Here is a 72,089-nt window from a genome sequence, read left to right on the forward strand (position 1 = left end):
TCACTCATTATCTGGTGGACAAATGTCATTACAGCAGCGAAGAAAGCGGTCTGAGTCATATCCTCACATGCGTGGCATTTCATGACGATGTAGTCGGCAATGGCTCTAACCCTATCTCGGACAATACCCTTTTCCTAAAGTAAACGCCCGATTTGCTGATTCTGGGCTTCCAACACTTGAGTGTCATGATGATTTTGATTCCGCAATTGTTGCATATCTTCGTCCATTTGGGCCATCAAAGCATAACAATGTTCCCTATCGGCTTAAATATTCCTGGCCTGTTTGTCCGCCTCATTTTCAAGGGTGATTAGCTTTCTCTTTAAATTGGCGATTGTCCCCTCATATTTTCTTTTAATTTGTCGCACAAACTCTGCCCGCCCTTCTGCATTCTCTGCTAATTGTGCTCGGACTTTTGCTAGACTAGCCTCAGATTTTTCTAGGTCATCTTGACACTCAAGTACTTTCTTTCTCAGACCGCTTATAATCCTTTCATCTGCCCGGCTTCTTTCTGGGTTTCTAGCAGCTATTCTCATTTTATGGATTTGAGCTTTGAGAGCTTCGTTTTCCTGAGTTAGCTTTTTCTTTTCCCCTTCATCTGCGGCAGCTTGGATACTGTGGCCAAATTTGAGGTCCCTGATTTGTCCCTCTAATTTACTTATCTTAGCCCTATAGCTTTCTTCTTTTGCCAACCAGCCCCACTGCTCCTGCGAGTCGTTAGTGAATTGTTGGACATGAGGTCTCTTAGCAGGTCTCTCGAGGAATTTGAAATCTTTTGCCAAACCAAACCATATAATTGGGGTCCACCTCACCTCTAGCTAGATCCCGCACCATAGTCTTGGGTTCGAGAAATCTGCACTCATTCCAAACTTGGCGAACTCTTCCTTCTGGAAATACAGCCTTTCGACCCAATTCGACGACATGTACACTCAAATCTTCGTCTTGGGGGACGGTTTGAAACTAGTTGGCGCAAAACCCTGTGAGGAGTATATGGCTGGATGCTTCGGATTCCCATTAGGAGAAAGTAGCACACTTTAGCTGACATGTATATGAGTTTGGTGGTAGGGAGTCATCCGAACGTCCACTCAATTTTATCCGAAGTTAAAGAACTCAAGTGGGCAAACCAAGCTTCGGTACCCTCTGGAAATTCAACTCCCGCCACTCGGCTTTCAAATTCTTCGATGCAATCCAAACCGGTCATGCCGTAGTTCATATACCCGACACGGTAGCAGAGATATTCCAGTATCCACAATTGTAGTAGTAAGTTGCAGCCTTGGAAGAATTTTCCCCCTTCTCGACAGATGGTCAAAGCTCGGTAAATCTCAGATAAGATCAAGGGAACTAATGTGCCATTAGCTTTCTTGATTGCGACATCAACCATTCCCACGAGGCCCAATTCTATGTTGCCATCTTTTCGCGGACATATTATAACACCCACGAATGCTACTATAAAAACCAAACCTCGCCTTGCCTCCCATTTATCTTTATTTCCGGCATGGGTCAGACCAGTATTCGTTGCTTCGAAACCTTGGGGATTGCCATAGCGTTGGTACAGGAACTGGAAAGTGCAAAACCCTCCAGATAAATTCTCATCCTGAATATCCCGGCTAATACTCAACATATCCAGAAACTTGTGAGGAGATACTGGTCTCGGTGACACCGGGTACCGACTTCTAAGGTTTTCGCTAAGGCCGGCGTAACTCGCAATTTCCTCTAGCGTGGGTGTGAGCTCAAAATCGGAAAAGCGAAACACATTGCGAGTCGGATCCCAAAAAGGTATCAAGGCTTCAATCACGTCCAATCTTGGCTTGATGTTAAAAAGTCCGACAAGACCACCCAAAACTTTTATCACAGTTCCTCGGCTACCTTTTCCTAGGTCATTCCACCACATGTGGAGCTGTAAGGGGATCTCTTCAAGATCTGCGAAGGGTTCGTTTTTATCTGTGCTCATCCTGCACATTTATTAGGGTGATTTAATTTAAAAGGTTATGACTCATTTTGACTCAAGAAAAGGTTATCACTATTTTTTTTTAAAATTTTCATAAAAAATCTGGCTTTGCAAATACGGCCTTTCAGCACTTCGAGGAAGAAGATTTTAAGGCTGTGTTTGCTAAACGACCAAAACCTTAAAAAAAACTACTAAAGGTGGTTGTTCTTGCAAAAACGGCCTTCCGGCGCCCTTTTGGGGACATTCAACTATTTTAGACAAGAATGACACCACCTTCTTATTTACAATCAAAACAAAATTTTTTGTTCTTTTTGGGCTATTTTTACAAAAATGAAGTTGGACCCGATGGGGGTTGCCTACGTATCTCACATCCGGTGAGAATCAAACTAGCGTAGTTCAGGAAGACCAAAAATAAAGTAAACAAACTAACTCTCTTTTTTTTTGGAATATTTTAATTTCCGCAAGAAAGACTTATAAAGAAGAAAGAAAATATTATTTATTTCAATTTTTTTGGGGGGAATTTCGAAAGAAGAAAGATTTTTTTTTAATTTAGACTTTTACTGTTTTTTTTTGGAATTTCGATAAAAAAAACTTCTAAAGAAGAAAGAAAAATATTTTTGGAATTTTATTTTGAATTTATGAAAGAAATGCTTCTAAAAAATGAAATATTTTTGAATTTTGAATTTTCTTTTCAAATTTGGACGAAGAATGAAAATATTTTTGAATTTTTGGAAGAAATTAAAAGAAAATATTTTTGTATATTTATATTTTTTTTAAAAACAATTAGAGTCTAAAGAAGCTGTAAAAGAAAATATTTTTGTATATATTGTTTTTTTTAAAAACAATTAGTTTCTAAAGAAGCAAGTAATGGAATTTTTTTTTTTTGGATTTTTTGAAAATTGAGGTTTAAAAAAAAGACTTTTCTAGAGAGGAAATAAAGGAAAATATTTTTGGATTTTTTTTTGAAAATTATGGGCCGGAACCGATGAGGTTTGCCTACGTATCTCACATCCGGTGAGAATCAGACCCGCGTAGTTCGCCAGTTTTGACAGAACATGGCAGTTGAAAACTTTGGCTCATTTGGAGATGACATCTTTTTTTTTTTCTGGAATTTCGGCAGAGTTTCAGAATTTTCTAAATACCTACCTCTCACTCCTATATTATTATTATTTTTTTTAAAATCTTCCTCTGTTCTAGAAGCCGGTCAACATGCAAGCCGAAACAAACAGATGCGCAAGTAGCACGTAAGATGCATCAGGATGGTCTTTTTCATTTGGGCACACCTGTCCTAGACAGACCCAACCCCTGTGTTGAGTCTCCAAGGTCAAATGCACATGATGCAAACAAACGTTCCTACTAGGGATCCGACATGAGGCTTGTTATACTAGGTTTAAAAACCTGGGTTTATTGTTCTAGACCTGGCTTACCCGAGCGGACAGCTCGAGCCGAGGGGGGGCAGCGTACCGGGAATACAGAAGCTTCACCGGCTTTGCAACTTGTCCGAACCTCGTTCTAAAATTGGGATAAGACTCTAACAGAAAAGAAGTCACACGAAGTGCACACTTCCTAGATGATTTAGAAGACTTAGAGAGGAGGAGGGTTTCGTAGCAATTTATATACAGTCCAAACAATATCAAAGCGGTAAAAGCGGCATTTAGCACATTAGGCTCAACATGCAAAAATCAGATAAAACAAGCCAACTATAACAGTTATTCTAAGCTCGAATTCTTGAACCGTGAACGGAAGTTCTGGGTTTGGATACCCAGCAGAGTCGCCAGAGCTGTCACACCTCCTTTTTACACACCCATAGGTATATAAGGGAGTTTTTCAAATTTAAGTGATATTATTCGAAATGGGATTAATTATTCAATTCAGAGTCGCCACTTGGGATAGTTTATTTGGTGTCCCAAGTCACCGATTTATTTTAAATCCCAAATCGAGGAAATTTCGACTTTCCTTTTGAAGTCTGCGAACCAGAAATTCTGAGTAGGGAATTCTGTTAACCCGGGAGAAGGTGTTAGGCATTCCCGGATTCCGTGGTTCTAGCACGGTCGCTTAAACTATTACAATTGGCCTATTATCTGATTTTTAAAACATGTTTCAACCTATGGTATATTTTTAACTTATTAGCCGCTTTTAATTTAAAAAAAATTTGGAAAAATTCAACGTCATATAAAACACGTATTGAACCATGTCACATGAAATGCACCCGCGGTCCACGACACATTTTATCTAACGTTGTTGAAATTTGGATTTGGGTCACATAAAATGCACACCCGAGTTTAGGAAATTAATTTTTAAAAAAAAAAAATAGCGCGCCTAAAGCAACTACGCACTTTCAAGTTTTGCGAGGGCCATGGAAAATTCAACTAAATGGCACGCCTCGATTTCTAAGGATTAAAATTAATTAAATGAGGGCCATGAGTTTTGAGATTTTATTTGGCATGGCGCGCCTCGATTATTCTAAAAGGATTGTATTCAATTTAAAGCAAACTACAAATATTCATGATTATGTTTCTTCCTAAAACTACTTTGAGATTATTGCAAGGTCATGATTTATGAATATGGAATTATTATTGAAGAAATATATGATTTGAGTTATTATGGACCTAATCACCCATGTCGGTATCAAATTTGCTATTGACTTAACATCCTTTAATTTGGATCCAAGCTATTACATCGTTCTCTCTCCATTTTGAATACATTTTCCTATCTTTCCCTATGAACTACAATCTCATTGAAGAAACTCATTCTGTCTTTCACGAATTCTATTTCTTGATGCTCTTCCTTCATTTTTTTTGTTCATATCTTTCAAGTTGGTAGATAACCAAAATATAATATACAAATCAAAAGGAAATACGGTGAAAGAAAAATAATGGAAACATTGGTTAAGAAAAGAATGAACCTTTTATAGATGAAGATCTTATTCAATACATATGGAGCAAACAACCATCAAATTTAATGTGCAAATGAACCACAATCAGAGGCAACGAGCGGAAACCTTTCGAACCGAACTCGACTTCGACCTCTTCGGGCTAGTATTTTGGGCTATCTTTTAAATTGAGTTTGAAGCTTTTGTATTTGATTTTTGGTGTGATTTAGCTCCTGTTTTTGAGGTATTTTTTTTAAACAAGGTAATGAATGTCTATATGTTTTTTTTTTGTTGTTGAAAAAAATAGGTAGAAAGAATAAAACTAGTAGAAATTCTCTTTAGCATAGAAGAAGAAAATTTATTTTCTCTCAATATTCTTCCCTCTTTCTTCTCTCCTTTTCTTCAAATATTTCTCTTCTATTTATAGGAGAATTTTCAAAAAAATTCAGATTTTTTTTATTTTTTTATTTAAAAGAAATCCCACTTACATTTTGCTTTTTTATTTTTATAAAAAGAATTACCACCTTTCTTTACTTTTATTTTTTAAATTCCAACTTTAATTACTTTTATCTTATTTAAAATCCCACTTTTTTTTTTTACTTTTTTAAAAGAGAATTCCACTTATTATACTTTTCTTAAAAAAAATAATCCACTTTCTTTTACTTTTCTTTAAAAAATTCTACTTTATTTTAATTTAAATTTTTTTAAATTTTCAGCTACCTTTATATTATTTTTTAATTCCAACTTTCTTTTACTTTTTATTTTTAAAAATTTCCACAAAACTTTACTTTTATTTTTTTAATTTTCACTTTCTTTTACTTTTTTAAAAGAGAATTCCATCTACTTTTACTTTTTTTTTAATTCCATACTTCCCTTTTTCCTATTTTTTTAAATATCTCCTGAAATTTTTTTAAAAAAATAATATTTTTCGGATTTTTTATTATTATGTAAAAATAAGAATAAAAATAAAATAATATTAATAGTAATAATTCACCTTCTAAAATTTTGTATTTTTAACCTATAATAAAAAGTATAACAAAGCTAAAAATTTGTATGTTAAAACCTCCTAAAATATTTATATAGAAGAAGTGACAAAAAAAATTAAATATTGTCAAAAATTAGGTGCTCACAATCATATTACTCTGTTTTTCATTAAAATAAAAGGTAGCCCAGAGCACAAAACATAGGTAACTCTGGTCACAAAGCATCTTGGTTTTGAAGAGCTGCCAAAGCATGCAAGATAGGTTGTTGAGAGGCCCTTTAATAGCAACTAGTAGCTGTTTTACTACCAAAATATGCTTGCCAGGAGCAGTTTTTCAAAATTGACGAGGTACACTGTCCTTAATAAAGTTTGAGACTGAAAGGTAATATGCCCTTTACAATATTGGGATAGAAATAACAAGGCATTATGTTGAAGCTAACATATCAAACTTTAAATGAAAATATGATGACAAAACTGAAATATACCAAAAGAAAATTTTGTAATGTTGGTTGGTCAATTGACTTACATTCATTAAAACCTATTAATATAAAAGAAGAGTACAAAACTATCAAAAGAAAATTCTCCCTTTGTACATAACTCTCAAAACTCTAAAAACTATATATTGCGGATGATGTTGTATTGTTGTGTGAGAAGAAAAGATTCTCAATTTTTAGAAGTGTAAAAACTTTTCCTTTAAGAATTCTTTCCAACAAGAGAACTTTTTGTACCTAGAAAAGTAATTTTAATTATAGTAAAAAATCAGGACAAACACTAACAAATCTCACCTTGGCTGAAATTTTCTGTCAAAATATATTTGATCCGTCTTACTCATATAATCTTCTACAGATGATCGCTGCTACAAGTTTATTATGATATGAGTTTTTATATCAATAAACTTTTATTTTATTGTGACATTCTTTTATTTATGTAGTACAAACTGGAGAATAAAGCGGGTAGTTTTTCACATACATATTACCCTGCTACAAGTTATAGTAATAGAAGATATTAAATTTTTTCTTTATTTTTAGTCTCAATAGAACCAACCGCTTTCGCGAATACTTTAGAAACTCAATAAGTTTCTTTAGGACTTACTACAATAAAAAACCTTATTGATATCAATTTTATTTCTCCAAAATAGTAATAATTGGCTCTTTTAGAGCTCTCAATTAATTTTGTACTACCATATATTCACCAACATCCATATGGTGAATATCTCTTTTAAAGAGAAAGTTATATCATTATGGTCATGGTCAGAATCATATACAAGATTCGTTCCTTACATTACTGTTGCCCTTTAACAATTACATCACCAAAATATTTTGGCGTACAATAGGTATGTGACCAATGATCATTCATGCCATAATAATGACAATATTTTATTATTTCTTCTCAAACCTCCTTCTTGAGGTGAATATGATATATTCACTACCACTAGCACGTTTTTATTCTTTCAAGAATGAATATGTATTCATAAATTACATGTTTTCACATTCCCATCATGAATGGACCATTATAATCTATATGTGCTTTACAAAATCTCATGTCAAATCGATGACAAACATTACTTTCACAAAGTGAAGTATTATTTTGAGAATCATTATCGTTCTCATTACCATAATAATGACGATTATATATTTGTCTATTGCCATGTCCACATCCATTGATACCTTCACGATAATAATTTTATCTTCTTTCAGACTTATCACATATTACTACCACACTCTCCTAAGGGAACGAGAATGAAGCAAATTTAATGGGACGAGTTTCCACTTTTTGTGCTCACAATCATACATGAATTTATTCATGGCAAGACATAAAAATTTTACCACCTCGGGTGGTTATAATTTCTACAGACTCTATTAGAGTTATAATCAAAATTTATTGTCTTTACTTGTATTTAAATCAAGAATTTCAAGAATTTTAAAAAGAAAAATATCACGACCCGGAATTTCCACCTTTGGGATCGTGATGACGCCTAACATTTCACTTGCTAGGCAAGCCAACGTTAGAGTAATTCTTTACCAGTTTAAACACTTCGGATAATTTAACCAATTAAATAGAAATGAAGTCCAAAATAAATACGAAATAGCATAATAATCCAATTTCTAGTACAACTTGGATTTGGAGTCACAAGTACACAAGCTTCTAGAGTTTCTACAAATAGGGTTTGAAATAAGTACAACTGTCTCGAATGAAAGGAACAGTAAATAGGGAAAGAGGAAGGGGACTTCAAGGTCTGCGGACGCCAGCAGATCTACCTCGAGTCTCCAATTAATAATTCGAGCTGATGCACCTCACGTACAACTAGGACCAGTACCAAAATCTGCACAAGAAGTGCAGAATGTAGTACGAGTACAACCGACCCAACACACTCCGTAAGTGTCGAGCCTAACCTCGACTAGGTAATGACAAGGCTATGATAGGACACCCACGTAATTAAACATGTACAGATGAAAATATACGTACAACATGACAACAAATAAAGATTAAACATGTACTATTGAGAGGGGACATGCAAAACGGGTACAAGATACGGTAACTACAACAGGGAATGACAACATGAAACATTCAATAAACCTTCAGCCAATGAAACGGATAAACATAATGAATAAAAACTGCACGACATTACCCTTCGTGCTTTTACTCTCAACCTCACCATGAAACAATAGTAATGGCACGACATCACTTTTCGTGCTTTTTACTCTCAATCTCTCCATAAAATGATAAATACGCACGTCATCACCTTTTGTGCTTTTACTCTCAATTTCATCATGAAACAATAAATACGGTACAACATCACCCTTCGTTCTTTAACTCTCTTCCTCACTATGTATTGATCAATAATTGTAACAAAAATCGGCACGGCGTCATCCTTCGTGCTTTAACAGTCTTCTTTACCAAGTAACAATGAACATATAACAATTGGGAGATAGAATAAACAAGAATGAACCTTACGTATACAATGGTTTCACAATACCAACCTTAACTTCAAAAAATCATGCTCAATTATCACAATAGCCCATAAATGCAGAAAAAACGATCAATTTAGTAATAAACTAGTCTAAGCATAGAAATCATGATCAAAGAAGGAAATAAATTACAAGAAACAAGTCACACCCGCATGCTTTAACCCAATAAAAACTCATAAGTACTAGTCACCTCACATATACGTTGTACCCAACATTTAAACAAGTAGCAAATAGGCAAACAAGTCATAATCCCTCAAGTCAAGGTTAACCACGACACTTACCTCGCTAAAAAAATCAACTCAAAGCTCAACCATGGATTTGCCTTTCGAACAAGCCTCCGAACCAACCAAATCTAGCAAATTATCAACCAAACGATTCAAAACAAGCCTTAGGTTAAACCCGATTATGCAAGACCTTAATTTGAGGTCAAAATTCCAATTTTACAAAAATTCCTAGATCTACGCAAATCCCCAATTTCTACCATGAAAATCCTAGATTTTAGGTTAAAATCTTATGAAATGTAATGGGTAATTGAAAGAAAGTAGGTTAGAATCACTTACCAACGAATTGGACAAGAAGAGCTCTTGGAAAAATTGCCTCTAAGATTTCTAGATTTGAAAATTTGAAAGAATGAACTAAAATATCGTTTTTCCCTTCTTTTACCCAGTTGTAGTTATCATAATTGCCGCACAAGGTTTGCAATTACGATGATCGCAATTGCGATCAATTCTTTGCAAATGCGAAAAATCTCTGAGCCTGATATCTTCGCAAATGCGACATACATTGTCACAAATGCGATTCAAGGCATTCGCAAAAGCGAACATCTGCCTTGGTCTTCTTCCAGTCGCAAATGCAACCATTTGTTCGCAAATGCGAACCGTGGCCCCTTCGCATTTGCGGCCTTCTCTTTGCAAAAACGAAGATGACCCAGCTGCCTCCCTCTTCACAAATGCAAGTCTGACTTCGCATTTCTGAGGCTTGTATTTCTGACGAAGTCCTCACAAATGTGAGATCTGCAGACCCGATGCACCAACATTCCATTTAAGTTAAAAAATCACTCCGTAGCCTATCCGAAACTCATCCGAGCCCTCGGGGCTCCAAACCAAATATGCACATAAGTCCAAAAATATCATACGAACTCGCTCGCGCGATCAAATCACCAAAATAACACCTAGAACTATGAATCGGACACCAAAATCAAATGAAATTTTCATTGAACTTAAGAATTTCTATTTTAACAACCGGACGTCCGAATCACGTCAAACTAACTCTGATTTTCACCAAATTTCGCAAACAAGTCACAAATATAGTAATGAACATATACCAAGCTCCAGAACCAAAATTCGGGACCGCTAGCAATAAAGTCAAACCTTGGCCAAATCTTTGAGTTCATTAAACGTTTAAACTTCAAACTTTCGACACAATGCGATAACTCGAGCTAGGGACCTCCGAATTCAATTTCGGGCATACTCCCAGGTCCCAAATCATGATAGGGACCTACCGGGACCGTTAAATTACAAATGCGGGTCAGTTTGCTCAAAATGTTGACCGAAGTCAACCCAAATAAATTTTTAAGACATAATTTCACAGTTTTTTTAATCAATTTTTAACATAAAAGCCTCCTGGAAAAAAAAATACGGACTGTGCATGCAAATCGAGGAAGGCTAAACATATAATTAAGGCTTAAAACTCTATGATCTATCGAGTCATCACAAAAAATAAGGTAAAATACTTGCTTTAAATCCAGAATTTATTCCTGAAGGAAGTTCATGGATCAATTGACAATCTCTATGCTCAATATTATATACAAGTTGAGCATCATGCACATATCCCAAAGCCTGGTGACCAGCAAATGACTAGTATATGAATATCAATGCATTCATGCAAACTCCTATATCTTCTCTGCACGGGTGGTTTAAGTTCTCAAATATTAGACTACTAATTAATAGTATATCTATAAATTAAAACAACCGCCTCTAATCAATTGGCTAGATTCTTGTGTTGATAACGTGTTATGAAACAATAAAGAAGAATATTGCAAAGAAAGAGAGAAGATAATTCTTATTGATTTGGGATGAATTCAAATGGAATAGAATCCCTTTATTTATAGGGAAAAATGACTTAGCCACCAAGTAACAAACCCTAAAATCTCTCTGAAATATAGACATTCACCTTAAATATAATTTTATTTATAACAAATTGTGAAATCTTTTAGGCAATATTCTTATTCCTAACTAATAAATTAATATATCCTTAATTTTTTGAAGTCTCTTCTGTGTTTTATTAGGACTAGCATTCCTAGCTGCTAACATGGAACGAAATATCAAGGAAATAAAATAGAACTCTTGTGTAATTAATGGGCAAAAGATAATTCCTTCTTCAAATCTTTTAAGGAAAGAATATATAAGAGGGTAACATCAAAAGAAAGTTCTTATCTCTCCATTTCAATTTTTGAAGATAGAGAATTTCAAACAAACTCACAGATCAGTATATTCTTTGTATCGCAAATTAAAGCTTTCAAGTAAACTATATCAAAACCCTTAAATTAGAGTTTACACTGTAGTGATAGAAAAGAAGTGCATGGTCTCCTTAATTATTTGTGAGAAGAAATTAAAAGTCCTAGATTTCTAAGGTTGGACAGTGATTGTTTATGGTGAGCAAGTTGAAAACTCCTAGTACTGTAAGCCGTTCATTGTGATCAAAACAACTTCATGGTGCACGTGTAAAATCACTTGTTACTTGAGTTCGAGAAATGTAAAGGAATTTAATTTGGACGTATATATGTCACATTGATCGAGCGAATATAAATTTTCTTCTAATTTCCAATTTTTACAGTTTAAACTATATATCTGATTCTTCACCTGTACATGCAGTAACTATTCTTTTTTACAACCTTATATGAACACTTTCACTCAACGAATTAAGTTAAGGTTTATCATCTTTAACTATTGGCCTACTAATAGTTTGTGAAATTTGGAATTCTTTTTCATATAAGGAAACACTTCAATTCACGCACTCTTGTGTGTTTTATCAGTTACATGACAAAGTTTAAAGTACAAATAGTAAGATCAGTACAAAATCTAAGAAATACAATGGCTCTAACAGTTTCCGGAATCTACTTCTTTAAGAGTAACAGTTACGGTGAATTGGCAAATCTTTGAGAAACACTTTTATTGTTAATATATAATTAATTTGTGTTTGGTTAATTTTTTCAAGTAATGCTTTAATTAGATTGTCAAATTACAAAAAAAGGACATGCAAAGGTTCACTTTACAATTATATCATTTAAATAGATACAGAACTTTAAATATTTATTATGAGAGACTTTAATTAAGTCTTAAAATTTTATTTGATTCAAGGCAATAAAGAGGAGGGAGAGAAAGACACCTTAAATGAATTTGTTGGGTTTCAAGCATTAATATGACTTAAAAGAGGGTGAATGAGAAATAAAGGAAAATAAAAATTTTAAGTGAAATTTTAAGTTCCCCAATGAAGGAACATTGTCTCATATTGGAAGAGGGAGAGGTTTTTAATGAGTATATAAGTAACTGCTCTTCTTCTAGCTCTTAAAGAGTTGAGAAGAAGGCAAGCCTCGTGTTGTCGTCGTCGTCGCTCGGTTTCGGCTTCGGTCAAATGATTGATTGATTAATTTTTTGGACCAAATTTATTTGTTAATAGTAAATATTAACAGAAATGCTATTAAACATCCAACCGAGCCAATTATGCTGTGGCATTATGTTGTGGCCGTTTTGCATAAACAACCATTCTGAAGAGTTGCACCTCTTCAGATTTCAGCCCAACATTGGCTATAAATACAAGTCTATTCTCTTAGATTTTCCATACGATTTTCTGAGTTTCTCCTCTTTCTTATGCATTGTTTTAACTTCAAAGAAAGCAACAGTAAGTGTGAATTGCTACCGAACTTTGTATTCGCTGAAACACTGGGGTTTGAAGTACCACTACACCAGTGTGTAATTCGTTCTATCCTGAGAGGAAATAATCCATAACCTTGGGTACTGGGAGGGGATTAAATTCCTTAAGGAAACACTGTGAATTCAGTGGGCTCAGATTAACTTTTGTTTCGTTTATATTTCTGTTTATGTTATTTTATTTTCTCCAGAATTATTTTACAAATACAGTTTCTTATTAGAATTAAAGAAATATTATTTGACAACGTTTTTATACGAGTAATTTCATCGTGAAAAATTAATGTTTTGCTTCTATTTTTGCATCCAAAGAGGATTTATCAATTTCTACTTCTTAAAAACAGCTTTAATTTGTCACTATTCAGATTCGACTTTTCTCCAAGAATTCAGCAAAATACCTTAACTTTATGAATAAGTAATTTTTCTCTTTAAACTATGCATTTATACTTGTCAACAAAAACTTGGTTACTAATAAAAACAAGAAAGGTTGCCTTCCAAAAGAAGGCTTTTAGGGATGCCAAACAGTAGTAGTGCAATTCCAGTCCTATTTCTAGCGACTCAATCCAAGCTATGTGATGTATGGATATTAGGAGGCAAATGGCAATAGAGTTGCTCTTAGCATTATTCTCTAGTTGACATTTTTATGTGATTCCACATATAGACAAGATCGAGTAAGGTTAGTTGTTATTCAAGTCTGCTTGAAGTGTGAATTATCCTGGCGTCCTATATAATTGGTCAATTATTTGAGAAGCCTTTTATTATTATAAAAATATCTTGTGCTTGGTCAATCTTTTTGGAAGGTGGTTTTAAGTTGCATACAAAAAGGACATGCAACTTAAGTTAAAGAGAGATAACTTGTTAGTAATAACTTGTTTGGATGGTTGTTACCTATTGTATTTGTATCAAATTATCACTTTAAATATAATATTTTGATTGTTACTTAAATTTTATTGTATCATATCGTTAAATTCGTCGTTACGTAATGATAAAAAATGTCACTTTATGTAACGGTAAATTTGGTATGATGGCGTCATTACCTTATTGTTTTCTCTCATCTTGCCCTTATCTTTATCATTAAGTAATCATATTTTATTTCGTACCTACTTTTTATATGATAATTCTATCTTATATCTTATTTTTTTTCTTAGTATGCAAGTTTATTCTTCATATTATATTGTTAGTGTGTGACACCATGAAACGACGGCAAATAATACGGTCTTTCCAAATAATATATTCATCAAACAATATAATACGATATATTATGAAACGAGGCGTGACAACCATATAAAAACAAGCTGTAAGGGTAATTTTCAGCTTCCGAGTAGGCATTACAAATTTCAGTTACTTTTCACAAATAGAAAAATTCTTCCTGCTACTATTCCAATTATTTTCTCTTTAAAAGTTTAGTCAAACATCTTAACTTTCTAAAATAAGCACTTCTTTTGAATATTAAGTATCTATTGTTCTAGAATAGTATATACACTTGCAGTAAGTAAGATCTTCAATAGGAAGGTAGTCCAACCTCCAAACTTGATGCAATTTGTGGGGGATTACTATTGACCTCCCAATAAAAGCACCACAAATTGACCTTTTTTTCTTTTTTCTTTTTTCTTTTTTTTGTGTGTAGTAAACAGTTCTTAGGGATGCCAAATAAATGTAGTCTTTTTCTAGCAATCAACTCAAGCTTTTTGTGAAGTATAGAAATTAGGAGCTAAATGGCAATAAGTTGCTGTTAGCATGATTTTTCTGCTTTCAGGAGGTGTCACATATTTTTGCTTCCTTTCGGTTCCAGAGTAGAAAAACTTCAGTACTCAAATCACTGGTTTTTCTTTTCAAAGAAGCTTAGCCAAATACCTTAAAAAGGAATAATTTTGTAGAAAAATTAGTACTCGTTATAATTTTTCAAAAACTTAGCCAAACAAACTACTCCTATTACTTATTTAGCTAGCAAAACTCAGCAAAAAGCTTCGATAAGAAAGCTTTTAGGGAGCCAAACATATGTAGTACAATTCTAGTCATTTTACTAGGGACTCTGCTCAAGCTTGAGGCCACTCTCCTTAAGGATATTTCGCCCGCACCGAGATGAATAATATTAGACGTATCCCTCAGGATTCAACAAGCTCTTCTAGTATAACTAGGAGCAGAAACAACAAAGATTTATAACAAGAAATCCCAGCACAAAAGAAAAGTTTTAACTTGTTTTTTTTTTTACTCTACTACCACAAACAAATAGCTTTATATATAGTCCAAAAAGATGGACATCTGAAATGAAAAAACCGGTAAAATTCATTGAGGATTTAATGCCAAAACAAAACTCCACTATCTGACAAGAAAGCTTACAAGCCATAAAGGCTTTTCAAAAAATTTATTACCATACGTTAACATACACAAGTAATGTATAAGAATACAAACACAAATGAAAACCATTAAAGCTATCAAAATGGTAAAAAACGTTAAGAATTATAACTTTAAGACTACATGATTGTTGCCTCATAAGTAACGTATAAGTTATTACCATTCAATTGCCAGATTTTGTTTGTCAAGAATTGAATTCAAACTTATCAAAGTAGTTGGTACAAATATATTTAAAATAATTACTATAATAATGACCCATTAATATAATTGTAAGAAAATGAATCTAGACATAATTTTGGAGTATTTCTTTTTGAGATATCAAAAATATTTTTCCATCAATCCCCCACATATCTCAAAAAGAAAATAATGAAATAATAAACTAATTTGATGGGTTTTCACAAATGAGCATAATGCATCGAATCTGGTGTCTCTTGGACTATGAACCAGACTTATATAAAATAAGATTAAACTTACAGAACAATTGGTGAAGTTTAAAACTTCTATGAACCAAGAATTCTTTTGTAAGTTTAGTGTCTTATCTATCACATTATACTCGTACACACTTTGTTGTTTGACGCGGTTTTGCGCTAATAGGTCATGCGCGTACCTGGTTTTCATGAGTGCTCTAGAAATTTTTTGCCATAAATTTCATAGAAGCGGCCCCACTCCATACTCATATAGGTCCATTCATCAAGTGTATTCTGCAGCACAATACACCACATATCAAAGCTATGGATTATTAGATTAAGAGTTTAATAACTCAGCCTCTCATTCCTTGCAGTCTTGCACTATACACACACCCACACCATAGGAAAGGATATAATTTAATAGTGCACATTTGATCAATTAATGACTTGTTATTACCCATATGAACCTACTTCATGGGATCTCCAATCACATAGATTGGGTTACTATCATTGTTGATATAACTCAAATTGGCAAAAGTCTCATTCCCCTCGATGTTTCGAATATTAATTTTCTTCCCAAAGGTTTAGTCAGAGGATCAACCAAATTCACTTCTGACTTCACATAATCTATGGAAATAATTCCATCTCTCAGCAGTTGCTTTATCACATTATGTCTCAATCGGATATGTCTACTCTTCCCATTAAAGGATTTATTTTTAGCAATGGCTATTGCAGCTAGGCAATCACAATGCATCGACACAGAAGGTGTCGGTTTAATTCCTAGTGGAATACTCGCCAAAAGGTTCTTTAACCACTCGGCCTCATTGCCAGCTAATTCCAAAGCCACAAACTCAGATTCCATGGTAGATCTAGCTATTATTGTTTGTTTAGCTGATTTTCATGCCACAACACCCCCACCGAGGGTGAACACATAACCACTAGTGGATTTTGTCACATCTGAATCAGAGATCCTTTTAGCATCACTGTATCCTTCTAGTACAGTAGGAAAATCCACTATATTTAATACCATAGCTCATGATACCTCTCAAATACTTCATTACTCTTACTAATGCATTTCAATGATCATGACTCGGGTTTTGAGTATATCTACTCAATCTACACACAACATATGCAATATCAGGTCTAGTGAAATTCATCAAATGCATTAGGCTACCAATAATTTGAGCATATTTATTTTGATCAACAGGATCTCCCTTATTCTTTTTTAACTGACTACTAGCATCATAAGGAGTGCTTACATGTACCACATCAAAATTATCAAACTTTTTAAAAATTCTCTCAACATAATGTTCTTGAGTCAACATCAAACTACTGTCATCTCTCATAATTTTCATGCCTAAAATAACACTAGCTTCTCCCATGTCTTTCATCTCAAAATTAGAAGATAAGAAAAATTTGGTTTTATGTACCAAATCAAGGCTAGAACTAAAAATAAGCATGACATCCACATAAAGGCAAATAATAACACATGTATCATCTACACATTTTGTATAAACACCTTTATCTACTTCAATTGATGAAAAACCATCATTAATCAATACTTGATCAAATTTTTCATGTCACTGTTTAGGTGCTTGCTTTATACCATATAAAGATTTTAACAATTTACATGCTTTATTTTCTTGCCCGGACACTATACAACCCTCAGGTTGGTCCATGTAAATTTCTTCTTCCAAATCACTATTTAAAAATGCAGTTTTTAACGTCTATTTGGTAAATAAAAAGTTTATAAATAGAAGCCAAGGCAAGTAAAACACGAATTGAGGAAATTCTTGTTACAGGAGCATAAATATCAAAATAATCAATATTTTATTTTTGGGTAAAACCTTTTGCAACAACTCTAGCTTTGTATTTATCAATGGAACCATCCGGATTGAGTTTCTTCTTAAAAATCCATTTACAACCAATGGGTTTAGCTCTCGGAGGTAAATCAACTAAAATCCAAGTTTTATTTTGTAAAATTGAATTTAATTCTACATTAATAGCTTCTTTCCAAAATGAGGCATCATACGAAGAAATAGCTTCAGAATATGTTAAAGGATCATTATCCACAAGATAAGTATAAAAATCATTACCAAAAGATTTTTCTTTCTTTGGTCTTTTGCTTCTTCTTAAATCCTCACTTTCAAATCATTTTGAACAATTGGAACATGTGAAATATTATCACTTGGAATAATAGGAGCATCGAAAATTTTCTCAAATTTTAAAGGAAAAATATTCTCAAAAAATACAGCATTTTTCTATATGCTGCACTGCTTTCAGCATACCCAATAAACATATAATCAGATATTTTAGATCCTATTTTTCTTTTCTTAGCATTGGGTAACATTACTTTAGCAAGACACCCCCACACTTTCAAATATTTCAAATTAGGGGGATAGCCTTTCCACAGCTCATAAGGAGTTTTACCTGTTTTCTTATAAGGAATCCTATTTTGTAAATGACAAGCAGATAAAATGGCTTCACCCCAAAGATTATTCCGAGCACCAGAACTAACAATCGTACTATTCATCATTTATTTTAAAGTCCTATTCTTTCTTTCCGCTACACCATTTGATTGTGGAGAATATGGCGGAGTTATCTCGTGAATTATACCTTCTTTCTCACAATAATCATTCAACAAAATAAATTCACCACCTCTATCGGATCTAACTCTTTTGATTTTCTTATCTAATTGATTTTCTACTTCAGATTTATAAATTAAAAACTTATCAAAAGCTTCATCTTTATTTCTCAACAAATAAACTTTTGTATATCAAGAAAAAATCGTCTATAAAAGTCACATAATATTTTTTCCCTCCTCTAGTCATAGTTTGTTTCAAGTCTCCTAGAGCAGTATGAATTAAACTTAATAATTCAGATTCTCTAAATACTGAAGCACGTGATTTCTTAGTTTGTTTAGCTTCTGCACAAACTTCACACTTATCAATATTCGAAAAATTAATATTTGAAATAAGACCTTCAGAATGCATTTTCTTAATATAAGATAAATTAACATGTCCTAATCTAGCATGCCATAAATTAAAAGAATCAATCAAGTAAGCAGAAAAACTAGCATTTTCATTCATAACATTCGGTACAAACAAGCCATGGCTATAATAACCCTTGCCAACAAAATTATTATTCTTGGTCAACACGACCTTATCAGATTCAAAGGAAACCTTCACCCCCACTTTTCTTAATAATCCCACAGAGACCAAATTGGCTAGGATACTAGGAACATGCAACACGTCATTCAATGTCAAAGTTTTGCCAGATGTGAGTTTGAGAAGAACTTTACCTTTTCCAAGAACTGGGGTAGTTCTTAAGTCACCAAGATAGACAACTTCTTCTCCCTCCTCAACTTGGATGTAAGACACAAAGTCTTTTTTGTTAGCACATATGTGCCTAGTAGCACCAGAATCTAACACCCAATCTTTCACATTGGCCACAAGGTTAACTTGGGAAACAACAGCAACAATTATATCATCCACTTTGGCTTCAGTCAAATTTACTTTAGCCTTAGCGGGATTGTCATTCCCAACCTTTTTTCGACATTGAGCAACATAGTGGCCAGATTTGCCACACACAAAGCAGTTGTTTTTTTCCTTGAAGGTTTGATTGTTGGTTTTGGGCTTATAACCATTTCTTTCGTCATACCTGTTACTTGATTTTCTCTGACAGTTGTTGTCCTCCACAAGGCTGCTTCTAGTTGCAATTTCTTTTCCTTTGCCAACAACAGCATGCTTGCGGTTAAAATTATCTCCACCAAAAACCTCAATTTTTGAAACAACCGGAAAAGGTTTGGCACAGGTAATTGGTGATGGAACAACAACAGAAACAGTTGGTGCGGCAGGAGTAGTAGCATCAACAGCAACATTAGCAGCGTTATTCTCCATAATAACAATGTAAAATATCCTTAAGATTGTTGGAAAAAATTGGATAATTATGGAGAATAAAAGGTTTAGCTTGAGGCATGTCAAAGACAATATCCTTAAGGATATTTCACCCGCACCGAGATGAATAATATTAGGCGTATCCCCCAGGATTCAACAAGCTCTTCTAGTATAACTAGGAGCAGAAACAACAAAGATTTATAACAAGAGATCCCAGCACAAAAGAAAAGAGAAGAAAAATTTTAACTTTGTTTTTTTTTACTCTACTACCACAAACAAATAGCTTTATATATAGTCCAAAAATATGGACATCTGAAATGAAAAAAACGGTAAAATTCATTGAGGATTTAATGCCAAAACAAAACTCCACTATCTCACAAGAAAGCTTACAAGCCATAAAGGCTTTTCAAAATTTTTATTACCATACGTTAACATACACAAGTAATGTATAAGAATACAAACACAAATGAAAACCATTAAAGCTATCAAAATGGTAAAAAACGTTAAGAATTATAACTTTAAGACTACATGATTGTTGCCTCATAAGTAACGTATAAGTTATTACCATTCAATTGCCGGATTTTGTTTGTCAAAAATTGAATTCAAACTTATCAAATTAGTTTGTACAAATATATTTAAAATAATTACTATAATAATGACTCATTAATATAATTGTAAGAAAATGAATCTAGACAGAATATTGGAGTATTTTTTTTGAGATATCAAAAATATTTTTTCATCAGCTATTTGATAGTATATGGATATTAGAGAAGATAAAAAAATCAAATTCGATTCACAACACAAAATCATATTTAGAATCTACTCTTGCCCTTGCCACACAAACATTAAATTTTTTTTTTGCTGAAAGTCTCGTTTTTGGAAGGTACATATCTGTATATGAAATATACTATAACGTCATCTAAAAGATAAGTACAAATAATTATTCATAAGAAGTGAAATTAGTAACTTAAAAACAAAGGCGAAAAATTCTTGTACTCTTGGTCTATATAAGTTAATCGTAAAGTTCTATTGAGAAATATCACCATCAGATCGAGTTACCTAAGAATCGTAGTAATTGATCTGACACCAAAGCCAAAGGCAACTTTTACGGAAAACTCAGGCTACGATGTATGATATTGAATTCTGGATACAACTTGTGGATCAGCACTCAAAAGAAAATGCCTCTTCAGATTATGGGCATTGAACAAGTTATGACAGTACACTTACAATTGTTGTAACTGTCTTATCTGATAGCGACACACATCTCAATCACTTTAGTCTAAAAGATCTTGCTATGACTCGAGAGAAAAAGAGCAAAAGTTTTTTTGCATACATCATTTACTAAATTAGTAATACAATAAGACAAAAACTGCTCCCCTAAACAAGGTAAAAGGAGAATGATATCCGATAAATACTTCACACTTTCCTTTAAATTATAGTAGTACGTAGTTTCGGGATCATTTACCTCTTATAAGCCTATGGCTTCAAGTTATTGGGGAGTCAACCATGGAAAACTTGTTTTCCTAATCATCACATTTTGCTTTATTATAGATAGTACATCTGCCGAAGTATGTCGAAAATCTTTTAATCTCTACCTTTTCTTTCTCTTTTTTTGGTTTATCTTTTTTATAGTCATTTTCATGCATGACAATTTGCTTTTCAACTGTGTGTGCGTGCTTGAAAATTCAGTGGTTGAATCACGGCGGAGACAGAACAAACAGAAGGTCAGCTGTTGGGGAGGTTCTGATCAGTCCAAGAACAATAAACAGATTGAAATTAAGGTGGAAATTCTTGGCTGGATTTGACATTACAGCAACTCCAGCAGTGGCCAACGGAGTAGTTTATTTCCCTTCATGGAATGGGAATTTGTATGCAGTGAATGCATTAACTGGACAACTCATATGGCAACAGAATCTTACAAGACTCACTGGCTTGCCTGTAACAAGGACAACTGTGAATGTGACAGTATCAAGATCAACTCCAGTTGTGGCTGATGATCTTCTACTTGTGGGAATTTATGGACCTGCTGTTGTGATTGCAGTGAGACGCTTAACAGGAACACTTGTTTGGTCCACTCTGCTAGATCCCAGGCCTCTGGCTCTTATCACTCAATCAGGAACAGTTTTCTTTGGGTTAGCTATTTCATTTTTGATATGTTAACTGTTTTCAGATAGCATAAATATTACTCCCTCCGTTCTATTTTATGTGATACTATTCTCATATTAATCAGTACCAAAATGAATAGTATATTTCTATAATTTGAGACATTTTAAATTTTAACTTTTATTTTTACCTTTAATGACATTCCACAGAAATCTCAGCTGTGTTTAATACCACAAAATAACTTGTCAGCTATATGTTTTTAATCATTATATAAAATTTATCCTCCTTAATGATCTGTTTCACTGGTTCGAGCCGTGAAAACAGTCTCTTGCAGAAATGCAGGGTAAGTCTGCGTACAATAGACCCTTGTGGTCCGCCCTTTTCTCGGACCCCCCGCATAGCGGAGGCTTAGTGCATCGGGCTGCCCTTTTTAATGATCTGTTTGCATAAGAAAATTAAGGTAGTCTCTTGAGCTAATAAAATAACTTAATTATCAGCAAATACCTGGTTATGCCACTAAGATATAACTGCTATGTCTGTCATTCACCATACATTTAGTGATAAGACACTAAATTTGTTGTCAACTTCTTGACAGTGGATATTATGTGGGAGTATCATCACTGGAGGAACTACTACCAGCTACACAATGTTGTACTTTTAGAGGCAGTCTAGTAAAGCTAAATGTTCGTACTGGTGCAATTCAATGGCAAACATATACACTCCCAGACAATGGTGGAAGACTTGGAGGTTATTCGGGAGCAGCAATATGGGGAAGCAGCCCTGCTATTGACATAGCCAGAGGATTTGTCTATGTAGGAACTGGAAATCTATACTTAGCTCCACCAGAGGTGCTGAGATGTCAAGCAGCACAGAATAATCGAACGACGCCACCAACTAACCCTGATCAGTGTTTTGGTGAAGATGTTCATTTTAATTCCATTCTTGCATTTGATGTAGATTCTGGAGAAATTGCTTGGGCAACACAGCTTGGAGGCTATGACGTTTTCTATTTCACTTGTTTAGTTCCTAATAATCCAGATTGCCCACCAGGGCCTAACTTGGATGCAGATTTTGGAGAGGCGCCTATGTTGCTAACTATATTCTCAAATGGAAGACTACGTGATATTGTGGTAGCTGTGCAGAAAAGTGGCTTTGCCTGGGCTCTTGATCGCAACACTGGACATATTGTTTGGGTTAAGGTAAGTCTTTATAACCAGAATTTTCATCTTTCAAGTACTCTTCACATCATCAATAATGTGCTTCAGAAAGTATAGTATAGGTAGAAACATTTTAACAATTTCTACTCTGCTTTTGCGAGAAGCAGAGTAGAAATCAAAGAAGTAATACTAATCAGATGGTTGTAACTAGAACAGACGAGTAACAACTTTTCAGCGAGTTTAGCTTTGGAAGGGATATTAGTAACTTAAGAAAGGATAGGAGTAACTTTACTGTGAACAAGCTGCTTAATTTATTGTTGCAGCTGCAGGTTTATTTGATTTTCTTGTTCACTACATTTGTCTTGCACACTTGCACATATATAGATACAATAATGGTCACCTTTTGTTCACCGGACCTTTTGACACTCCCATACTCTAGATTCATATTAACTAGACTCGTTAATTTTGAAACATCCATTTAATTAACACAAGACAACAAATTAATTTTGACGAGAGAAAGGATGTGTAGCTTTTGTTTGCTGGTAACTTTGACGAATACTCCCTCTGTTCTAGTTTATGTGAACCTATTTCCTCTTTGATCCGTTCTAAAATTGGTAATAATTTAGCTTAAACTTACCATTATATCCTTAATGAGAAGCTTTTATAACCACACAAATACTCTGAGTCCCTTTTTGACTTGTTTAGGACTATAAATTCCAGATCTTAAACTCTGTGCCCAGTCAAACAGGTTCACATAAATTGCAACGGATGGAATAATATTTTAGTGATTTCTATACATGAGTAAGAATTTTGTGAACAAAGAGCTTAATTAGCATAATGTAGCATTTTGCTTGTGGTTTATTTGACTTTTGTACACTAACAATATTACATAGTTGTTTTACGCCATCGGGTTAAGCAGGGGCAGGACTAGGTCCTTTGCTGGAATACTATATAGATGCATATAGGGTAAAAATAAACACTTTTGTTATATATAAACTGTTGAATCCCTTTGACATAAAGGAAGATTCTAGTGTAATGGCTAAGGGGTTTCAAAAATGGCTTTAAGTCATAAGTTCAAATCTATGCGCGACATTTTTGTACATTTTGTGCATCCCCTTTTGTCGCAACTGAGGTTAAGTGACATGCAACGACATGTACAATCTTTATTAAACCTAATTTGGTAACTTAAGAACAAAGCTACATAATCTGCTATAAGTGATTAAAATAAACTATGGGCTTGAAACACTTCTTCACTCCAGTGTACACAAGTTAAATCTATTGATAATTTGAAGTGTCGACGTCTTGATGAATCAACTTTGTGAACGTGAAATATTAGTACAAATTTGTTTATCTAAGAATTTTTGTGCGATGTAGAAAGCAGGACCGGGGAGCTTGGAGGGAGGAGGAGTATGGGGTGCAGCCACAGATGGGAAGCGAGTTTACACAAACATAGTCAATGGAAATAGAGTTCCTTTTACCTTAGCACCTTCGAATCAAACAACAACAGCTGGTGGATGGGTAGCATTGGATGCAAACACGGGCCAAATCCTTTGGACCACTGCAGACCCTAGCAACGACACGGCCCACGGGCCAGTCACCATAGTTAATGGGCTTCTTTTTGCAGGGTCTGTGGCTCCTAATGGCCCTCTCTATGCCATGGATGCCAGTACTGGGAAAATCTTGTGGACATTTAACACTGGTGCTACAATCTATGGGGGTGTATCTGTTAGCTATGGTTGTGTTTATGTTGGCCATGGATATTCAATTAGTCTGGCTAAGTTCCATCCAACTTGGACCAGTGGGACTTCACTCTTTGCCTTTTGCATTGATGTCTAAAGAGTAAGCTGATTCTTGTAATAAACTAAAGTGTTTTCACTTCCTGATAAGAGTTGTAATACTAATAAGTTTCCATACCTAAAAGATCATGTAAGATTGAATCCGTATATTTTAAGTAGAAAAATCTTGGAGGTAACTTGTTCAAGCTTTCTTCATGCTTATAACGGAGATGGAAAAGTTGATAAGATGAAGTTAGCTCTAGTACACTATTAGGAAATGGAATAAAAGCAACAGCAATCTAAAGAAAATATATTAACCAGCTGAATGGCATATGCTAACTCATTTAACTATCAACATAACATAGGCTCACTCACTTAACTATCAATGCAACTTTAAAAAAGAAGAAGAAAGAAACCACTTTTTATTAAAGCAAAAGCAAAGTACAAATTCATAGAGGGGGGATTAGGTTGATATCCCTGCAGATCAAACTTGGTAGAAACTGGCAAATCCTAAATTCTATTTACAATGGCTTTCTAGTTCCAATATTGCTATTCTAACCATGCAAAACAAGAATTTTCTATCTCGAAGGAGTCATTCCTTGCCTTAATTTTTCTTCGGTATCCAACTAGGAATTCCTTTTTCTTGTTCACCAAAGAATCCAAATTTAAATCCTAAAACATCTTTTGTTTTCTTTTCTTGAGGAGTTCGTTCTCTATTCTTCTTGAAAAATATCCATATTCATCTCTATGTCATCGTCTGAATCATGTTCCTCAGATATAGAATCAAAATCTACTTCATTGATTTTTTCTTCTCCATAACCATTGGTGGGGTTTATCCTGAAGGAACTAACACATTTAAGGTCGATTTAGAGGATCCAGGAGTGTATTGAACTTCATCATTTGACAGGACGTACTAAACAACTGCCAGGAGCTAATGGTGGGAAAGTTATTTTTTGAAGAAGGAAACTCTACCCTTAATTGGACTTGATTAATATCGTCACCTCTAGCTTCACCCTTATTTGTCATCTATATGATCTTCATCTTCCATATTATCATCATAAAAGATGGTTATATTATGCAAAGGATCGAAATAGTGTTGATTATGATGCTCATGATTCAAAGATTCTACAACCTCATAATCATAATCGGGAAATAACACCATATATATTATGTATGGAATTGAAGTGGAAAATTATATCCTTTGAATGAGTGAATCATGTCTAACAAGTGGGTAAAATTCTAGGAATCCCATATGGCTGCTCTCTAATTATGCTCTATTGCATTTTTACAAACATCACATCTTCAGAGCTAACTATAGAATTTTGATGCTCTAGGGTTCAATCAATTATGTGCCATTAGTAGATTTAAGACTCCCCTTAGTAGTAACAACATTATTCACATCCTCAAGACCTCAACTCCATTAGCTCTCTTTTCAAACATCTAATTCTAACACAGGGTATTTGCAACTCTATATATGCATACAAAAATTCGTGGTCTTTGACTGACTAAAGCATACCTGTTTGTGTTAATCTTCAAAATGGATGCAAATTAAGGATGGTACCATGGAATGGATCATCCATATGTGCAGTTGTGTTGATAGAGTCCAAGTGCTATAGCCATTGCCGTCGCGTTAGTCGTGGTTCTATGGAGTTCGTGTGCATTTGGAAATTTATAGCTTCACAGTAATCTTTTGTTTAACCTGGAGCTTAGTGCACGGGCGCTCTTTTACAATAATTTCTAATTTTCATTTACTTTGTTTCGTGGTTTAAATTCCTCCAATATCAACAAAACCAAACCCACAATATGTACTTCTCCGTATAAAAAAATATTTTTCAATTTTTCCATGTTTGATTAGTTTAAATATTTTGGAAAATATTTTTCTCGTTAACTCATTTTCCTCCAATTGTTTTCTTATCAAGAGAAGGAAAAATATTTTCCAAAACTCTTTTTCAACCTTCCCCACCCTATTCCCCATCCTCACCAACCCACCAACTCACCCCCACCCCCACCCCTAACCCACCCCTACCCTAAATAAAAATATTATAATAGTACTTTATTTTTGTATTATAGATAGATTATTTTTGCATTTCAACAAATGAGTATTATATAAAAAATATTTTTTTTGTTTCAACAAAAAAAGTATTTTCTTTTCATGATGTAAAAAGGTATTTGTTTTTCAATAAAATGAGTACTTTATTTTCATGTTATAGAAAGAGTACTTTCATTTTCATAAAAAAAAGAGTATTTTCGTTTTAGTTATGGAGCATAAATTTTAACATTATTTTTGCATAAAAAAGTAAAGCAACACATTAGCTCCTTTGGGTTTGTGTAAATTTTTAGAAGAAAAATTAAATTCATTCAAGAAAATAGAGTCATGAAAACGTTGGGTATTTGGAGGTGGTAGGGGGAGGGGGCGAGCAAGGAAATATGGGGACTTGGGAGAAGGGGGTGAGAAGAGTAGCATAACAAATATTTTCCTAAAAAAATATTTTCTACTCTCTAACCAAACACTATAAAATATTTTCCGAAATTTTTTTTTCACTCACCAACCAAACAAGGGAAAATAAGTGATAAAACCACTCATTTTCCATGAAAACATTTTCTAGGAAAATATTTTTCTTCATACCAAACACACCCTTAATCATATTGATTTTCATATTTACATATAATGTACGTTGTAGACAATAAAGTTGTACTCCCTCGTTCCAATTTATGTGAACCTATTTCCTTTTTGGTTTGTATTCTACCCTTAATAAGAAATTTTTATAACCATACAAATACTTTGGACCCCTTTTTGATTTGTTTAGGATCACAAATTTTAAAATTCGTCATTTTTTCTTAAACTCTGTGTCCAATCAAACAGTGTCACATAAATTGGAATGGAGGGAGTAGTTACCTTTCAAGTAAGGTCCTTAAATTCCTGTTGTAGTTCCAAGTTATCTTTGGACATGAATTTTATTCGTAGAAAAAGGTGAAAACGATTATTTCACTAAATGTCTTTCTGAAAAAACTTAAATATGGACCGAAATTATCTGTTACTCTATTTCTTGCTTTTTTGCTACTTCACTCAGTGTGCTGAACCTTTTTGATTGCTTTTTGTGCTTCTCAACCCAACAAGCATCGAAATCACAAGATTTAACAAGACAAACCACTTATGAAGATATAGCAAGTGCAATACTCGGAAGAAACTCTTGTAGTTTTAACCAAGGAAATATGAAATGACCACAGGCACACCAGCAATTATTTTGTAACTCGAGGCATATTCTAACATCACAGTGGAGCATTATTTTAAAAAAAAATGAATTTTTTTATTATATTTGTCACTATCGATCCCTATTTGTAGTTAGGTAGTAAGACCAAATGACCTTGAAATTTGAATGAACTGGAGAAACAAAAAAACTCAAAAAACTACCAAGCGATAATGCTGCACGAGTCGCATAAAAGGAACATCTTGTACATGTTAAAGCGGTACTCGAGACTGTTTCTTTGATCTTATGCCAAAGACCTGGTGCTGGTTCTTTTGAAATCCCCCATATATCCTGCTTATTCACCAACAGAAGTATCATTGCCCTAGCATTTCTTGCGCAGAAAATCCAAAGTAGTTATCAAAGAAGTTTTGTGGTTCAAATATGAAGCAAGAAATGACATCTCTGAGCGTAATAACGCCAATGACTTCATCATCTTCCCCAGCTGTCACGTAGATCCTGTGAACCAACTTGGATGCAAGAGTGTCTATCACGTTACCAAGAGCTGAATCAAGCTTGCATGTTATTGGTGTAGAGACCTTTGTGGCATCATGAGTTGCCGAAGCAACTGTGTTCATGAAGCCCGTGACTGTCAGCTGCCTGCAATTGAGACGGGCAAAATTATGTATCAGTACACAAAGAAACAGAGAACATCTATGAGCCTGTGCAATAAAGGTCTAAGCATAAATTATCTTAGAAGAGATCAAATATTCAGATCCCAGAGGAAGAAGCAAGTTATCTATACCTGAAATTGGAGAAGAGTTCAGGCTTGAGTAACAAAAATCTGATGTCTCTTATGCTCACATTGCCAACTATCTTCCTCTTTGGCCCTTCTACAACTGGAAGTCCTCCAATATTGTTCTCTCTCATTTTCTTGAATGCTTCCAAAATCAGTTCATCATTTTGAACGCAAATAACCTGTGTGTATGTGGAAAGACAGAGACTTGGCATCACCAAACTTCTGTAATATCAGAAGAATATCTAAAAGTGAAAGGAGCTACAAATTGCTGACCTCATCAGGGGACATGTACGGGAGGCCAAGCTCTGATATAGGATGAGCAGAGATGCAGTCAAACCAATCCCTCCCTTTGCATCCTTCAAGACCCCGTATAACAGCCGATTGTGTTATGAAGTTCTTAAGGAATGGATTTCCTCTTTCAATCACCGGTACGTTCCGCATCCTATATTTTGATAGCAGCAGCAAGACACTCAACATAGAACTGTCTGTTGCTACTGGAACAAATGGTGCCCACCGATAGGATTTTATGATGGAGCTCACCTGCAAATAAAATTCGTGGACCTCGTCATGTGTATTCATGTCAAATTCTCTGAATACAGTTTAGTCTAGCTTCTGGTGTCCTCCAACTTGGTCATTTTATTTCATGTTTGAGAGTTTTTAAGGCTAGAAGACATATATATCTTAGACACAAACACCATGAAAAGGTAAAGTCTCTCTTGATCAATCAAACCGCTAGGGTGACTTGGAAGAAGCTTAAAGGCCAATCCTTTAGAAGGCCTGCTTACCTTCGTCGACTTAAAGGGTTCTTCTTGAAGGATAACCTTGTAGAAATCCTCACCCAACTTATCAGCTGCAGTTGGAGCATCCTTTCCTGCTCCTCGATCTGCAGCCACTCCACCTGCCACAGCTGCACCGACTGCAGCCACTGTTAGACCTGCAACTGCAGCAGGACCTGTTGCACCCAATGCCAGTGCTCCAAGAGCACCAACAGCACCTGCTCCAACTCCTGCCGCTGCTGCCGAACTTGCTGATAAGGCAGCCGCTGCTGCATCTGCGCCCTCCAGGACCCAAAGAACAATAGCTGAGTAATCTAGGATGCCTAAGTATCTTTCTCGCCAATCCTTACTATTCTGAGCAGCTGGATTCCTCACAGGAACTGATAGGATGTTGGATTCAGAAAGAATCTTGACAGCGTCGCCTATGGAAGTGTCCGCATCTATTTCAATCACTAGAATGAGGTGTAAGTTAGCCGTTTAGGATTCAGCACTGGACATCAAACTACTTAGTACAACAGTTTAAAAACTTATCTAATTTAGATACCTTTGCCTCCTGGGACTTGAGGGAAGGATGAAACTGGAATTTTTGCAAATGCATCAGTCAAAGTTTCCTGTAAATTACGGGGCAACTTCTTTCTGCTCTGGACCATCTCAAAGTAAGCATCATAATTTGCAAGTTTCGAAGTCTTTTCTGTTTTTGCTTGTGCCATTTACTTCAATACTCAAAGAAGACGTGGCTGTAAGATTCTATTCCTGAGTAGCAGCAATACAACCATCAGATCAATAAATTTTAAACAAGATAGCCACTAAAATCTCCTACCAGATCACTAAGGAAACTTCACTGCTGCACTTAATTGAAGGATCTCGTGACTCATCCGAAACCTATTACAAATGTTTGTAACCGTGTAGCCCCATGTCCCGAACATGTTTGGACTCGTAAGTAGCTATTCCACTTCCTTAAAAAGCCGATTTTCTGTACTAAAAGTTCATACTTGCTAATTAAGAATAACTCGTAAGATTATTTTTTGGAAACTAATGTTAACACTAAAATTTTCTGCTAGGTACCACCATCTCTGAGAGAAGCATCATAGCATAAAACAGTTTGTTCCTTTAATTTATGGTTGTACTATAAACGTGGGCGTATAGTCAGAGATTCTCTTTCGGAGTAGCTCCTGGCTCCCAACCATAATCAATTTGACTACTTAGAAATTGGACAGTTATCACAATTTATGCAGATTTTAATCCAGAAATTGTCGATGCATCGAGTATAGAATAGGTTTAGTACTAACGAAAACATTTGGACGAAATTATGTTCTGATATTAGTTCTCTTCCATTATTAAAAATATTTTTCAGCAAATCAGAAATAACAACTGCCTTATCACCTCTATTAAAACAATCTCAACTTTTATTTATAATACCTTTTATGCCTACTAATATTGCCAGTCTTTACGACTCGCCAGATTGCTACTGTTCTACTCTCACCTACCTAAAATGCTTCCTATAAAATGTTGGACTTTAAGCCATTGGGCTTTAAAGTAGAAGAAGTGTGAATTGGAAATGGAGGGAAATAAAATGGAGGGAAAATGAAAATTTGAAGAAGTGAACTTTTGCCTTGCACTTTGTCCCTCATTGGTGAGGGACAATCACATTTGTGTGCTTATATATAGATTCACTTCTTAAAGCTCTTAAAAGGAGTTGAAGAGAATGAACCCTCGCGCCGTCGTCGTCGCTCGCTTCGGCTTCGGCTTTCGGCTTCGGATTCGGATTCGGATTCGGAGAGCCTCTCTAGCCGCGGCAGGCCGCGTATTTTCTGAAAAGGCACCTTTCCAGACACCTCTTCTGATATTTGCCTATAAATTCTGAGGCAAGGCTGCATCTTCTTAACACGAAAAAAAAAACACTCCAGAACTTCTTTCTTTCTGAATATACTGCATCCTAATTCGCAGTCTCTCTCTCAAATTCATAAGTGTGATTTTGCTCCGTTCTTTGAGTTCGTTGGTATCCTGCAGTTTGTATTGCCACTGTTGCAGGAAGGTTTATTCCGTTTTATCCTGGGAGGATTTAATCCATTACCTTGGCAACGTGTGAGGGGGTTAAAATTCCTTAAGGACGCACAAGAAAAATTGTGGACTCGGAATATTTCTGATTCTTTACTATTTTATACATTTCTTTATTCTTCTAACAGTTTTCTGATTTTTGTTTTAACACAGTTACGCTCACAAGCTTAAGGAATTTTAATTTTACTAACGTTTCTGTGTTGATTATTAAACTGTTTTCTATATACTTTGTTAGAGACTAAATCCTTGTTGCTTTCTACTCCTATAATTGTTTCTGTCCGGTTTAAAGTACATAAAAATTTTGCCGGAATAATAAACGTACGGATTTGAAGTATATAAAAACTTCACCATTGTTACGTGTTCTATGTTTGGTTTGGTATTCAGTTTGAAGATATCAAAACTTCACTGATTTAACAAGTTCTGTATTGTTTTCAACTTTACAGAAATATGACGAATGAAAACCAAACTAATGGAAGTGTTGCGGGAACAGGTGCTACTGTTACGAGTGTTGTTGCCTCGTCAAGCCGTTCTACTCCTGCTCATGCTATGGCACCGGCAGAAAAACCCGGAAAGTTTTCCGGTATTGACTTCAAACGCTGGCAAATGAAGATGCTCTTCTATCTTACTACGTTGAGTTTGCAATGTTTCATCAAGGAGGATCCTCCGGTCATGGCTGAAAATACTCTGGATGATGAACGACTTGTTGTAACTGAAGCATGGAAACATTCTGATTTCTTGTGCAAAAACTACATATTGAGTTGTTTGGAAGATGGCTTGTACAATGTCTATAGTGTCATGGAAACTTCAAAAGCGTTATGGAATGCACTTGAGAAGAAGTACAAGACTGAGGATGCCGGACTTAAGAAGTTCGTGGCTGCAAGGTTTTTGGATTTCAAGATGATTGACACTAGGTCAGTCATAACCCAAGTCCAAGAATTACAAGCCATTGTGCATGACCTCCTTGCTGAAGGTATGACCCGAGTCAATAATTTTATTAATAAGATTTATCTTATTATTAATTATGAATTTGTTATTGAAGGTATGGTCATAAATGAGGCCTTTCAAGTCGCTGCTTTCATTGAAAAGTTACCTCCGTTGTGGAAGGATTTTAAGAACTATCTTAAACACAAGCGGAAGGAGATGACACTAGAAGACTTGATTGTTCGTTTGAGGATAGAAGAAGACAACAAAAATGCTGAAAAGAAGTCACGTGGAAACTCGACAATAATGGGGGCAAACGTTGTTGAGGAGGCGCCACAAAATAAGAAGAGGAAGAAGGCTTCCGGACCAAAGAATTACCCAAGCAAGAAAAAGTTCAAGGGTAATTGCCACAACTGTGGAAGATCTGGGCATAAGGCCGTGGATTGTCGTGCGCCCAAGAATGATAAGAAGAAAAAGAATCAAGCTAACATGGTTGAAGATGAAATGGAGGACTTATGTGTCATGTTGTCTGAATGCAATTTGGTAGGAAATCCAAAAGAATGGTGGATAGATTCTGGAGCCACCCGCCATGTTTGTGCTAACAAGGAGTTATTTTCTTCTTATGCCCCCGCAGGACCCAACGAGACAATCTTCATGGGAAATTCATCTACGGCCAAAATTGAAGGAGTTGGCAAGATTGCGTTGAAGATGACGTCGGGAAAAATAGTGACTCTAAATCAAGTCCTCCATGTTCCAGAAATTCGCAAGAATCTTGTGTCTACCTCACTTCTTGTCAAGAATGGATTCAAATGTATTTTTGTTTCTAATAGTGTTGTACTTAGTAAGAACGATGTATATGTAGGAAAAGGTTACCTAAATGAGGGCCTTTTTAAGCTAAATGTAATAGCAGTTCCTATCAATAAAGTGAATGTTTCTTCTTACTTACTTGAGTCAAACACTTTATGGCATTCGCGTTTAGGTCACGTAAACTTCAAAACATTGCGGAAGATGATAAATCTAGAAGTATTGCCAAAATTTGATTGCATTAATTCCAAATGTCAAATATGTGTGGAATCAAAGTATGCTAAGCATCCTTATAAGTCCGTTGAAAGGAATTCAAGTCCTTTAGACTTAATTCACACAGATATTTGCGACATGAAGTCAACACCATCTCGCGGTGGGAAAAAGTATTTTATTACTTTTATTGACGATAGCACGAGATACTGCTATGTTTATTTACTTAATAGTAAAGATGAGGCAATTGATGCTTTCAAGCAATACAAGAATGAAGTTGAAACGCAACTAAACAAAAAGATCAAAATGATAAGAAGTGATAGGGGTGACGAATATGAATCTCCTTTTGAAGAAATTTGTTTGGAAAATGGCATTATTCACCAAACAACTGCCCTTTACTCTCCACAATCTAATGGAATTGCGGAGAGGAAGAATCGAACATTGAAGGAGATGATGAATGCATTGCTAATAAGTTCTGGCTTACCACAGAACTTGTGGGGGAAGCTATACTTACAACTAACCGGATAATCAACCGTGTACCTCATAGTAAAACACAGTCCATTCCTTATGAAAAGTGGAAAGGAAGGAAGCCTAGCTTGAAATACTTCAAAGTGTGGGGGTGTTTAGCTAAGGTACAAGTTCCTAAACCTAAAAGGGTTAAGATAGGTCCAAAAACGGTTGATTGTGTGTTTATTGGATATGTAACCAATAGCAAGGCATATCGTTTTCTGGTTCATAAATCAGAAAATCCTGAGATTCACATTAATACGATAATAGAATCAGATAATGCTGAATTCTTTGAAACTATTTATCCGTATAAAAAGGAAAGTGAAGTGACCTGCCAAAAGTCAAAACGACCTCGGGAGGAAATAACAGATGGTATGCCTAATGAAGAAAATCCAAGAAGAAGTAAACGTCAAAGGATATCTACTTCATTCGGTCCAGATTTTCTGACTTTTCTGTTAGAAAATGAGCCTCGTACCTTCAAGGAAGCAATGTCTTCCTCAGAAGCACAATATTGGAAAGAAGCTGTCAATAGTGAAATAGAATCCATATTGAGCAACCATACTCGGGAATTGGTTGATCTTCCTCCGGGTAACAAAACGTTGGGTTCTAAATGGATTTTCAAGAAGAAAATGAAAGACGATGGTACTATTGACAAATACAAGGCAAGACTTGTTGTCAAAGGATTTAGACAACGAGAAGGTCTTGACTATTTTGACACATACTCGCCGGTAACAAGAATTACATCTATTCGGATGCTAATAGCGTTAGCCGCCTTGTATGGTCTTCAAATCCATCAAATGGATGTAAAAACAGCCTTCTTAAATGGTGATCTTGAGGAAGAAATTTACATGAACCAACCTGAAGGGTTTGTGGTTCCGGGAAAAGAAAAGAAGGTGTGTAGACTTGTTAAGTCTCTTTATGGACTAAAACAAGCACCCAAACAATGGCATGCGAAATTTGACCAAACAATGTTGTCAAATGGTTTTAAGATTAATGAATGTGATAAGTGTGTTTACATTAAGAACGTTCAAAATCATGTAGTCATTGTTTGCTTATATGTTGATGATATGCTAATAATGAGCAAAGACATTGCCGACATTCAAGCTACTAAGCGTATGCTTGCTAGTAAGTTTGATATGAAAGACTTAGGAGTTGCCGATGTAATTCTAGGAATTAAAATCCAGAGGACTCCTCAAGGTCTAGCTTTGTCTCAATCACATTACGTGAAAATGGTACTTGAAAAATTCAAACACTTGGAATTTAGAAGTGCAAGGACTCCAATTGACTTAAACCATCATCTTATGAAGAATAAAGGCGAAAGTACGTCTCAATTGGAGTATGCTCGTGTGTTGGGAAGTCTAATGTACATCATGAACTGTACACGACCCGATATAGCTTGTGCAATAAGTAAACTTAGTCGATTCACAAGTAATCCCAACAAGCATCACTGGGTGGCTATGAAACGAGTTCTGGGATATTTGGAGTATACCCAAGACTACGCTTTGCACTACAATAAATATCCTGCGGTTATTGAAGGATATAGTGATGCTAATTGGATAACCGGCTCATCAGAAACAAAGTCCACAAGTGGATATGTGTTTACTGTTGGTGGAGGAGCAGTATCTTGGAAGTCTTCCAAACAGACATGTATCGCTCGCTCTACAATGGAATCAGAGTTTATAGCATTGGATAAAGCCGGTGAAGAAGCTGAATGGCTTCGGAATTTTTTAGAAGACATTCCGTTCTGGCCAAAACCTTTGGCTCCTATTTGCATACATTGCGATAGTGAGGCTGCAATAGGACGGGCAGGGAGCGTTATGTATAACGGAAAGTCTCGTCATATACGACGAAGACATAATACCGTTAGACAACTACTTTCTAGTGGAATTATCACTATTGATTATGTAAGATCAAAGGATAATGTTGCGGATCCACTTACAAAAGGCTTAACTAGAGAGGGAGTTGAGAAATCATCCAAGGGAATGGGACTATGGCCGAGGACAAGTCAACATGGCGGTAACTCTACCTAGAATTTTGGATGTTCCGAGATCTAGGTTCAAGGAGCTCAAACAAAGTTGTGATTGACCGGTTCAACATTGTCAAAACAAAATCTTTGGTCCATTCTCGTGATGAAGACAATGTTCAGTAACAAGGATAGAACTTTACACGTTCTTTAATGATTACCTAAGTTTGATGAGGTATCTATCAAATAGTGTCAATCTAAAGGATTACACGTTTAGGAATCACCTACGTAAGTGTGAAGTGTAAGCCGCTTCAAGGAGAATTCTGTAAGGCCAATTCTCTACGCACTTATGAGACCAGGCGGTGTTCATGGCTAAAACGAACACAACAATGAGAACCAAAAGACGGTTAAGGGTTGGTTGTGTGGCATATGGCTGTCTAGGTATACACTAAAGTTCGACGGTTCAAAGATATCAAATCTACCGATTGACCGAGTATATCCGACATATGTTCACTACGGAAAGTTCAAAGGGAAACCTACTTATCCAGATGCAATTAATCCTTACTTGCAAAATCACATAGCTTTCATCTATGATCTTTCTTGATACAGCCATTCCCATTCATGTGGGGGATTGTTGGACTTTAAGCCATTGGGCTTTAAAGTAGAAGAAGTGTGAATTGGAAATGGAGGGAAATAAAATGGAGGGAAAATGAAAATTTGAAGAAGTGAACTTTTGTCTTGCACTTTGTCCCTCATTGGTGAGGGACAATCACATTTGTGTGCTTATATATAAATTCACTTCTTAAAGCTCTTAAAAGGAGTTGAAGAGAATGAACCCTCGCGCCGTCGTCGTCGCTCGCTCGGCTCGGCTTCGGCTTCGGCTTCGGCTTCGGCTTCGGCTTCGGCTTCGGCTTCGGCTTCGGCTTTGTTAAATGATCGATAAGATTATTTTTTGGACAAAATTTATTTAATTATTTAATAATTAATTAAATGCCAAATCACTGCTGAAACTACGCCAGAACCCTACTGAAAGTTCAGAGGGCCTCGCTGGCCGCGGTTCTGCCGCGACCGCGGTAGAATCGCGGCAGTCAGATTCAGAGAGCCTCTCTAGCCGCGGTTCTGCCGCGATCGCGGTAGAGCCGCGGCAGGCCGCGTATTTTCTGAAAAGGCACCTTTCCAGACACCTCTTTCTGATATTTGCCTATAAATTCTGAGGCAAGGCTGCATCTTCTTAACACGAAAAAAAAAACACTCCAGAACTTTCTTTCTGAATATACTGCATCCTAATTCGCAGTCTCTCTCTCAAATTCGTAAGTGTGATTTTGCTCCGTTCTTTGCGTTCGTTGGTATCCTGCAGTTTGTATTGCCACTGTTGCAGGAAAGTTTATTCCGTTTTATCCTGGGAGGATTTAATCCATTACCTTGGCAACGTGTGAGGGGGTTAAAATTCCTTAAGGACAACAACAACAACTACAACAACCCAGTGTAATCCCACAAGTGGGGTCTGGGGAGGGTAATATGTACGCAGACCTTACCTCTACCCCGAGAGGCAGAGAGGCTGTTTCCAGGAGACCCTCGGCTCAAAGAGGCAACAAGAGACACTATATTAGTACTATCAATAGACTCATAATAAAACAACATAAAATACCATAAAATCCATAACATAACATAAATACCATAAAATAACAAAGTAACAACAATATAAGAGATATAAGAAATACGAGAAAGATGTACGGTATTAATACACAACAGATAAAGCCCATCATCAGTAGTTGATCAATAACATCCTAAGACTAATTCCTAACTGGCTAGTCTCACTCTAGTGCGCTGTAGAAAAGACATCACAATTTCCCCTAACCTACAACCTTAATGCTCGATCTCCACAATTCCCTGTTTAGGGTCATGTCCTCAGTAACCCTAAGTCGCGCCATATCCTGCCTGATCACCTCTTCCCAATACTTCTTAGGTCTCCCTCTACCTCTCCTCGTACCCACCACCGCCAGTCGTTCACACCTTCTCACCGGTGCATCAGTGTTCCTCCTCTGAATGTGCCCGAACCATCTGAGTCTTGCTTCCCGCATCTTGTCCTCCATGGGGGCCACACCCACCTTCTCTCGAATATCTTCATTTCTAATCTTATCCTTCCTTGTATGCCCGCACATCCACCTCAACATCCTCATCTCTGCAACTTTCATCCTCTGGATGTGTGAGATCTTCACCGGCCAACACTCGGTCCCATACAACATAGCAGGCCTAACCACTGCCCTATAAAATTTACCTTTCAGTAACAGTGGCACTTTCTTGTCACACAGGACTCCCGTCGCTAACCTCCATTTCATCCTTCTAACAGTTTTCTGATTTTTGTTTTAACACAGTTACGCTTACATAAAATACTCCCGTTAATCCCAACTCAGATAACAAGTTTCTCTTTTGTGACGATCAGGATGTTCTAAACCATCCACTAATAATAATTTTTGTACTTCTTTTTCAGAACTTTCAAAAATTCAAATTCTTTAATCATTCCAACCAACCCCTTAATATAATCACCTTTTTCTATTAAGCTAACTAGCATGGACACCAACAACAACAACCCGGTAAAATCCCACCAAGTGGGGTCTGGGAGGCCTGGACACCACTGTTATAAAAAAAAAAAACTACCACTAGATCATGTTATAAATTTTAACCTTCTAATCAACTAAACACCATCACATAAAATAGGTAAAAAAAAAATTCCTTTATACTATCAAACACAGATGACGGAACACACCAAAAGCCGATATTCCTCACATCGACAGCAAAGTGAAAGGCCGAACAAAAAAAAACCCCCAAGGATTGAAGAGTTGGAGTAACAATTATATATATACTGATGGAAGAGGACTAGTTGAAGCGCACATAGAAGAACCCTAACCATAAATATATAAAAGAAAGAATACTTGTATTAAAGCTATGTACCTGTGCGCCTCTGCGATAGTTTAGCTTGAAAAATGGAAGATCCAAATAAACAGAGAATTCTGTACAGTTTGAAGGGATTAGAAGTGGAATTGATGGGTGTCTTTGTTGATGAGAAGAATAGCAAAAGTTAGTTACTTTTCTGGTTTTCGGTGGTGCTGCCATGTGTTATAGTTTAAACCCTCCACTTGTCACTGGATTTAGATTTTAGAGTGAGTGAATGATAACCTCCTTATAGTAATTTTGGTGTATCTAGAGGTCATCATACAGTACTACTTGCCTACTTTGCACCATAGGTGGATCTTAGAGCTAGCCGTTCATTTTCATCGGCTTATAGGCAAAATGAGATCATTTTATGTTCCATTTTGGGGTTGTATGGTTATTTTTCTTGATAAATATTTTTTTGAAAGATGAGTGATTTTATCATTTATCTTCTCATATTTAATTGATAACTTGCTCATCAACTTTGATTTATGATATGAATAGCTTAGTTTTGGTAAACAAATCACAATTACAGGTACCTGGGAGGTCGATGGAATGAACGGAATACGAACATTTAAGTATGTTACCCCCCAGGTTTTCGTACGTAAAAGTATGCCATAAGTAAATTGATAAAGCTCGGAAATGAGATATTACATCCAGCATTTTTTTACGTTAAAGTTTTGTCGTAAGTTAATCAACATAAGTTCGGGAATGGGATTATTTTGAAATTATAAGCATTATGCTACTTTAAACACGTGATGAGTAAATTCGTGAAGGAGAAAGGAGTAAGCAAATCAACTAAAATGAATTTCGTCAAATTCTGACATTTTGAGATAAAATACAGCCCGAGCTAAAATACCTGATAGTTATGGACTAGTACCATACAAGGTACTACATGGTCATGATAGCAAGGTGTATAAGGTGTGTTAAAATGTGTAGTATTATAAGTAATTTGAGATGATTCTTAATTATGTGGGTAATTAATTAATTATTGAATTAATGAAAGATTAATAAGTTGATTAAGAAGACGGGATAGAAATCTAAATAAGTTCAAGTGTTGTAACGTGGCAGCAAAAGGATCAATGAATTGTGACTCAAAAATTAGTATATTATGTGTCAATTCATAAGGAAGTGAGTCATTTCCATTTAGTAATGGATAGACACATATAACATGAGTCACATTATATCTAATTACAAAAGAAAAACGTGAGAACGTGAGCCATATCCATTCTTAAGATATATAACTCACAATTCCATTACCATATACATTCAAACATAATTGTTTGTATGTTACAAACATAGGTCACAACCGTAAGTCACATATGTAAGATAAAACCTTCAACAATTCAAATCAAAGTGAGATTTTGCAATTATAATGGAGTATGGTGCAATCTTTCTTAAGAATATCATACGAATTTTTTCCTATTTCGATTCGTCGTTACGTGTTGTCGCAATTGACATGTATTAAAGGGATTTTTAAGAGAATCGACTAAGGTATATTAAGGTTATCCCTTCTTTCTTTTGGCATGATCCATACGGTACAAATGAAACAAGCGAAATACACAACTTTCATAAATGACTCTATTCATAGAAATACTAGGAGTGTCTATATTTTTGATTCCCCATGTAAATTATTATTATATCTTCTGTTCATGGGTCTCAGAAAAATACGTATATGATAAAGTTTATCCGAAAGACATATTGATTTTTATGGCATTCCGAAAAAAATTTATTAACATATTTCTTATGCATTTCATGCATTTATACATGTACATTGACTCATCACCAGATGGTGTTATATACGCGTATTTATATGTATATATATGTATATGGGATATGGAAAAAGGTTACGGCGTTATATCGCACCACCACCTGATCAGCTGGTATACGTTGATGATTTTGCCCACAGTGGCCGAGATGATATGATGGGATGCCCTCAGAGGCTGATGATGTTATGAAACATGTACCTATGCATGACATGATATTCATACGCATATGCATGACACTATAAGTATTTTATGATTTACAAAGTTTTCCAGACTTACAGGTTGAGTTATGTACTCTATATTTCTTCCATGTTTGTTATGTACATATTTATGTGCCTTACATACTCGGTACATTATTCGTACTGACGTCCCTTTTGCCTGGGGACGCTGCGTTTCATGTCCGCAGGTCCCGATAAATAGGCCGAGAGCCATCCAAGTAGGTTATCAGCTCAGCGGAAGATGTTGATGTGCTCCATTTGCTTCGGAGTTGCTTTCTTGGTTAGTATGATTTAGACGTGTATTGTTTGGTATGGCAGAACTCTGTCCCGACCTTTATGAAAATTACGTATTCTTAGAGGCTTGTAGACAGATGTCATGTACGTAAGAGATTATATGGCCTTGTCGGCCTATATTCAGTGTACGAGTGGTTATTTTGGGCTTATAGGCCTGTATGTCTTATGTATAGATTGGTATTACATATTGTATTCTACCTATTTCACGGCAGCCTCTCCGGCTCAGTTATCTATGATAGTATGATACGAAAAGATACGTTATGTTGGTACTCGATTGAGTAAGGTACCGGGTGCCCGTCGCGGCCAATCGGTTTGGGTCGTGACATATGTGTTTGGTATGAAGGAAAATATTTTCCAATATTTTCATATTTGGTTGGCTTAAATATTTTGGAAAATATTTTTCTCATCAACTCATTTTTCTCCAATTGAAGGAAAATGTTTTCCTTATCAAGAGAAGGGAAAATATTTTACAAAACTCTTTTCCAACATTCTCTGCCCTATTCCTCATCCCCACCAACCCACCACCACCCACACTACCCACCCTACCCCTACCCCAACCCCCTCCTCACCCTGGCGCCACCCCTCACCCCAATCCTAAATAAAAATATTATTAATAGTATTTTCTTTTCATGTTATAGATAGATTTTTTTTCATTTCAACAAATGAGTATTTTCTTTATGATATAAAAAATATTTTTTTTATTTTAACAAAAAAAAAAGTAGTTTCTTTTCATGATATAGAAAATATATTTTCTTTCATTTGAACAAAAAGATTTTTTTCTTTTTATAATGTAGAAAAAGTATTTTCTTTCACTTCAAGAAAATGAGTATTTTCTTTTTATAATGTAGAAAAAGTATTTTCTTTTATTTTAACAAAATGTGTATTTTCTTTTCATGATATAGAATTTTATTTTTTTTCATTTCAACAAAATGAGTATTTTCTTTTCATGATTTAAAAAAAGTATTTTCTTTTATTCAATAAAATGAGTACTTTTTATTTTAATGTTGTAGCAAGAGTACTTTCTTTTTCAACCAAAAAAGAGTGTTTTTTTAGTTATGGACAACATTGTGTTTGCATAAAAAAGTAACGCAGCACATTAGTTCCTTTGGGTTTGTGTGAATTGTTAGAAGAATGATTAAATTCTTGAAAAAAATAAAGTTCAGAAAACGTTGGGTATTTTGGGGGGAGGGGGGCAAGGAAACATGTGAACTTGGGGAAGGGGTGAGGAGAGTAGCATAAAAAAAATATTTTCCACTCATCAACCAAACAAGGGAAAATAAGTAATAAAATCACTCATTTTCCATGAAAACATTTTCTAGGAAAATTTTTCCATGGAAAACATTTTCCTTCATACCAAACACACCCCATATCTACCCACTTTTCCCTCATTAAACTCATGCGGCTTTGCCCTTCTCTATAAATACGCTAAAAAATATTTTCCGAAAAAAGTTAGTGCTTGACTTGAATCTAAGCTAGCGTTTGGCCATAGATTCCCAAATTTGTTTTAAAAAATTTGATTTGGGTGAAGTTTGGTTTGAAGATAAAAAATTATTTGGACATAATTTTTCAAAACATACTTCACTTTTTTTTTTGAAAAAACATGAAATGTGATTTATAGTCATAAGTTTTAAAAACTATCAAAAATACCCAACAACTCTGAAGAAAATTCATATAAAACAAGGGAAACAAATGTGAAGAAAATTCATACAAAACAAATAAAATAAAAAATAAAAATTTTGCCTTAAAAATTTATTTGGGTTGACTTCGGTCAACGTTTTGAGAAAACATACCCAGATCGGTATTTTAATGATCCCGGTGGGTCCGTATTGTGATTTGGGACTTGGGCGTGTGCCCGGAATGGAATTCGAAGATCTCTAGATCGAGTTATCGCTTTTTTTGGAAATTTAAAAGTTTAAAGGCTTAATGACTTTGAAAGTTTGACTTTATTGCTATCGGTCCGTATTTTAGTTCCGAAATCTGGCATAGGTCCATTACTATATTTATGACTTATTTGTCACATTTGGTGAGAAACGGAGTTGGTTTGACGTGATTCTGACGCCCGGTTGTTAAAATAGGAGTTCATGAGTTTTCTTAAAATTTTCCTTTGATTTGGTGTTCAATTCATAGTTTTAGGTGTTATTTTGGTGATTTGATCATGTGAACAAGTTTATATGATATTTTTTGACTTGTGTGCATGTTTAGTTTGGAGCCCCGAGGGCTCGGGTGAGTTTCGAATAGGCTACGGAGTGAGTTTTGGACTTAGGAATGTGCTGGTGTGTTTCAGTTCTGGTGCAGTCAGACCTCCCAAGTGTGAGGTCAGGCTTCGCATTTGCGACCTCTGTTAGGTTTGCATTTGCGAGCAACTCCTCGCATTTACGAAGAGTAGCTGTGGCACCTCCAATTCGCATTTGCGAACAAGACTTTGCATTTGCAAAGTGGGGTTGGGAAGAGGTTTTTTGCATTTGCGATCATTTTGGTCGCATTTGTGGAGGGCACACTGTTCGCAATTGCAAACTATTCATCACAATTGCGATGACAACAGAAATGGGGAGACTTCGCAATTGCGACTGTTTCTTCGCATTCAGGTCGCAAATGCGACATCTGTGACAGGCAAAATAGCTGAAAAATGGGATTTTCTCTCATTCTTCAAATTTTCAAAACAAGAAAACCTTAGAGGCGATTTTCCCAAGAACCCTTCTTCCCCAATCCATTGGTAAGTGATTCTAACCTATATTCTTTCAATCTTTCATTACATTTCATAAGATTTCAACCTAAAATCTAGTATTTTCATGGTGGAAATTGGAGGTGTGGGTAGAATTAGGGATTTTTGTAAAATTGGGATTTAAACCTTAAATTGAGGTCGGATTTCAAAATAAATTATATAACTGGGCTCGAGGGTGAATGGGTAGTCCGGGTTTGGTCCGAATTTCAGCTTAGGACCAAGCGGGTCCGGGAGTTGGCTTTTATTGACTTTTTCAATAATGACCTAAATTGAATCTTTTGCAATCGTGGGTAGTTCCTAAGGCTTAATGTGAAATATTTGGTTGGTAATTTGCTAGATTCTATTGGTTCGGAGGCTTGTTTGAAAGGCAAAGCTGTGGTTGAGCTTTGAGTTGATTCTTGGAGCGAGGTAAGTATCATGGTTAACCTTGGCTTGAGGGATTAGGACTTGTTTGTCTATTTGCTACATGTTTAGATGTTGGGTACAATGTATATGTGAGGTGACGAGTACTTATGCGTTTGTGATGACCCGAAAGGTCATCACTTGTTTTAGAAATAAACTCTATGTTTCGAGGCCTTAAAAACCTCCTTTTTGTCTCACCTCGATTTGCATGTGCAGTCCGGGCATGTATCTGGAAAGCCATTATGCAAAAATTTGTGAAAAATAATGAATTTTGCTTTTAAATGAAGTTAGGTTGACTTCGGTCAATATTTTGGGTAAACGGACCCGGACCCGTGATTTGACGATCCTGAAGGGTCTGTAGGAAAATATGGGACTTGGACGTATGCCCGGAATCGAATTCCGAGGTCCCAAGCCCGAAAAATTAATTTTTAAAGAAAATTATTTTCTGGAATATATATGAGTTTTTGGAAATTTGAATGTTTTTGAAATTGATGGTATCGGGCCCGTATCTTGGTTTCTGAGCCCGGTACAAGTCTTATATGGCGTTTAGATTGAGCCTGTAAAATTTGGTAAGAAACGAACTCGAAATGATATGAATCGAACCCTCGGTTGTGAAAATTGAAACTTAAGTGTTCTTGAAATTTCTTTTTGATGCTAAATTCGTTTTAAAGGTGTTAATTTGGCGATTTGATCGCACGAATAAGTTCATATGATATTTTTGAGTAAGTATGCATGTTTGATTTGGATCCCCGAGGGCTCGGGTGAGTTTCGGATGGGTTTAAGGATGTTTTTAAACTTAGAAAAGTTGCAGGTTTTGCTGTCTCAGGTGCACAAAGGTTTTGTTCTTTGCGTTCGCGTGGTTCCACTCACGAACGCGTAAGGCAACTTTCTCAGGTGCCAGTTTGTTCTTCGCGAACGCAGAGCTTGGGACGTGAATGCGAAACTGTGGGGGGAGTACCCTTCACGAACGCGTTCAGGCACTCATGAACGCGTAAGGTTAATGGCCTAGGGGAGGGATTTCACATTAGTTTTACGCGAACGCGGCCATCTATCCGCGAATGCGAAGGCTCGAGGAGCTGAAGCTCTGCGAATGCGATCTGTCGAATGCGAATGCGATGGTCAGCTGGGCCTGACCCATCACGAATGCGACAGGCCTATCGATAATGTGATGAAGGCCTGCCCAACCATTTTAAAACAAAGCAAAAACGGGCAGAACCCATTTGCTTCATATTTTCAAATTTTGGGAGCATTGAGGTGATTTTCAAAGAACAAAGTTCTTCCCAAAGAATTAGTATATGATTCTAAACATTTTTCTTTCGATTTCCCATTGCATTTCATCAATTTTCATCCTAAAATATAGGGTTTTTATGGTTGAAATTAGGAATTTGGGTAGAGTTAGGGTTTTTTGATTAATTGGTATTCAGACCTTGTTTTGGGGTCGAATTTCAAAACTAATTGCATATTTGGGCTTGTGGGTGAATGGGTGATCGGGTTTTGGTCCGAACCTCGAGTTTCGACCTAGTGGGCCCGGGGTCGATCTTTGACTTTTTGGGAAAAATGATAGAAAACCTATAATTAAGCATTGTGTACGCGTTCTTTAGCATTTATTGATGTTGTTAAATTAATTTGGACTAGATACAAGTAATTTGGTGGCTAATTCTAAAGGAAAAGCGGTGTTTGAGGCTTGAGTTGGCCGTGGAAGTTTGAGGTAAGTGTTTGGTCTAACCTTAGCTTGAGGGATTAGGAGTTGTGTCTTATTTGCTATGTGTTAATTGTGAAGTACGACGTATAGGCATGGTGACGAGTATCTATACAATGGTGTCAAGAATGCCCGTGAGTCTTGTATTGTAATTGTTGTGACTCTGTTGTGGTTTATTCATGCTTTATATAAGGATTATCATTATTGTTCCCTTGCCGGGATGTTGTCGTGATAATTATTGTTCCCTTGTTGGGATGTTATTGTGATATTATTATTCCCTTGCCGGGATGTTGTTGTTATATTATTGTTCCCTTGTCGGGATGTTGTTGTTATACTATTGTTCCCTTGTCGGGATGTTGTTGTTATATTATTGTTCCCTAGCCGGAATTCTTTTATGATTGGTGTTGATAAATGAAATAGGAGTGGGTTGCACTCCTGCAACGGTAATAAATGAAATGGGAGCGGGTTGCACGCCTGCAACGGTACTATATGAAATGGGATCGGGTTGCACGCCTGTAATAGTATTATATGAAATGGGACCGGGTTACACGCCTGCAACGGTATTACATGTGTACTTGTTTCTTATTTACTTATCTTTTGCTGGTAATTGATTTATGGTGTTCCTTACATTTCTCTATTGGTATTCTGTTGTTATCTGTTACTCCCCGCAACATGTCTCCCCCACCCAACTTTAGTTGTAATTATCTGCTTTTATTTTCCGCTGTATATGATTTAACTGCACAGGTTTATTTTGGTAGTCTGGTCCTAGCCTAGTCACTACTTCGCCGAAGTTAAGCTAGGCACTTACTAGTACATGGGGTTGGTTGTGCTGATACTACACTCTGCACTGTGTGCAGATGCTGATACCGGAGCATTTGGACCGCAGTGAGGGTGTTGTCTTCAGTCCATTCAGGCGACCCGAGGTAGTCCTGCAAACGTCCGCAGGCCTTGGCGTCTCGTCTGATCACTTATCTTTCTGTTTTTACTTATTCAGAGACAGATTTGTGTATTTTCATTTAGACCTTATTTTTAGTATTCTTAGATAGTCCGTGACTTGTGACACCAAATTCTGGGTAGTATTGTACTTCAGATTATGTAACAGTGTTTGGTTGAACTATTAAGTTTTCGTCTTCCGAATTTCTTGTTATTTAATTTATTCCGCTGTTTAATAGCTTAATTCTTTGAATTGTTGAACATGCTTAATAAAAAGGGTAATGAATTTATAATGCTCGCTTTCTTAGCTTTTACGAGTAGGCGCCATCACGATTCCCGAGGGTGGAAGCGGGTTGCAAGCCTGCAATGGTACTATATGAAATGGGAGCGGGTTGCACGCCTGTAACGGTACTATATGAAATGGGATCGGGTTGCACGCCTGCAATGGTATTATATGAAATGGGACCGGGTTACACACCTGCAACGGTATTATATGTGTACTTGTTTCTTATTTCCTTATCTTTTGCTGGTAAATGATATATGGTGTTCCATGCATTTCTCTATTGGTATTCTGTTGTTATCTGTTACTCCCCACAGCATGTTTCCCCTGCCCAACTTTAGCTGTAATTATCTGCTTTTATTTTCCGCTGTATATGATTTAACTATATAGGTTTATTTTGGTAGTCTGGTCCTAGCCTCGTCACTACTTCGCCGAGGTTAGGCTAGGCACTTACCAGTATATAGGGTCAGTTGTGTTGATACTACAATCTGCACTGTGTGCAGATATTGATACCGGAGCATTTGGACCGCAGTGAGGGTGTTGTCTTCAGTCCATTCAGGCGACCCGAGGTAGTCATACAGACGGCCGCGGGCCTTGGCGTCTCCTTCTATCTCTTCTCTTTCTGTTTTTACTTATTCAGAGACAGATTTGTGTGTTTCCATTTAGACCTTATTTGTAGTATTCTTAGATAGTCCGTGACTTGTGACACCAAATTCTGGGTAGTATTGTATTTCAGATTATGTAGCAGTGTTTGGTTGAACTATTAAGTTTTCATCTTCCGTATTTCTAGTTATTTAATTTATTCCGCTATTTAATCACTTAATTCTTTGAATTGCTGAACATGTTTAATAAAAAGGGTAATGTATTTATAATGCTCGGCTTGCATAGCTTTCACGAATAGGTGCCATCACGATTCCCGAGGGTGAAAAATCTGGGTCGTGACAACATTGTTGTTGAGTTAAAGCATGCGAGTGGGGCTTGTTCCTTGTAAGTTGTTGCTTACTTTGATCATGTTATCCATGCTTATACTAGTTACTTGTTAAATTGATTGTTCTTTCCGCGTTTATAGCTTTTTGTGAAAATTGAGTAGTGTTCTAAAGTTGAGGTTGGTATTGTGGAACCATTGTTGACGTAAGGCTTGTTCTTGTTGATTCTATCTCATTGTTTTTATATGTTCATTGTTACATGGTAAGGGAGAGTGTTAATGCACGAAGGGTGATGTTGTACTGTATTTGAGTGTTAATGCACTAAGGGTGATGTCATGCCATATTATGAGAGTTAATGCACGAAGGGTAATGCCATGCCATGTTTTGAGAGTTAATGCACGAAGGGTAATGTCGTGATGTATCTATTGATTTATGATGAAATTGAGAGTAAAAGCACGAAGGGTGATATCGTGCCGTATTATTGTTTCATTGTGAGGTTGAGAGTAAAAGCACGAAGGGTGATGCCGTGCAGTTTTATTCATTGTGTCTATTTGTTTTTACTGGTTAAAGGCATATTGACTGTTCTGGTTATCATTTCTATTGTAATTACCGTATCTTGTACCTATTTCGCATGTCCCCTCCCAATAGTACATGTTTAGCCTTTATCTGTTGCTATCTAGTATGTATATTGTTATCTGCACAGGTTATTCATGTCGGTGTCTTGTCATAGCCTCGTTACTACATCATCGAGGTTAAGCTCGACATTTACGAAGTACATGGGGTCGGTTGTATTGATACTACACTATGCACTTCTTATGCAGATTTATGTTCTGGCCCCAGCTGTTCGTGAGGTGTAGCAGCTAAGATTTTCTCATTGAAGATTCGAGGTATATCTACTGGCGTCCGCAGACCTTGAAGTCCCCTTCTATTTCCCCTGTTTTACTGTTCTTTTTCATTCAAGACAATTATATTTATTTCAAACCATGTTTGTAAAAATTCTAGAAGCTCGTGAATTATGACTCCAGATCCGGATTGTATTAGATATTATGGGCTTTTATGATATTTCGCACCCAGTTTTAATTTCATTTTGGATTAATTGACTTTACTTATTGAAATTGAATAAAATTGGCTTAAAGATACTCTAATATTGGCTTGCATAACAAGTGAAATGTTAGGCGTCATCACAGTCCCAAAGGTGGAAATTTCGGGTCGTGACAAGTTGGTATCAGAGCACTAGGTTACCTAGGTCTCACAAGTCACGAGCAGGCTTAGTAGAGTCTGGAGGATTGGTACAGAGACGTCTATACTTATCTTCCATAGGCTATAATGTTTAGGAACAAATTTCACTTCTGTCGTGCGATTTTTTTCTCTCATTGCTAATTGAACTCTTTTACTCTTGTTCTCTCGCAGATGACGAGAACACGTACTAAATCTTCAACCGGACAATAGCCGGAGACCCCAGTGGCTGCTCCTACGAGGGGAAGAGGTCGAGGATGAGGTCGTGCCATAGGTCGAGGCAGGGGCAGAGCTCGAGTAGCAGCACCAGTAGCGGAGCCTGTCGTGGAGTTTGATGAGGAGGTTCTAGCCCAGACTGTGCCTGTTAGACCAGCTCAGGTCCCGGAGGGGTTCATTGCCACCCTAGTGCTTCAAGACGCTCCAGTCTGTTTAGTGGGCCTTATGAATAGTATGACCCAGGCTGGTATATTCCCAATGGTACCATCCGTCTCTCAGGCTGGGGGAGGAGCACAGACTCCCGCTACTCACACTCCGGAGCAGATGGCTCCCCGGTATCAGACTCTAGTGGCCTAACCATTTGGGGTAGTTCAGTCGGTTGTTGCGGCACAAGCTGGTGATGGACCAACCATGTCTTCTGAGGGATTATTAAGATTGGACAAGTTTACCAAGCTCTTTCCAGTTCACTTCAGTGGTGCAGCTTATGAGGACCCATAGGATTATCTTGACTGCTGCCATGAGGTGCTGCGAAACATGGGGATAGTTGAGACCAATGGGGTTGATTTTGCTGTGTTTCAGATGATGGGTTCCGCCAAGAGATGGTGGAAGGATTTTGTAGCTACCAGACCAGCTGGGTCGCTTGCTATTACTTGGGACCAGTTCTCTCAGATATTTCTTGAGAAAATCCTTAGTGTCACACTGAGAGAGGATTATCGCAGGCAGTTTGAGCGTCTCCAGCAGGGCAGTATGTCTGTCACTTAGCATGAGACCCATTTTGTGGATCTAGCTCGTCATGCTATTTTTTCTGCTTCCTACCGAGAGAGAGAGAGAGGGTTGGGAGGTTTATTAAGGGACTCACTCAGCCTATCAAGTTGTAGATGGCCAAGGAGACCGGGAGTGAGATTTCTTTTCAGATAGGCGAGTCGAGATGGTTCTTTCACAAGGGAGAGGTTAGGGGTATGATAAGAGGCCTCGTCATTCCGGTGGGTTTAGCGGTGTCTTATCTGGAGGCAGGGGTACTTTTGATAGAGGTCGTCCTCCCATGCCATTTCATTCAGCACTCCAAGCATCCCACAGTGCTTTAGGTGGTTGTCGCCTTTATATGTCTTATTCCGACCAGCTAGCGTACAGTGTACCACCAACTCCTATTAGTGCACCTCCACTCCAGAGCGTCCAGGGTTGTTACTCAGGTCGACAGGGTCAGTTTTAGGGTCAGCAATCATAGCAGCCGAGGTCCTATTATACTTGTGGTGATCCGAGGCACATTGCTAGATTTTGCCCTCAGGCATCGAGCAACTCACAACATCAAGGTTCTCGTGCCATGGTCCCGGCACCGTGTGCTTCACCGCCTGCTCATCTAGATAGAGGTAGGGGTCAGGCAACTAGAGGTGGAGGTCATGCCATTAGAGGTGGAAGTCAGGCCGCTAGAAGTGGAGGCCGACCAGCTAGGGCTCGTCTTAGAGATGTAGTTCAGAGTGGTGGGGCCCAGGCCCGATATTATGCTTTTCCAGCCAAGCTTGAGGCTGAGTCATTTGACATTGTTATCACAGGTACTATTTTAGGTTGCCGTAGAGATTCTTTAATTCTATTTGATCTAGGCTCTACTTATTCGTACGTGTCATCCTATTTTGCTTCATATTTGGTTGTGCCTCGTGATTCTTTAAGTGCTCAAGTGTATGTGTACACACCTGTGGGAGATGCTATTGTTGTAGATCGTGTTTATTATTCGTGTGTGGTTACCATTGGGAATCTTAAGACTAGTGTAGATCTTCTACTTCTCGATATGGTAGATTTTGATGTTATCTTGGGTATGGATTGGTTGTCACCTGATCATGTTCTATTAGATTGTCATGCCATGACGGTGATCTTAGCCATGCCGGGGTTGCCTCGATTAGAATGGAGAGGGACTCCTGGCCATTCTACCAGTAGGGTTATCTCTTATGTGAAGGCTCGACATATGGTCGAGAAGGGGTGTCTAGCGTATTTGGCTTATGTCCGCGATTCTAGTACGGAGGTTCCTTCCATGGATTCAGTACCAGTTGTTCGTGAGTTTCCACAGGTGTTTCCTGCAGCCCTGCCGGGGATGCCATCCGACAGGGATATTGACTTCTATATTGATTTGGCTTCATGCTCCTAGGGCATTTTTATTCTGCCATACCGTATGGCCCCCTAGAGGTTAAAGAATTGAAGGAGCAGTTACAAGATTTGCCTTATAATGGCTTTATTAGACCTAGTGTGTTGCCCTGTGGTGCGCCTGTGTTGTTTATAAAGAAGAAGGATGGATCGATGAGGATGTGCATAGATTACCGGCAGTTGAACAAAGTCATAATCAAGAACAAGTATCCATTGCCGAAGATTGATGACTTATTTGATCAGCTTCAGGATGCCAAAGTGTTTTCAAAGATTGATTTGAGGTCTAGCTACCATCAGTTGAGGATTAGGGCATCCGATGTCCCTAAGACAGCTTTTCGGATTCGATATGTGCATTATGAGTTTCTAGTAATGTCATTTGGGTTGATAAATGCCCCAGCAACATTCATAGATTTGATGAACCGGGTGTTCAAACTGTATTTAGATTCCTTTGTGATTGTGTTTATTGATGATATCTTGATCTACTCCCGCAGCCGAGAGGAGTATGAGCAACATCTTCGGATCGTGTTTTAGACTCTGAGAGACAACCAGTTATATGCTAAGTTTTCAAAATACGAGTTTTGGTTGGGCTCAATGGCTTTCTTGGGGCACTTTGTATCAGCAGAGAGCATTCAGGTGGATCCTAAGAAGATTGAGGCAGTTCAGAATTGGCCTAGACCCACTTCAGCTACAGAGATCCAGTTTCTTGGGTTTGGCGGGTTATTATCGTCGGTTTGTGGAGAGGTTTTCATCTATAGCAGCCCCGTTGACTAGGTTGACCCATAAGGATGCCCCATTCAGATGGTCAGATGAGTTTGAGACGATCTTTCTGAAGCTCAAGACTGCTATGACTACGATGCCAGTGTTGGTGTTTCCCATAGGTTCAGGATCTTATACGACATATTATGATGCATCTTGTATTGGACTTGGTTCGGTATTGATGCAAGATGGCAAGGTGATTTCATATGCACCACGGCAGTTGAAGGTTCATGTGAAGAATTACCCTGTTCATGACTTAGAGTTGACAGCCATTGTTCATGTGCTAAAGATTTGGAGGAACTATCTTTACGGCGTGTCGTGTAAGGTATTCACGAATCATCGGAGCTTGCAGTATTTGTTCAAACAAAAGGAGCTCAATTTGAGCTAGAGGAGGTGGTTGGAGCTATTGAAAGACTATGATATCACCATCTTGTATCATCCCAGGAAGGCCAATGTGGTGGCCGACGCCTTGAGTAGAAAGTCAGTGAGTATGGGCAGCCTTGCGTACATTCCAGTCGGTGAGAGACCGCTTGCGTTAGATGTCCAGGCTTTGGACAATAAGTTCGTGAGATTGGATGTTTTAGAGTCCAGTCATGGTCTAGCTTGTACAGTCGCTCGGTCTTACTTGTTTGAGCATATTAGGGAGCGACAATATGATGATCCTAATTTGCTTGTCCTTAGGGACACAACCAGCACGGTGATGTCAAGCAGGTTAGTGTTGGAGATGATGGAGTTTTAAGGACGCATGGTCGTGTTTGTGTGCCTAATGTAGATAAACTTCTTGAGTTGATTCTTGAGGAGGCCCTCAGTTATCGGTATTTTATTCATCCGGGTTGCGCCAAGATGTATCAGGACTTGCGACAGCATTATTGGTGGAGGAGGATGAAAAATGATACAGTTGCATATGTAACTTGGTGTCTAAATTGTCAGCAAGTTAAGTAAGAGCATTAGAGACCTGGTGGTTTTGCTGCAGAAGTTAGAGATTCTTGAGTAGAAGTGGGAGCGTATCACTATAGATTTTGTTGTTGGACTCAGAGGAAGTTCGATGCAGTTTGGGTCATTGTGGACAGGCTGACTAAGTCAGCGCATTTTATTCTTATGGTAGTTACCTATTCTTCAGAGAGGTAGGCTGATATTTATATCCGCGAGATCGTCTATCTTCTCGGTGTGCCTGTGTCTATCATTTCTGATCGAGGTACATAGTTCACCTCGCACTTCTGGAGGGCAGTACAATGTGAGTTGGCATGCAGGTTGAGTTTAGCACAACATTTCATACTCAGACGGACAAACAGTCCTAGCGCACTTTTTAGATATTAGAAGATATGTTCCGCGCTTCTTTATGGACTTCGGAGGTTCTTGGGATCAACTCTTGCCACTTGCAGAGTTTGCCTACAACAACAACTGCCAATCAAGCATTCAGATGGCTCCCTATGAGGCATTATACGGGAGGCGATGCTGATCATCAATTGGATGGTTTGAGCTGGGAGAGGCTCGGTTGTTGGGTACAAATTTGGTATAGGATGCCTTGGATAAGGTCAAGATTATTCAGGAATGACTTCGCACAGCTCAGTCTAGGAAGAAGAGTTATGCCGACCGTAGTGATGTTGCATTCATGGTCGGAGAGACAGTATTGCTTCGGGTTTCACCTATGAAGGGTGTGATTAGGTTCGGAAAAAGGGCAAGTTGAGCCCTATGTATATCGAACCTTTTGAGATTCTTCAGCGAGTGGGTCAGGTGGCTTACAAGCTCGCATTGCCACCTAGTCTAACAATAGTTCATCCGGTGTTCCATGTGTCCATGCTCCGGAAGTATCACTATGATCTGTTCCATGTGCTATATTTCAGCTCTGTCTAGTTGGACAAGGATTTGACTTATGAGGAGAAGCCGGTGGCTATTCTAGCCCAGCATGTTCGTCAGTTGAGGTCAAAGAGTTATACTTCAGTTTGAGTGTAGTGGAGAGGTCAACCCATCGAGCCAGTTACTTGGGAATCCGAGTCGAACATGCGGAGTATATATCCACACCTTTTCACCAATCTAGGTACTTTTCTATGTCTGTTCAAGGACGAACAATTGTTTTAGAGGTGGAGAATGTGATGACCTGATAGGTCATCTAGTGTTCTAGAACCTAATTATATGTTTTGCAGCCTCAAATACCTCATTTTAGTCTTTCTCGATTGACGTGTGCAGTTCGGGTATTTTTCCGAAAAGCTTTTATGTTAAAAACTAATAAAATATAAAACATTTGCCTTAAAAATCTATTTGAGTTGACTTCGGTCAACGTTTTGAGCAAACATACTCGGATCCATATTTTGAAGATCTCAATGGGTCCGCATAGTGATTTGGGACTTGGACGTATGCCTGGAATCGAATTCGGAGGTCCTAGCTCGAAGTTATCGCTTTTTCTTGAAATTTGAAAATTTAAAGGCTTAATGACTTTGAAAGTTTGACCAATGTTTGACTTTATTGATATCGGGTCCGTATTTTGATTCTAGAACACGGTATAGGCCTATTACTATATTTATGACTTTCCTGTCATATTTGGTGAGAAACGAAGTTGGTTTAATGTGATTCTAATATCCGGTTGTTAAAATAGGAGTTCATGAGTTTTCTTGAAAATTTCCTTTGATTTGGTGTTTAATTCATAGTTCTAGGTATTATTTTGGCGATTTGATCGTGCGAGCAAGTTCTTAAGATATTTTTGGACTTGTGTGCATGTTTAGATTGGAGCCCCGATGGCTCGGGTGAGTTTTGAATAGGCTACGGAGTGAGTTTTGGACTTAGGAATGTGCTGGTGTGTTTTAGTTCTGGTGCAGGCCTCAGACCTCGCAAGTGCGAGGTCAGGCTTCACATTTGCAACCTCTATTAGGTTTGCATTTGTGAGCAACTCCTCGCATTTGCAAAGAGTAGCTGGGGCACCTCAAGTTCGCATTTGCGAACAAAACTTCGCATTTGCTAAGTGGGGCTGGGAAGAGCTTCTTCGCATTTGCGATCATTTTGGTCGCATTGCGGAGGGCCCACGGTTTGCAATTGCGAACTATTCATTATAATTGCGATGACAACAGAAACAGGAAGACTTCGCAATTGCGACTATTTCTTCACATTTGCGGGGTTCACATTTGTGAACCACAGGTCGCAAATGCGACATTTGCGACTGGACAAATAGCTGAAAAAGGGGATTTTTCTCTCATTCTTTAAATTTTCAAAACAAGAAAACCCTAGAGGCGATTATTTGAAGAGCCCTTCTTCCCCAATCCATTGTTATGTGATTCTAACCTATGATCTTTCAATCTTTCATTACATTCATATGATTTCAACCTAAAATCTAGTGTTTTCTTGGTGAAAATTTGGGGTTTGGGTAGAATTAGTGATTTTTGTAAAATTGGGATTTAGACCTCAAATTGAGGCCGGATGTCAAAATAAATTACATAACTGGGCTCGGGACTGAATAGATAATCGGGTTTTGGTCCGAATTTCATGTTAGGACCAAGCGGGCCCGAGAGTTGACTTTTGTTGACTTTTTTAATAATGACCTAAATTGAATCTTTTGCAATCGTGGGTAGTTCCTAAGGCTTAATGTGATTTGTTTGCTTGGTAGTTTGCTAGATTTTATTGGTTCGGAGGCTTGTTTGAAAGGCAAAGTTGTGGTTGAGCTTTGAATTGAACCTTGGAGCGAGGTAAGTGTCGTGGTTAACCTTGACTTGAAGGATTAGGATTTGCTTGTCTATTTCCTATATGTTTAGATGTTGGGTATAGCTTATATATGAGGTGAGGAGTACTTATGCGCTGTTGTTGAGTTAAAGCATGTGGGTGGGACTTGTTCCTTGTAAGTTGTTGCTTACTTTGATCATGTTATCCATGCTTAGACTAGTTACTTGTTAAATTGATCGTTCATTCTGCGTTTATGGGTTTTCTGTGATAATTGAGTATTGTTTCTAAAGTTGAGGTTTGTTTTGTGGAACCATTACTGACGTAAGGCTTGTTCTTATTGATTCTATCTCCTTGTTATATGTTCATTGTTACATGGTAAGGGAGAGTGTTAATACACGAAAGGTGATGTCGTGCTGTATTTGAGTATTAATGCACAAAGGGTGATGTCGTGCGATATTATGAGAGTTAATGCACGAAGGGTGATGCCATACCATGTTTTGAGAGTTAATGCACGAAGGGTAATGTCGTGATGTATCTATTGATTTATGATGAAATTGAGAGTAAAAGCACGAAGGGTGATATCGTGCCGTATTATTGTTTCATTGTGAGGTTGAGAGTAAAAGCACGAAGGGTGATGCCGTGCAGTTTTATTCATTGTGTTTATTTGTTTTTACTGGTTAAAGGCATATTGACTGTTCTGGTTATCATTTCTGTTGTAATTATCGTACCTTGTACCCCTTTCGCATGTCCCCTCCCAATAGTACATGTTTAGCCTTTATCTGTTGCTATCTAGTATGTATATTATTATCTCCACATGTTATTTACGTGGGTGTCTTGTCATAGCCTCGTCACTACTTCGTCGAGGTTAGGCTCAACACTTACGAAGTATATGAGGTCGGTTGTACTTATACTACACTCTGCACTTCTTGTGCAGACTTTGGTACTGGTCCCAGCTGTTCGTGAGACGTAGCAGCTTGGAGTTGCTCATAGGAGACTCAAGATAGATTTGCCGGCGTCCGCAGACCTTGAAGTCCCCTTGTATTTCCCCTGTTTTACTGTTCTTTTTCGTTCAAGTTAGTTGCATTTATTTCAGACCCTGTTTGTAGAGATTCCAGAAGCATGTGAATTGTGACTCCAGATCCGGATTATATTAGATATTATGGGCTTTTGTGATATTCCGCACTCAGTTTTAATTTTTATTTTGGCTTAATTAACTTTATTTACTGAAATTGAATAAAATTGGCTTAAAGATCTTCTAACATTAGCTTGCCTAGCAAATGAAATGTTAGGTACCATCACAGTCCCGAAGGTAAAAATTCCGGGTCATGACATAAAACATCTCCAAAAACTCTTTGGGGCTAAAAAGAAATTGTGTCACATAAAATAAAACATACATCAGTCCTATTTTTAATTTTGCTAAAAAATGCTTGACATTTTGAAAAATTAAAAAAGCAATTATAAAATTAATTTTGTTTTTTCTTTATTTTATCTGAATACTAATAATAAATGTTTTATAAAGAAATACTAAAATATTGGAATTTAAAAAAATAAAAATAAAAGCAATTTAATGAAGTAACTTTTTTGCTATTATTAATGTTTCAGGGGGTATAAAAGGCTAAAGTGACAAGTATGTTACAATGGACATACACGGGGCAGTTGGTGAGGTGACCTCTTTTCAAACTTGAATTGGTCAAGTGACTTTGAGGTTTTAATTACTGTAGGATTGACTTTCATGCTTAATTAGTGCTTAAGTGGGATTATAAAATGAAGGAAAAGTTCAATCTTTATTCCTAAGATTTTAATTATTACACTTTGGTCCCATCCTATATAATTCTAATATTACCAGATTTAAAAAAGAAAAAAGAAAATCTCATCCCTTACCGCCTCATATGCCGCCCCAATACCCATTTCCCACGGTTGATTCCTCTATTGCAGCTTGTTTTTCTTGCACTCAACACATAGAGGTCCTCTCCCTTCTTCCCCATTCATCTCAAAACTTCATTCTTTTGATTTATCATTTACTTTGAAGAAATAAAAAATTAGAGATTTTTCGGATCTGTCGAATTTGGGGAAGAAATTGGCGGTACATTAGATTGATAATACATTCCAGTTGGTATATTATGTAACTCCTTCATCTGGTAAGTGTTTTCATCTCATCTTCTTTGTCATTGTTAATTTGGGGTTTTGCAAATTTTTTCTGCACAGTGCTCGACCACTAGCGTACAATAGACCGCTGTTAGAATAAACCATCGGTTCACAATAGACTGATGGGATATTATATATTAGTATAAGGTCTATATTCTGGTGAGTGAGTTGAGGGACCAACTAGTTGATTTGGAATTCCTATACAAAAGTTACAGTATCTATCTGTATACCTCGAAATTGTACATTTGACAAATTTGCTGATGTCATCATTAAACGTGGAAAACTAACATGTTTCATGAGGAATTTGAATATTACATATATTCTTAGCTCTGCACCGAAGAGGGACAAGATCCCCCCTTCATTCGTTAAGAATAATAATGGTTTGCAATCGTACCTTCTTGATGTTACAATTGATAGTATAAGGCCTTGTTTGAAGATATTTGTGGCTGAAATGAGTTTGAAGAAGGGATTGAAGTTCCTGTTGAAAGGTCTCATCATGGTTCAAATGTTGCACCTGCACCACTACCACTACCAATACAACCACCAATTTTAGAAGTATAAGAGGAAAAATAGTGAAATATGAGTTCAATGGATTTAGTCATGACTTGCATAATTTTGGTGACAATGAAATGAACTCGTATGGTCTGGAAGATGCAGATGGAGTGGAAGAGCTCCCAGATAGCGTCAGTGGGGCAATTGGAGATGAAGGCTTAGTAGACTCGTTAGCTACACAACATATCCATCCTGATGGTACATATTTTTTCCTTAGGAAATGTTTCGACAACAAATTGGATCTAATGAAACAGTTGGAGATTGTTTATGTGAAAATACATTTTATCTTTTGTATGAGGAAGAGTAGCAGTAAATTAACTTCAGTGGCATGCCGAGATGTGAGTTTCCCGTGGAAGTTACGCACTTTTAAAGTATAAGAGTTCTGATAGGTTTTATATTACCAAGTAACACAACAAGCACACATGCGAGGTATAACACATATCAAGCCGTCATCCTAAAGCGTCGTCGAAGACTTTAGGTGCATATAACTAGGAACGGTATGTTAATGGCAAAGGCACATCCCCGTCAGATCTAAAGGATGCTATTTTTGTAGATTTTAATTAAAATCTTACTTATTAGAGGAGCTGGAAGGAAGGTGAAATAGCTAAGGCGGTGATCAGGGGTACTCAGGAAAAGGGGTATGCTTTGTTGGAAGCGTATCGCCATGTTATGTTTTCCTATAATGAAGGAAGTATTGTTGATTTGAAGGTTGACGATAAATTGCATTTTAGATAGTTTTTCTTATCCGTGGGAGGTTTCATTAAGGGATTTGCGCATATGAGAAAGGTTATTGTTGTTGATGTGACAGGTATGAAGGTTGCTTGTTGTCTGTTATGACACAAGATATATAGAATCACATTTTCCAATTGCGTTCTATGTAGTCGATAAAGAGTGCGATGATTCTTGGACCTACTTTTTTGAACAATTGCAACACATTGTTGACGACAGTGATGAATTGTGCATTATCTCTTATCGGCATCTGTGTATTGGGAATGGCTTCAAAAAAGTTTTTATAGTCGTTTATCATGGTTTTTCCACGCGTCACACCGCTGAAAATATGCGCAAGAGTTTTTCCAAATATTTTAGAACCTAGTTCTTATAGCAGCAAGAAAAAGGCAAAAGGAAATGTTTCATTTGCAAAGAACTTGGCCACAAGAAAACGACTTGTAAAGTACTGTTGCAACATTCTTGATCTTTTAGTTACTGGTGTTGTAATAAAGATAATTAACTCTTATAATATTCTAGACTTGTTCTTTCTACTATCAACTGTTGCATTGTACATCATAGACTATTATTTTATAGTCAACCACCAACATTTTCTATTGCACACCTATGATCTAGAGTCAACCCTCCCTTATTTTAAGAAGGAGTCAAGTGACCAAATTGTCTCATCGACTACTGTTTGATGGTCAACCACCTACATTGTCTATTATAGACCTATGATCTAGAACAACCCCCTTATTTTAAGAAGGAGTCATGTGACCTTCTGTCGTAGACTACTATTTTAGAATCATCCACATGTAATCAATCAATGTTCTATTGTCAACCCCATCTCCAAGACTTGTTGCGCTGGTTTAGATAGTCTATTGACAACCACTTTTAGGTAATTAATTTAATATCTAATGTTAATAAGCAATGGCAGTCATTATGAAAAGGACTTGTCTAATTAATTGAAATACATCGAATATGCCGATTCAAAGCATCAATTCGTTTCTCAAAACTCTCAACAATCACATTATTTACGAGAAGCATATGGAAAGACACCATTTAGTATCAAATTCTACCTATAAATATACTAGATCTGATGGAAATATTTATTCATCATTCTTCCAAATAACTCAATCACTTAACAGAGAAATGCCTCCGAGGCCAAGACCAAGCACGAATGCCATTTTCATCAGAAAATCACTGGATATGCTCGAGATCCAAGAAGATAGAGTGAGGCAAGAGAGGAACATTCACCATATCACACGCATGTTGTAGATTCTCCTTCATAGGACTGGTATAAATATTTACCACTATATTAGCCTAGGAAATTTTCCTCCCCGTGATCCTTCTCTTCTTGTAGTTTAATTTTTTTTCTTTGGTTAATGGGAAAAAATGTATTCTGCTGTGAGGTGAGTTATTTAATAAAAATATTTAACTTAATTTTTTGCCTATTAATTTTTCTGCCTTGTTTTTTGAGTTTTATTGCCCAGTTTTTTATTTTTATGCTTTGGTTGTTTTTTTCTATTTGACAACACTTAAGTGCAAAAAGTCCCCCAAAACAAAATAAAGAGGTTCCAATAGAAAAATACAACTCAGGGAATATAAATTTCAGTCGTCCAAATATTTTGAATTTCCCGCCAATGAATTGAAAATTTTACAAAAGTTGTTGAATAAACCTACAGTATATAGTCTACCCTGCTGGTGATCTATAGATACATTGTAAATGTAAACCAATAGAATTTTATAGTAAAGAATTAAGAATGGCATATCAATGATAAATTGGATAGGCATAGGGGTAGGTCCTCGACTATTAGTTGTTCGTTAGTGCAAAGTATTAATTTAGTTACCTTAAACAAAAAAATGACAATTATTTATAAATAACTTAAAGTTGTAAACATCTAATTAAACAAATTACAAACTTTGAATTGGATAAAATAGATTATTATAACGTATCAATTATATCGGTATCAACCTAAGCCTATAATTGGTGAACACAACTTTCATTACATAGAAAATGACTATTATTACAACATAATATTAAGGCAATGTATGCAATTTGAAGACTAATTACCTATTATAATCGATCACAACATTACTTAATATCAATACATGTTGATAGTACAACCTAATATTCAATATACAACATTCATACATAGAGGCATTACTTGTTGATAACACTTCACTAGACACACTCTTATAGAGGTCTTGCTTCTTGAGTTGTTACATATTCTAGAATGACCAACTCTTAATGATATGAAATTCACCGCCAAATATAATAACTTTAAATGTTCCATGATGTTTAATAAGATGTTTAAACGTTATAAAATCAAAAAACCAAGGTCGAACGTGATATAATCCTTATTTTAGTGAATTTTTTATCTTTGGCCGCAATAAAAGTTGAGGACGAAACCTCAAGTTGACACTCGCTCATTAAGGAAGTCTATTGATTTATGCTGAATGTCTAGGGTTGGGGTTCAAGGTTGGGGTTAGGGTTCAGAGTTTATAGACTATTAAAGAAGTTTATCAGTGACTAGTGGTTGATGGAAGACAACTCGTGTTGTTCAGTAAATTAAAATATGTCCAGGTGGCCTATCACTAACCATATATTTTTTGACCCGTTAAAATTACTCATTTGACCCATTTAAAATTATCTATTTGACCGACCATGTGATCAAAATAAAATTGATCACATTTCAACCATATTCTTTTGACCTGTTCAAATTAACCCATTTTGACCCATTTTAAATTACCCATTTCACTTGTCATCTCAAAACAAAATTGATCACATTTCAACCCTAAATTTTACTTTCGAAAAATATTACTCAAACAATTGGAGGAAATGAGTCAAGTGTCGAGTGCATCCTTTGGATCGAGAAAGAATTGTCACTGCAACATGGCTGCCGGTATATTTACAGCTACAACTCCGGTGAATGCTGGTCGACGATGCTCAAAATATTCCAAAACTAAGGCAAGATAAATTACAAAAATTCACCTATATTTAAGTTTAGGGATTTAATTTTATAAATAAATTATTTTTTTCATTTGATTCGATAGGGTAAAAGATGTCAATTTTGAAAATGTGACGATGATCTGCTAGATCCAAGGATTGCGGACCTTATCAGCAATTTAAAGTGTGAAAAGGACGCTCTTAAGCGTGAAAATATCGTTCTGTAGATGAAGGTGGCTGAACTTGAAAATATATTAGCAATGGATGTTCATTAGGAAGATGATGATGATGATGGAGGGATTGAACTGGATGAAGGGCTTATTCCTGTAAATTATACAGTTGGAGGGATGGTTAAGATGAATGAAATGAGGCTGAATAAATGGGTTATTCTCTTGTGCGTCGTTATCGGATTTGTGGCAACTTGGATGATGAAGTGAGAAGGAACGTTGGTTTGTTGTTGGTAGGAATAGTTTAATTACTGTAAGTTTGTTTTGTTGGAAGTATTTTGGATCATGTAATGTTGTATTGATGTAATATTAAATTTATTGAAGTTATTAGACGCGACTTTGAGTTTATTACGCAACCAAGTAGCTAGTTTATTGATGGACTCAGTGTCTGTTACGCAACCTTTGTGTTATGCCTGATGCAATATTAGTACTAGACACATTGTCTACTATGCAACCAAGTAATAAGTTTATTACTAGACATATTGTCTATTACACAGCCAAGTAGCTGCATGTTGTAATACAATAAGGAAGTGCTAAGGAAATAAAAATTACAACATCAATGGTTAATAAGAAAAATGGTAGTTTCATTACATAGAGGTAGATGCATACTACAAATTCACCCAAAATAAATTTGTCCCATGACGAATACAATTTAAATTACAATTATAAAACTAAGAAGGGTCTATCCTTCCCCTGAAGATATCAACTGTAAATTTTTCCCTGAACAACTCCATTCGCTTGTCATTAAGCTGATCTAGTGGCGTATCAATTAGGAGGAAGTCAATAGCATTCGCTGCATATGCTCCATTGCTTTCAGTACAATAATCGAAGACACAATTAATTATTAAAAAAATAAGAAGAATGAGTAAAACATAATGGATGGTACATTTAATTTACCTTGGCACATCCATAATACGCTCCCAGAACCATTTCTTCGTAAGCACATCTTGACCTAAGTATGTAAACTGGCCAGTTTTCATCAAAATCCTAGGCATCATGAGTGCAAGGGGTAAGTTCTTTCAAAATTGACTATTTGCCCCTCTGTTAGAGGTGTTCCAGAAATGTCTGCGATCGAGTAAATAGCTCTATGAACGAATGGATCGGATCGACTTGGAAAATGGAAAGATTTGTACAAGTTATACGTTTCGTCACCACTTTGTGGAAAATCGTTAGGTATGAATATGTTAGATACTTGTGACTCGATTGGTGAAATAGTATCTCTCCCCCAAAAAGCATATTTTTTTTACCGACGCACAAAGAAAATATTTTGTTGCGAATGAATAAGATATTGAGGAATTGTCCATACGTAAAATCAGAATAGATGGAATAAGGTTCTCTTTCAAAAGTAGTTTTGTCCCATCTGCTAGAGCTTGAAGAATTCCTAAAGGGCCAGCATATTCAGGTCCGATACGTTGTTGTATTCCTGCAGATATTTCTCTTTCTAACCAAACAATTACTAGTACACCTATTGTGATTCCTAATACAAGAGTCAAAATAGGGAAAAGCATCCATATGATCCCATAGACTTCTTTTAAGGATTCCAATTTGGAAAAAGAATTGATAGTTTCTATTTCTGTTGTATCAATTATCATTTCAACGATCAACTTCTCCCATAATGATATCTATGCTACCTAGTATTATCATAATACCAGTTCTTCTAGTTTACCATTATCTTACAAACTGACATTGCTATCGCAAATTCGAATCAAACCCTCTACCAAGTGAAAAACAATAAGCACAAAATACTTGTTATCAATTTGCCACACACAGTACAACACTGTAGCCTTGACCACTCCACAACCCCAGGACATAATTTCTTGAGGATATAGCATCAGGGGTGTAAGGCACAAGTCTTGGCAAGCATCAATTGTCTCACAAAAGTCTAGATCCTTTCCCTCTTTACTGGCAACCTCCTTGATCTTATCCCATACACTGCACATGTTGTTGCATAATGCAACATCCATAACAATATGGCTACGGGTATAAAGGTATAAACATTTTTTTTTCATATACGTATCAGTGACAAAAGTTCCTCCACATGTTAAATGTTATAAAAATTGTACGTTAAAAATGGCTTCTAAAAAAAGAAATACATGAAGGGACTTACAAAATTAAAATGAACGAGTTAGAACCGCACAACTGCTCAAAAAACCACTAACCATAGCTTCTAGTCAAGAAGTTTTTGGGGAACTTCTCCTTCTTGTCAAACTATTTACAAAATAGTTTCTTATCTTCCTCTAAAACTGGTTAGAGTACATCAACCTTTGGTTTCTTCCTCTTGATCTGTTTAAGCTTCCTCATCTTGCTTGCAGAAATTAGAGCATTCCTCAATATGCTTTGCAATCTTGTAACCCTGTACCAAGGTGACTCAACTACTTTAGAAGGGCTCTCATTCTGATTTTGCATCTCCCGAAGGATATTCAACACCTTATCCAATTTCTCATTCGCAACCTTCAACTCTTCATGCACATCTGTATCACTTGGCTGAGCATTACACATCATGCATAGTCCTTCTCTACCGATATCATAAAAAACACCAACTAGTGGTGAACCAGGAATACACCCATCCAAAGGGTCATAATCAGCAATGTCAACTTCATCATTAATCTCTAAGCTCACTGCATAGGTGCCTTTTTAATGACAGTCACCCATTCCAAATCAACTGCTAGCTGATCGATTATAGGATCTGCTACCTCATCGTTATTTCGTACCAAATTTTTCATGTAGTCTATATCCATCTCACATATACGAATAAGGTAAGGTTGCACCTCCTGAAATATAACATAGATGGAAATCAATAGACAAGCAATACAAAAAATAGACACGCGGTCTATGATAATCTCCTACTTTAGTTCATTCTAATATATTGGTAGAGTGTTATTGCATTCCTTATCTTACCATACCAGAGTCATCAACTCTCTGCTTAAAGGGATCCCAATTAGATGTCACTTTCTTACCATGCTATCTCAACATTCTTGGCTGCGGCATCGGTACAACCTTTGATTTCTCGGCACTACAACCAAATAGCAGAATTACTTCGTACACCCATGCCTATATTTTTTCATGAACCAAAAAGTATTAATTTATGTCTGTAGTAAATAAAATAATAGTACTCAACTGCAAAGAAATTTGTAAAAGTATTTTTTATACTTACCAGAATGCCCATGGGAAGCCGTACAACGCATAACTAGCCGATTTGGACTTTTTACAAGAGATTTTATTTTTCTTCCTCTTGCTCACATATTATTTGTACGTTGGAAATATGTCATTCCTCAATTAATCAATTGTAAGCTGAAAATACTCCTTGTCCCATGGATATTTCATGAAAACCTCCATAGTATTAGCCATACGAATCCACTTTTTATCGACGTGCGCTATGTTATCCCGTTCAAGCAAGACTGAATGGACAAACTATACCAATATAATCTTAAACTTCTCGATTGTGTCAAACCTCTTAGACTTCCACTGTTTTAAAAGCAGCTTTGCATCCACCCTCTTCCTGCTAGACTGACAAACTTTGTCGCAGAATGTTTCGCCATCATTCATCACTTTCTTCATTTCTTCTTTACTAGGTTTGGCACTACAATTCAATCTATTCATCATAGCAAACTCCTTCAATCCAAAGCGAACATGATTGTCTCCAACTAAAAATCATAACTCGCTCTTTTTCGTGCAATAAATTCGGAGAATCAACAGGGAATGGACAAGCTGTCCAGTGCTCTAAAAGTTTTGCAAACTGTCAAAAACAACTACTATTAATCTTTTCCATCAATTTGATTGTTCTAAGTTTATCCTTGAACTCATGGAATACATTGATCCTAAACCTTACACTAATCTTGGAGGGAAAACGTCTATGCTTTCTTAGAAAAGTCCTGAATTTGTATTTGGATGCGTCGATCGCCCTTACAAACACGGGAATTGATAGAGCATCCTGGTTACTTTTAACTGTTGCATGTGTTTCACTTTCCAGCTCATCTTCACCATCTTCAAGTTGTTCATCATCTTCTTCTTCATCGTCACCTTCTTCTACTACATCTTCTTCTTTTTCTTCTTCGGCATCTTTATCAACTTCCTGAGCAGCATCATCACCATTTTCATCATCCTCCCCACCTAAAGATTTATTATCACTGTCCTTTTCTTCTTCAACAATTATTTTTACAGAAACATGTTCTTCCATTTGAGTTTGTGCTGCATTTATGTCCAAGTCCTCTTCCTCCTCCTTATCAACACATTCTAATGTTAACCTCTTTGAAACAGATTTTTTACTAATAGGTATGTCCTCGTCAACTAATCTAGACCTTGATCTTGTTCCTTTTTTTTACCGATAGACTTTGATGGCTCTTTGTTCTTTTATCTCCTATCACGCTTAGAAATCTCAGCATTTCCTTTATTAGGGGAATCTTTAGAAGTATCTACGTTTCGTTTTCTAGTCGAAGTTTTTGAAGGCTCAGCAATTGTTTTACTTGGCAATGCTTCTTTATCTGCATTTCCTTTCCTATTTGAAGGCTTTGAAGGCTGTGCAATTGCCTTCTATGTTGAAGGACTATGCTTCTTAGCAACTTATTTCCTCCTCATGTTACCTACATGCAAATATGCAATGTCACATTTAATAATTTCAAACTTATGATCAGAATAAGAAAAATAAGCCCCAATTCCAGCAAACATCTATTACCAGAAAACAACTGACCATGGGTTTATCAATAAACATTAGGTCACTAGTTACTACAAAATTCTAAAATACAGAGTACAGAGATAGTCAAAGAAGTAAATATAACCACCCACGCCATATTAGATATGGTTATACACAATCCAATCTATCTTGAACATGCACATGAACGAATCACTCTATAAAATCTGGAAACAAAATGTAAGAAACGAAGAAAAATTGTGAATTTACCAAAATTGACACGTTCTGAGCTTTAATACAATGCTTGTTGGGTCTATAGAGACAACTCTACCCAAAATCGAAGCTTGATTCTTGTCCCTTCTCGCCGAAAACCACTATGGTCGAGGGGGTTGAGGGACAAAGAGAAGAAAGAGCAGAGAGAGTAGAGAGATGAGAGAGAATTTGTGCGGAAAAATGAGAGAGAAGTATTATTTTTTTTAACCTTATAGGTGATTCACAAGTTTTTAAAATGTTAAAAAGGTTCCATCCACCTTAACCCACTCATTTAACCATTTTTCAATTCAAAAGAAATTGAGAAAGAAAATGGGAGGTCACATGACTAATTCAAGTGTTGAGGAGGTCTTCTCGACAATTCCTCTCGACATACTATACACATTTGATCAGTCTACTCGGCACTAGTATATTTTGTGGCATAATGCAGTCAGAGACCACACTCACAAGCTTTGAAACAGTATTAGGGACGACAATGATTTTACACAGCTAGTTATCCCAAAAAATTTATATCATACTAGTTCTTGCGTATAATAAAAATTAGACTCTCAAATTTTCCCAATCATCTCGGTTCTTCTTAATTTCGGCTCGAAACGGTTGATTTTCGGTCTTTTAGTTTTAGAACATCAAACAAGAGTACTAATATTATTAGGATTCTCATTTGATTTATCACATTGGATTATTTATTCATTCTAGAATCTTGATCTTAATTATTTGATTGCTTGATCAACAATTAAACTCTATTTACATATGAAAGTCAAACTTGAAAAAAGAATTTTATGATTGGAATAGAATTGAACAGAGCAAGTTCATAATATAGGTAATTGCATCATGATTCGAATTAGGATAGATTTATACCTATTTGTCTTAGCCAGTTTCAACAGAAATTTGTTAGTGCATCATTTTATATCTAATCCCTTAGGGGTGGTTTGGTAGGAGGTATTAAAAAAATAATGCAAATATTAGCTTTGTGCATTGGATTATTTATTCATTCTTGAATCTTGATCTTAATTATTTGATTGCTTGATCAACAATTAAACTCTATTTACATACGAAAGTCAAACTTCAAAAAAAAAAAATTATGATTGGAATAAAATTGAATAGAGCAAGTTCATAACATAGGTAATTGCATCATGATCCGAATTAGGATAGATTTATACCTATTTGTCTTAGCCAGTTTCAACAGAAATTTGTTAGTGCGTTCATTTTATATCTAATGCCTTAGGGGTGGTATGGTAGGAGGTATCAAAAAAATAATGAAAATATTAGCTTTGTGCATTACTAATCCCTTATTTGGTTCATTTTTTCAACTTATATATAACTAATGTATTCGTTATACTCCTATTTGGTATTATCATATGAATAAACATAATAAACTATGGTACTAGCAATGCAAGGGTTTGTAATACTTGCATAAATATGGTTAAAGAGATAATTACCCCTTTAATCCCTCAAAACTTATTCCAAATACTTTCCGCCATATACTTTCCAGAATAATTTGAGTAGGCGGATAGAAATTGATAGAAATTGAAAGATTTCTATGACTATAATTACCTCGTTGCCTAGTAACCCAAATTAATTAATATACTTAAACAAATATAAGATTAAAAAAAGAGGACAAAGATTCAAAATAAAGCTTGAGAATCTGTTATCAAAGTCTAGAGAACAGACGAAAAGAGGTTCATCACATCAATAGGATTACGCAACTTCGGGGCTCGAGCGGTGGCCTTCGGAGTAGGGGTAAGGCTGCGTACACACTACCCTCCCCAGACCCTACTTGTAAGATTTCACTGGGTTGTTGTTGTTGTCGGGGCTCGAGCGGTGCTGTTCCTTGGTGGTGGAGGATGTCCTCTCAAAAATGCTCTAAAAAGTGTAAGAGCTTGTGAAGGAGAAGTGTAGGGGACTTCATGAGCTGCACCCCTAACTGTAGCAAATGTTAAATATGTAATGTTTTTGCCTTCCCTTAGCCCTCCAAATGACTGACTCCACCCTCCAATCTGCAATTAATCAACAAATTATGTATGCACGTCTTTCCAGTGGTTGTAGAGATGATTTCAACATTTAAATTAAGTTAGTGGATTTGGAACAACTGCATTAATATACATTTATTTTTTGCTATATGATTCATACTAGAAACTGTGAATGCAGTCACACCTTCTATTAAGGGCAAGACATACCTGCAAACCATCATACCAAGAACCATATTTGTCTAAAGCAACTAGCTTTACATCTCGAGCAAGCAGCTTAGCAATTTTCCTAGTTTGGGTCAGTGGGATTTTTGAATCTTGATCTCCACTGTTAAAAACAAAGACATCCACAATCTTAGTCTTACTACAGAGTAGGAGCTTTAACAAATTGAAAACACCAGGACTGAATAGGAGGAAATTTGAGTATAGTAACTTCAAATTTTGTGATGAACTACCTGAAAAGTAGAACTTGGATATTCTCTTTTAGAATATTTGACAGTAGAGGTATAGTGTTTACAGCTAAATCTTCTCTCCGATAGTGAAGGTTCCTGCATTTTCAGAATTTTAGCATACTTGTCTTATAAATGCACAGGCAATAATGTAAACAAGAGAAAGTAAATGCTGCCGTCATACATAAAATAAATAAAGAAAGCATTCCCTGCCTACCAGTTTAAGCTTTTAGATAAGATGATTCACACACTTTAGCGCAACAACAACAACAACCCAGTAAAATCCCACAAGTAGGGTATAGGTAGGGTAGTGTGTACGTAGACCTTAGCCCTACCCGGGTTAGAAAGGCTGTTTCCGATAGACCCTCCACTCAAGAAGACGAAAAGAGACAATAGATCAGTAACAGCTAGAGAAACCAGAAAAATAATAACAGCATTATAAGAGCCAGAAAATAAATGGAAAAGCAAGAACAATAACCAGTAATAAAGGCCCGATACTATGAAAAACGGAAAAATAGTGTGAACACTACATTAACAACTAGCAATAGAAAATAAAGGGAAGGAGAGAACTGACCCCAAACAAAAATCCCAGGCATATGGCAGGTAAGTGGTGTTGGCATGTAGTGCCTTTTGAACTTCTGGCTTGTTTAGGTACAGATTTATCCTATCAGTAAGGCATGGATCAGCAACTTCTCCTACAGCTTTCTTAACAAACTGTCAATAGAAAAGTTGCAACAAGTTAGCTTCAATTGCAAATCGGTTAATTATGTCCTAAAAACAATTAGATTTCCTACTTTTCCATGTATTGTGGCAAGGGCTCCCAATTGTTTTGCTGTACCAGAAGATACACATGTTGGCGCGAGCAGATCGCCCATATCTATATCACTTCCCATCTCCTCGTCTGTGAGTTCCGAAACTTTCTTGCACTCGTTAGATAAATTATTATGTATTGATTCCAGCAAGAACCTCGTTTCGTTACAGATTGTTCTTTTCATAGTAAGCAGTTCATCAGAAATGGCACCATGTGACCATAGATATTGAGCAGACTTCACGCTTATTTCAAGATCTAGCAGTGGATTCCCCAGCTGCAAAATTCATTGGACTAAGTGAAGATTTGAAAGTGAAACAAGTATGAACAAATAGTTCAAGGGTAATGTAGACATTACTGCAATTGATTTAAGGTTGATTGGTTCAACATTAGGCTTTCTGTTGTAATCAAGCAGCAATACTGTAAGCTGTGGTATATAGTGACCTAATAACCATAAACATATCAGTTAACAAATCTTAGCAACCAAAAAGCAAAATAGACATAGGCAAGTTGAGTTCAGATTATTAACCTGCATAACTCTCCCCGGCTAAGTACACATCCGAGTTTCTATATTGGGGGAATTTCTTGAACCAGTTGAGAATGAATTGGAGATTCTCCTTAGCTGTAAAAGATTAAAAAGAATAAATTTAAAGGTTTTCAGGCATTGCCTTACTAATATTATTGGCTATTTCGAGTAAACTGGAATACCAGTTGCCGTATCATCCCAATTGATGTAGTCTGAGCTTGTATTTGAGTATGAAAATCCTACTCCAATCGGGGACTCCACGTATAACATGTTCGATACTGTTTCATAGCAATTAAAAATCAGCCATTGTTATCCAATTTTCAGGTATAAAATCTTTCAATATGATCATTCAGGAAACAAGAAACATTACCCAAATTCCAGGAATACTTGTTTTTCATTAGGTTTCCATCAATCCCTGGCTGAAATGGACCGTGCTCCATAAAAGCACCAAAACCCACAGATGAACAACCAGGGCCTAATATTTTGAATACAACCAAATTAATATTTACAGTTGTTAAAACTATAAATCAAGGTTATTAGAAAAAATGTACCTCCATTGAGCCAGAGAGTAAGGGGAAGTGACGCTGCATTTTCTGAATCTGCTTCGACAAAGTAATAAAATAGAGCTCTGCCATGTTGAGAATTTGTAACAATATAACCAGAGTATTGTTTGAAGAAAATATTTGGAGGCTGTCCAGGAAGAGAAGTTATGAGCTCAGCACTTGATTTGTAGTAAAAGAAGGAAGAAAAGATAGTGATGACATAGAACCAAGGAACCATTTCAGATGGAAAGAGTGAATGAGTACAATAATTGTATCCCTGCAGATTGATATCCGTTAATTTTAACTTAAGATATCCAATTACTATTAATTATAAGAAAGTAGGTAATGAGGATTTGAATAATACATCAACCTTTAAATATGTGCTACTGCCAAGAATATTATATTCTCACCTGCCTCAAAGAAATTCAACCAAGTACCTTATACGTAAAACAATCTACCATAGCTCAAAAAAAAAAAAAAAAAAAAGAGTAGGTAATCTCTTTGCCTCTACAAAAGTTCCTACTATAGTCACATATGATCTTGAATACAGT

The 72,089-nt window shown here is 36.5% G+C and overlaps 4 protein-coding genes and 1 long non-coding RNA gene across 6 annotated transcripts; 1 reads left to right on the forward strand and 4 right to left on the reverse strand.

Moving 5' to 3' along the window:
* Positions 1 to 15,287: 15,287 nt before the first annotated feature.
* Positions 15,288 to 20,357, reverse strand: LOC138882194 (uncharacterized). Its single transcript, XM_070162629.1, has 2 exons — positions 18,758 to 20,357; positions 15,288 to 15,750 (listed from the first exon to the last, which is right to left on the reverse strand). Exons 1-2 carry the CDS (start codon positions 19,353 to 19,355, stop codon positions 15,740 to 15,742), a joined length of 609 nt encoding a protein of 202 aa, XP_070018730.1. The 5' UTR covers positions 19,356 to 20,357; the 3' UTR covers positions 15,288 to 15,739.
* A 5-nt stretch (positions 20,358 to 20,362) lies between these two features.
* LOC104217192 (uncharacterized) lies at positions 20,363 to 24,920 on the forward strand. Its single transcript, XM_009767367.2, has 4 exons — positions 20,363 to 20,920; positions 21,042 to 21,484; positions 22,051 to 22,654; positions 23,987 to 24,920. The coding sequence occupies exons 1-4, from the start codon at positions 20,831 to 20,833 to the stop codon at positions 24,446 to 24,448; spliced, it is 1,599 nt and encodes a 532-aa protein (XP_009765669.1). The 5' UTR covers positions 20,363 to 20,830; the 3' UTR covers positions 24,449 to 24,920.
* LOC104217191 (uncharacterized) lies at positions 24,793 to 26,090 on the reverse strand. Its single transcript, XR_708707.2, has 2 exons — positions 25,904 to 26,090; positions 24,793 to 25,233 (listed from the first exon to the last, which is right to left on the reverse strand). It is a non-coding gene; the product is annotated as an uncharacterized lncRNA (long non-coding RNA).
* A 1,557-nt stretch (positions 26,091 to 27,647) lies between these two features.
* On the reverse strand, positions 27,648 to 38,788 carry LOC104217193 (SNF1-related protein kinase regulatory subunit gamma-1-like). 2 transcript variants are annotated; one of them, XM_070162750.1, is made up of 6 exons: positions 38,563 to 38,788; positions 29,692 to 29,900; positions 29,157 to 29,599; positions 28,645 to 28,911; positions 28,378 to 28,550; positions 27,648 to 28,232 (listed from the first exon to the last, which is right to left on the reverse strand). In XM_070162750.1, exons 2-6 carry the CDS (start codon positions 29,855 to 29,857, stop codon positions 27,950 to 27,952), a joined length of 1,332 nt encoding a protein of 443 aa, XP_070018851.1. In that variant the 5' UTR covers positions 29,858 to 29,900; positions 38,563 to 38,788; the 3' UTR covers positions 27,648 to 27,949. The 2 variants fall into 2 exon arrangements, with proteins under 2 accessions (XP_070018851.1, XP_070018852.1); XM_070162751.1 differs by having other exon boundaries at positions 29,157 to 29,587; positions 38,563 to 38,701.
* Positions 38,789 to 68,825: 30,037 nt separating this feature from the next.
* On the reverse strand, positions 68,826 to 71,855 carry LOC104214821 (serine carboxypeptidase-like 45). The gene is made up of 10 exons (XM_009764543.2): positions 71,548 to 71,855; positions 71,367 to 71,471; positions 71,179 to 71,274; positions 71,000 to 71,092; positions 70,829 to 70,914; positions 70,457 to 70,747; positions 70,237 to 70,376; positions 69,669 to 69,761; positions 69,424 to 69,541; positions 68,826 to 69,243 (listed from the first exon to the last, which is right to left on the reverse strand). Exons 1-10 carry the CDS (start codon positions 71,774 to 71,776, stop codon positions 69,034 to 69,036), a joined length of 1,461 nt encoding a protein of 486 aa, XP_009762845.1. The 5' UTR covers positions 71,777 to 71,855; the 3' UTR covers positions 68,826 to 69,033.
* Between the last annotated feature and the right edge of the window lie 234 nt (positions 71,856 to 72,089).

Source organism: Nicotiana sylvestris, chromosome 11 (genome assembly GCF_000393655.2).
Source record: "Nicotiana sylvestris chromosome 11, ASM39365v2, whole genome shotgun sequence".
Classification (NCBI taxonomy): domain Eukaryota; kingdom Viridiplantae; phylum Streptophyta; class Magnoliopsida; order Solanales; family Solanaceae; genus Nicotiana; species Nicotiana sylvestris.

Bases quoted from the DNA above. Each gene is read 5' to 3' on its own strand.
- LOC104217193 (XM_070162750.1), bottom strand. From the start codon at position 29,857: ATGGCACAAGCAAAAACAGAAAAGACTTCGAAACTTGCAAATTATGAT. The intron at 29,600-29,691 runs GTATCTAAATTA...ACCTCATTCTAG, and splicing joins TCAAGTCCCAGGAGGCAAAG to TGATTGAAATAGATGCGGAC. The intron at 28,551-28,644 runs GTCAGCAATTTG...ACATACACACAG, and splicing joins CGTACATGTCCCCTGATGAG to GTTATTTGCGTTCAAAATGA.
- LOC104217192 (XM_009767367.2), top strand. From the start codon at position 20,831: ATGGCTTCAAGTTATTGGGGAGTCAACCATGGAAAACTTGTTTTCCTA. The intron at 21,485-22,050 runs GTTAGCTATTTC...ACTTCTTGACAG, and splicing joins TCAGGAACAGTTTTCTTTGG to TGGATATTATGTGGGAGTAT. The intron at 22,655-23,986 runs GTAAGTCTTTAT...TGTGCGATGTAG, and splicing joins GACATATTGTTTGGGTTAAG to AAAGCAGGACCGGGGAGCTT.
- LOC104214821 (XM_009764543.2), bottom strand. From the start codon at position 71,776: ATGGTTCCTTGGTTCTATGTCATCACTATCTTTTCTTCCTTCTTTTAC. The intron at 71,275-71,366 runs GTAATGTTTCTT...GCTATGAAACAG, and splicing joins CAAGTATTCCTGGAATTTGG to TATCGAACATGTTATACGTG. The intron at 71,093-71,178 runs GTATTCCAGTTT...AATCTTTTACAG, and splicing joins TTGGGATGATACGGCAACTG to CTAAGGAGAATCTCCAATTC.
- LOC138882194 (XM_070162629.1), bottom strand. From the start codon at position 19,355: ATGGAGAATAACGCTGCTAATGTTGCTGTTGATGCTACTACTCCTGCC.